General features: G+C 36.8%; 4 protein-coding genes across 5 annotated transcripts; 3 read left to right on the forward strand and 1 right to left on the reverse strand.

The window, feature by feature from the left end:
• Positions 21,201-27,511, forward strand: LOC18778229 (RHOMBOID-like protein 12, mitochondrial). Its single transcript, XM_020559911.1, has 8 exons — positions 21,201-21,350; positions 25,237-25,383; positions 25,585-25,704; positions 25,898-26,008; positions 26,101-26,142; positions 26,483-26,578; positions 26,664-26,705; positions 27,218-27,511. Exons 1-8 carry the CDS (start codon positions 21,201-21,203, stop codon positions 27,305-27,307), a joined length of 798 nt encoding a protein of 265 aa, XP_020415500.1. The 3' UTR covers positions 27,308-27,511.
• Positions 35,792-38,772, forward strand: LOC18779362 (transcription factor TCP4). Of its 2 annotated transcripts, XM_007211364.2 has the most exons (3): positions 35,831-35,908; positions 36,349-37,903; positions 38,209-38,772. In XM_007211364.2, exon 2 carries the CDS (start codon positions 36,743-36,745, stop codon positions 37,889-37,891), a length of 1,149 nt encoding a protein of 382 aa, XP_007211426.1. In that variant the 5' UTR covers positions 35,831-35,908; positions 36,349-36,742; the 3' UTR covers positions 37,892-37,903; positions 38,209-38,772. The 2 variants fall into 2 exon arrangements, with proteins under 2 accessions (XP_020416703.1, XP_007211426.1); XM_020561114.1 differs by having other exon boundaries at positions 35,792-37,903.
• LOC18779920 (E3 ubiquitin-protein ligase ATL41) lies at positions 46,478-47,697 on the forward strand. Its single transcript, XM_007212550.2, has one exon. The coding sequence runs from the start codon at positions 46,771-46,773 to the stop codon at positions 47,539-47,541; it is 771 nt and encodes a 256-aa protein (XP_007212612.1). The 5' UTR covers positions 46,478-46,770; the 3' UTR covers positions 47,542-47,697.
• Positions 57,055-58,582, reverse strand: LOC18779482 (PLASMODESMATA CALLOSE-BINDING PROTEIN 5). The gene is made up of 3 exons (XM_007213108.2): positions 57,929-58,582; positions 57,710-57,737; positions 57,055-57,394 (listed from the first exon to the last, which is right to left on the reverse strand). Exons 1-3 carry the CDS (start codon positions 58,260-58,262, stop codon positions 57,238-57,240), a joined length of 519 nt encoding a protein of 172 aa, XP_007213170.1. The 5' UTR covers positions 58,263-58,582; the 3' UTR covers positions 57,055-57,237.

Genomic DNA, 72,089 nt, shown 5'->3' on the forward strand with positions numbered 1-72,089 from the left:
TCGTAGACTGCGTGTGCTATCAAAATCATATATTCACCAAAAACTCAAAAATTTGTTCATACATTTGTGAAAATGTAACTTAACGTTTATGTGGTATCCCCTAGTGTAAAAATCTGAAATTGAAGATCAAATTCAGTCATTGTATTGATATAGGGTCAACAAATGTTGCTGTAAAAAATAATCAAAATCGGAGTTAAAATAACCGTTAAATCATGACTTTTCATTTATAACCGTCGAAATATTTTGTCCCGTTCCCTGATATCTGAGTGTTTGGTCGTTTTGATTTTTGGCGTATACGATCTCCAAGTATAAAAAAATAAGTTTGCCGGTTGGATCATTGAAACTATTTTAGGGTTTAGGTTTAGGGCTTAGGGTTTAGGGTTTAGGTTTTGCGCGACGAATCACATGACTTTCGTCGCGCAAAGTGAAAGTCAAAAAGATTGCGCGACTGATAAGTCTTACATTCGTCGCGCAATCTGGGACACACATTTCACCCCCCATCCCCTTTGAACACTTAGTGAAAATTTCAACCGAATGAAATTCTTGAACTCGCGCGACGAATAAAACAGATACGTCGCGCAAAGTGGACGTGAACAACATTGCGCGACGGATAAATATAATATTCGTCGCGCAATCTGGGCCACACTTTTCACCCTTCCATCCCCTTTGAACACTTAGTGAAAATTTCAAGCGAAGCAAAATCTTCAACTCGCACGACGAATTTATGTGTTCGTCGCGCAAAAGGCACATGCCTTTCATTTTTGTTAGCGAACATTGCGCGACGTTTACTGTCTTCGTCGCGCAGAAGCACAAACCCTTCAGTTTCAGCCTCCCGCTAAACCCTAAGTCCCAAAATTTTGGAGGAACGGCATCGTTTTGCGCAACGAATATATGATATACCGTCGCGCAAAGTTCTCCTTGCGCGACGTTTCCTCTATTCGTCGCGCAAACTCATCAGTTTCAGCCTCCCACTAAACCCTAAATCCCAAAATTTTAGCGGAACGACAGCGTTTTGCGCGACGAAAGATGATAATTCGTCGCGCAAATGGCACAGATCCTAATCCCTTTTCAAAATTTGTCGTTGTGGGAGACCTTACGCAACGGAATTTTCGTCGCGCAAAATTCATTAATACCATTTTGCGCGACGCAGTCGGTTCTTCGTCGCGCAAAGTCGAATAAATTTGCAGAAACGACCCGATGCCTCCTTCTTCCCCAGCTTCTGGTTTTTCTCCGTTCTCCCTCTCTCTCCGCCGTAACCTCAGCCCTCTCTCTCCGCCGTCACCTCAGCCACCTCCGCTCGTTCCTTAGCCGCCCCTGCTGTCGCCGTCGAGCCTGCCGTCGCACATAGGCGGTTTTTCCCGATTCTTCGCCGGCCGATTTCTCTCTCCTCCGGCCACCATTTCCGACGTCGGAGGTATGATTTCTCGACTATTTTTTGTGCTCTAGCTGATGGTTGGTTAGGATTTCTTGAATTTTCGCTATAGGAAATAGGAATTAAAACCCTAGGTTTTGGCCGGTTTGGGAATTTCAAATCCGGCCACTTCCGGCCATTTTTCGGGGTAGGTCCGAGAACAAAAGTGGCTCCAATTAATGTTTTCAACCTAGGGTAGGAACCTTGGCCGTTAGTTTTTAGAATTTTTGGGCGAATGTTATCGCTTTGGACACCGTGTGGTGGCGCGTGTGGTGGCACGTGGGATGCTGTGGCAGTGGGGCATTGTGTCCCAGAGCAATCCCCTGTTTGTCACGAGCGCGTAGGTTTGCTCGGATTTGAATTTGGTTACCGTTTGAGTATTGATCGGATTTCGCCTATTCTGCGATTTTCAGGTTTGATATTTTCGGACCGTTGGATCGTACTCAAACTCACGTAGTTCTACCTTTGTGTTTCTAGGATCGTTTAGGATTCGACCGATTGTTGATCGGAGTCCCGGATACTCCGAAATTCCAAACCCTAGGTCATGCTATGCTTTTAATTAATTAGTTTAAATTCTTAATGAAATTATATGTGCAGATGTCAGACTTGATTAGACGTGGTAGGTCGATGACGACTACACCGAGTTCGGATCCCCCGGCTCAGTCGGCATCTGCTGCCACAGCTCCAGCTTTGATGGAGCACGTGCTGGTTGGTCCCGGGGCGTCCCAGGCGCCAGCGTCATCTGCGTCATCCGTCGCGCAGCCAGCTAGTGCTAGGCGGCGGCACCGGCCTACCGACACCACCGAGACAACATCGACCGACGGTACTGGTGCCTCGGGATCACAGCCAGGTATAACTACCATTTTTTATTGTTAATTTTATATTGAAATTTGACAATGTTGTTTATTTAACATTAATATCTTATTTCTTTGCAGCGAAGAAGAACACCCGAGGGCCGTGTCGTCAACTGAAGACGGCGAAGGTCACCCGGGTGACCAACAGTCGTATCAGCATCGGATACGACGAGCGCCATCGGGCTGCACCCACGGCGGAGTTGCATAGCTCCTTGGCCCACGACATTGGCCACGTCGTGCGGACCCATTGCCCGATGCAATGGAAGTCTTGGAGGGTCATTCCTAACGAGATAAAGGTGGAGGTTCGCGGCCAGTTGTCGGTATGTACCTTACATTTTCATTATTTTTCTTTAAAATTGTGTATATTTCTATTACTTAACGTATCTAATTAATTGATTGCAGATGAACTATAACTTGGAGGATCTCGGCGAAGAGTCGTTGGCGTACGTCAACAGACTCTTCGCTGAGAGGTACAAGCAGTGGAAGAGCGACTTGCACCATCATTTTCAGGCCTTTGATGATCCGCAAGTCGCTCTTCAGGAGGGTTGCCCGAAGGAGCTTGAGGGGCGGGAGGATAGTTGGGAGTGGCTCTGCGCTCATTTTCAAGCGCCCGAATATATGGTATTTTTTTAATAATATTTGTTTAATTATTACTTATTTCTTATTAATGTTTATTTCATTTTTTTTATTTCATTATTATTTAATTTGTTATATTTTAACTAATACGTTTCATTTTTTGTATAACAGAATAAAGCCCAAGTGAATAAGGGTAATAGGAAGAAGAAGACCCTTCTCCACCATTCCGGCTCCAGGCCCTTTTCGTATAGTTTGGATGCACGGCGACGGGTAATAATCACATAATTTATATTTCATTTTTAATGTCATTTTTAATAATTTATTTTTTTCATACTAATATTTTTCTTCTCTTGTTCAATTTAGGAGGGGTCCAAGTTCCCAGAGATCGACGTCTTTGGTGACGTTTATGTTCGACCCGGAAATGAGTTGGCTGAGTCCCTTCATGTAAGTATTATTTAATTTTAATTCTTATGTTACGCATTCAATTTATATGCATGTTTTAATTTATATTTTATGTTATGTTCAACAGACGACAATGGTGGAGAGGAGCCAGTTGGTTCTTCAGGTGTCCGCCTCCCAGCTTCCTCCCGAGACTCCGATCGAGTCTGTGGCTCCTCCACAGGATGCTGGATTTCAGATCTTGACGGAGACGTTGGATCAGACTCTCGGGAGGAGGCCGGGGACATATTGTCGAGGGATGGGGAATGCCAGGCGGAGGGAACCTAGACCTCGTTCATCGGCGTAGTCAAACAGTCAGGTGACTGCTTTGACAGCACAGGTGGCCGAGCTTCAGGGTCAGATGTCGGTGATTCTACAGTCCCTCGCACAGGACCACCCCGAGCATGCCCACCAGACCACTGCCCCGGTGGACGCCCAGACCTCCGAGCCGCATACTGGCGACGACCCGGTTGATTTTGCTTCATTATTTGATTAGTGTATTTATTTTCATCATATACATTTTTTTTATTTGTAATACATTTATTTTATTTTATAACAAAATTTTATTCTAATTTATTTTTATTGCAATTTCATTGTTCAATCAATAAAAAGAAACCAATTTTATTTAAAATAAAAAATAAAAAAAATAAAAAAATAAAAAAAATAAAAAAATTGTAATATTATTTTTGCGCGACGGAAAATATTTCGTCGCGCAAACCAACATGTAACAAAAAAAAAAATCAACTTTTTTATCACTTTTAATTCGTGCGCGACGAATACATATGTCTCGCAAACACATTTTGCGCGACGAAATGTTTCGTCGCGCAAATAATTTGCGCGACGACAGTTGTTTTCGTCGCGCAAATATATGAGCGACGAAAACTTTCTCATCGCTCGAATTGTTCTGCGACGAATATATACGTCTCCCGAACAAGTTTTGCGCGACGAATTATGTTTCGTCGCACTATTCCTGTCGTCGCGCAAATATACGTGCGCCGAATACTTGATCGTCGCGCAAATATTTATGCGACGAACAGTTGTTTCGTCTCCACACCGTTGGTGCAACGATGGTTTACCCGTCGCACAGTTTTGCGCGACGAAGGATTGTATCTCGTCGTGCAAAGGCTTTCTTCACGATCTTCGCGCGACGGAATATGCGCGACGAATTTTTTGTCGCGCTGAAATTAGTGCGACTAAATGAGACTTTGCGCGACGTTTTGTTATTCGTCGCGCAAAGAGTAAAATGTAGTAGTGATGATCAGTCTCAATGTATGCAATCTTATTACATAATTCTCATGTCCACTTATATATATTTGTCTAAGTTGGATAACACTTATCTTGCATTTGGTGTATGCTTGAACTAGGACTATATTTTTATTTTATTTTTTAAAAAATACCTATATATATGTATGTATGTATAAATACATCAGAAAGCTTCCATTGAGGGATCCCTCAAATTAGCTTATTTGAGGGATACCATTGTAGGGCCCACTCTGTATTGTATTTCATTAATCCAAACCGTCTCTTTTGTAGATACTCATTCAAATATCATCTCTACAAAAAATCACTTGAATCCGATATCATTTGACCACTCAATTGAATTATTGAAATTTTAGTACTTTCTTGAAGCACTATGTTCATTGATTTTGTAGGACACAATTGGATATCGAAACAGTTTCCGATTTGTCTAATTTTTTTCAAGGATGATATATGAATATAGACTTAAAAAATATATGGTTTCGATCGTTGAAAAAAATTTCGTAGGGGACCCTAAAGAGTGTCCCTCAAATAAAATTATTTGAGGAATCCCTTAATAGAAGGGGACTCTAAATACATATATGGGTATATATATAATACATATATATAATATATATATATATTACACTTACCTTGCATTTGGTGTATGCTTGAACTAGGACTATATTTTTATTTTATTTTTCAAAAAATACCTATATATATGTATGTATGTATAAATACATATATGGGTATATATATAATACATATATATAATATATATATATTATAATATATATACACATATATGTGTATATACATATATACACTTATATTATTATTATTATTATAATTATATTAATATGTATATATGTATATGGGTATATTATAATAATAATATACATGTATATATGGACATTATAATATATGTGTACGTAAGTATAATATAATATAATATATATGGGTATATAATAATAATAATAATATTATTATTATTATTACAATATAATATATGCATCTTATACATTGGTGAGCATGGGACTAGTTAATCCTCCCTTTCCACATGGGTTTATTAGTCCCCTCCTAAGGAGGTGTTTTTAGTGGGCCCGGTGTTGGCAATCCCATCTAAGACTAGGATTAGATGAAATAAACATGGGACTAATTTAGTCCAAGAAAGGCCAAGTCAAGCTTGTATAACAAAACATCCCTTAAAGGTCTCATCGTAGTCTAGACCTTCCTTTTGATTGTATCCCTTAGCCACAAGACGGGCTTTATGTCTTTCAATAGAACCATCCACTTTCCTTTTAACTCGAAAGACAAACGTGCATCCAATGACATTCATGTGTGGTTTTGCTGGAATTAAAGACCAAGTCTGATTTCGCATGAGTGCATCATATTCTTCTTGCATGGTTGCTTTCCAGTGAGGGTATTTAGAGGCTTGAGTGTAATTGGAGGGTTCCAATGACAAAGGATCTTGAAGAGTGGTTGTTAATCCTTGTGGCATTGGGTGTCGACTCATTGAGACTTTTGAAGTTTTCACGATCCGGTGAATGAGTAGGACTGATGGATGATGCTTGGTGATTAATAGAAGCATTACGTGAAGCATGGGGACTACTATATGAATTTTCGAGTGATGCTTCATGAGCAGCGGGTTGGACAAAATGGATGGGCCCTACAGACTGGTCCTGATCATCCACAAGTGGAGAAGGCGTTGAAGTTCGGGAAAATGGGACTTTAGCTTGGTCTTGAATTTGAGTAGTGGTCCCAAAAGTTGGTGAATGGTCCATTGTTATTGGTTCATGAGGGAAGGAGAAGGCTTTCTTCGTTGAGTTCAAACTAGCATCTAGAAGAATAATGGGTTCCAAGGATAGTGGTTGTGCTTACTGTTCACCTTGTGTGGTTTTGGATTTAAGCTCCTAATAAGGAACTGTTTAACTCATCAAATTGAACATTGCGAGAAATATAAACTTTACATGAGGCAATATCCAAGCACTGGTATCCTTTGTAATTGTTGTCATACCCGATAAAACCACATTTGACATATTTAGGCAATAACTTGTGTTTGTTATATAGGACCATCAGAGGAAAACATGTGCAGCTAAAGGATTTGAGAAAGTGATAATCTGTTAGGTGTTTGAACAACTTCTCATAAGGTGAAATGTGCCCAAGATTTTGGAGTGGCAACCGGTTTATAAGGAAGATTACAGTGGTAAATCCTTCAACCCAAAAGCTTGTTGGCAAGTGAGATTGGGTCAATAAGCAAAGACCCAACTCAACTATAGGTCGATGCTTCCTTTCTACGATGCCATTTTGTTATGGCATGTAAAGGATATACCATGATCACGAAGAAAGTTCAAGAACGCTCGGCTTGTGAACTCTCCACCACCGTCAGTTTGTATCATTTTAATGGTTCCATCAAATCTGTTTTCTACCATCCTTCTAAAAATAAAAATTGTAGATAGGACATTAGACCTGCCAGGAATTTACTTAACGCAATCATGACTAGTGACTTTTACTACTTGTGAATATAAGTTCATAACGATTAGGTGAAATTCCCTTATATTCTAGCATCAAATCCCTGCATACAAACTAAGTATGCATCCTTAATAAACATGCAAGAATAAGTCCTCAATAAAACAGAAAAGTAAATCACATTCATATTATATGAAACCATAACTGGAAGTAATCAATTCATATAAAACATATGTCCATGGCTTCGAATTCACCTCTAACTAAGAAGAAATTCAGTCACACATGTTCATAATAATTGAAAAGCAATCTAGAATAAACATTTAAACTAATCAATGGAAGAACTCTGAAAACCCCAATGGATGCAGCAGGTTCCGGCTCCAAGTTCTTCTTCTCTCTTTCTCCTTTCTTGCTACCGCACCAAAAACTACTCTCTCCTGCGGCAACCCCTCCTTTATATATGTGGTAGATCTAGGGTAAAAGGGCCCAGCAGAAACCCACGAAATTAGGGTTTGGTTTGGCAGATTTTTTAGGAACAAGGATAGGGCCCAGGCGCAACCTTTTTAGGAAAGATGCGGCCCCAATGCTTTCTTCTAGAACCAGGTTTTTAGGTTTCCTAATCTGAAATTAATCCCCCCCCCCCCCCTTCCTGCTGGAATTTAGGTAGAATAGGATTAGGATAAGGTAAAATAAAATAAAATCAGTTAGGATTTTTTTCTTCTCAGAAGTTTATTCTTGAATTAATTTTCCAATCTTTTTAGCACATTCCTAGCCTCTTTGAACTTCAAAAACGTCCATCTATCTTGCCCCATGCATATGCTATCCATTCCAAGTCCAAAACTGCTCTAAAATGCTCCATAATGCCCTTTCTTGCCAATCTTGCTATTTGGACCTACAATAGTACGAAAATAAGCTAAATCACTCTAATAAATGGGAATTAACTAAGTAAATGCAAAGAAATAAGATAGCAAAGTCGCATAAATATGCTCCTATCATGAGAGAAAATGGATCTTATGTCATATGGTGAGTTGCTCCCGAGTTAACAACCCAATTTGCATTGACTGGTCCAGACAGTGAAGGTGGTTTTTCATTGGCTGCAGCAACATAGGCAAACTTCCCACATTGAGGACCGACTCTAGATGTCGTTGATTATTGGCTCAAACAATAGTCAAAATGTGGAAAACACTTTCGGCTAATTGACTTTGCAAATGAGAATGCATTAATTATAGGCAGCTCTAGGCTTTGCCTATATCTTGAGCGCTAGGCTTTGCCTATATCTTGAGCGCTAGGCTTCATTAATTGGCAGAGATGGGATAGCAACATTAATTGGTAGAGAAGTGATAGCAGCATGTGGGAGACAAAAGGCATGCATTCATGGTTGGCCTTCTGACTCGATTTGCAGCCCCTCACCTGTTGGCTTCTTTGAAAAGACACTCATCCTTTGACTTTAAAAAGAGAAGCAGCCCAACAAAATAACAGAGAGAAGAGGGAGAGAAACAACAAGAAGCCATTCGGCCAGAGAGAAGAAAATTCTCTTAAATTGTTCTTTGCTTTGTATTTTTAGTTTTCTCTTCCTATTGTGAGTGTGTGAGGTTGGGTATATTTGGAGTTTGGGTTTCTAAGTGTTAAACACTTTTGTATTCTCTCATTTGATTATAGTGGATTACTCCGTCGTGTCCAAATTGGATGTAGGCATTGCCGAACCAGTATAAATCTTGGTGTTCTTGTTGGTATAGTTTTGTTCCTTTTATCTCTTGCCAATTGTTGTTTATTTTTCACTCACAGTTGGTTGACTCTTGTAACTGAGTTTGTCACATTGTTGGAAAATAACATCAAATTGGTAGTGTGTTTGTGTTGGCGTCGCGAGAAGAGGCGGACGATTGTCACTAGAGGATAGACATGATATGTCACCATTGTGATTGGAGACTCAGCGACGGCTCCAGTTGTTGTTTCTATTTGAGCATCATCCACCACCTCGACGTCCGCGTTCACAACCTCATCTTTGCCCTTGATATCCATTGTACTAATGGGTGTTGGTGGCCCTCTTTCAATGTTGAAATGGGTTTGAGGTTCGGTGGAAGCACGATAAACACCGGTTGACACTGAGACTGATGACATCTTGTTGAAGAGTTGTTCCTCCTGAACAAGAAGATCATAGAATTCATCAAAAGAGAGTGAGGGACGAAGATGTAGTGAAGTATTGAATTCCTTGTACTCATGTCCAAGTCCGTCAAGGACATATTCGATTAGTTCCTCATTCATCATGGTTAAGCTAGCAGCAGTGAGTTTATCAAAAAGAGACTTTGCGTGCATCAAATATTCAATGATGGGTTTTTCAGAATCTTTCTTAAAGGTGCGGATTTGATCACGGATAGCGCGGATATGAATTTAGGAGAGAAGAGAAAGCCGTTTTTCAAGGAGAAATCAAGAAAAGAGGTTGCCTTGATCCAACTTAGGACTAGTTTGTCCTTGGAGTACTCAGGGTTAGTGGATTTGTCTGCCAATTTCTTTGGTGGTTTGGTTTCACGCTTCATTGTGTCCTCTAGATCTTGAAGCTCTAGAACGTCTTCAATTACGATCTCCAGCAAAGGTAGTTGCTTTGGTCCATAGGTGTGTTTATCATGTGAAAGATGTTGAAAGAAGTGGGGATTGAGAAAAGTGTATTTATCATGGTGGTGTCAGAATTTTTTGAAGAAACTAGAGAGTCTGCAGAGGAAGAGATTGGGGAGGACTCGGTAGGAGCCATAGGACTGGGATCGAGTTTTTTATTATTTTTTTTAGCGATAGCCCCTGTGGGCTTTGATACGTGTAAGAAAAGAGGTGTGAAGAGGAATTTGGAATAAATGAGGTTCAGGAAGAATGATTCAATTGGTCTTTGCAATATATTGATCTTTAATATACAAGGATATGTTTGACTACAGGAAATTACATATGGTAACAAAATAATATATTCTATGTAATTACAAGATTATAGGAATTATTGTAGGGCCAACAATGCTCACATGGTATACGCTGAGGAGAAGATATAGCATGATTCTTAGAATTGTTGTTGGTGTGATTATAAGTCTCTTCAATTCTCATAAAAGTCATTCACTACCAAAAAAAAAAAAAAGTGGCAACAGTCACCATTATTTAGGGACATTTGGTGACTAAAATATTTAGTCACCCCAGCAAATGTCACCAAATAATGGTGACAGTTGCCACTTTTTTTTGTAGTGATTGCTCAAGCTAGCCCAAACTATGCAATGATTGGTTTTAAATTCCCGTCTACATTTTGTAAAGAGCTTAATTCTATTGTCACATCTTCTTGGGGAAGTAATGCTGCAAAAGCTAGGGACATCAGTCAAGGGAATATTGTGGGAATGGTGTTATGTAGAGATTTCTAAAAACTCTACAACCAAACTTTGAGAGTAGAAATCACCTAGCAAGCCATATCTAATTTGAAATCAAAGTAAGAGAGGAAGCATTAAATAAACTAGGGCTTCATGCAAGTCTCATTTGGTCTCAATCTTTATAAGTCTATGAAAGTGTGTACAAAAGACTCTCTAAATCCTATTTGAGAGAAGGATAAGATGTTCATACCTTTAAGCGAATCTTGAAACCAAGAATGGTGTTCAAGTAGAGGGAGTGGTCTCTTTGTTGTTGGCTCTCCCTTTGATGTTGATTCTCCACCTTGTAGCTCTCCAAATAGGTACAAAGATATGCATCTCCCCAAAGCTCTTCATCAAGGATTGAATGGGATGAGAGAATGAGTAGACAACAAGTGAAGAGTGGTGCTAGCACCCCCACTTGATGTGATAGATTGAAAGGGTCAGGGAGAAAGAGCTTGATGTTTTCTCTCTTCGAATTTCACTAACTTGAAAACCCTAGGGGCTCGTTTGGTACACCTCCCAGGCATGGACTGGATTAGATTAAAATTAGGCCCATGTTTGGTTGACCTAGTTCTAGTTTTAAATGGGGACTACTAATGCTGGTCCCACCAAAAACACCTCCTTAGGGGTTCTTAACTAAGCCCGTGTGAAAGGGGGGGAAAATTAGTACGCTCACTAATTAGAACATTTGCGTGTTTTCATCATTTGTTATCGTCTTCTGCTTCCCAAGCGAACTGAAGTCAATTTTCACTGATTCTCCACAGGTCACCACTCTTTCTATCTCTGAATCTTCTTATTCCCTCAACTTGATTGAATATTGTACTCAATCTTTCTCTTCTCTCTAGTTTGTGGTATGAATCTACAGATGTTTTGAGATTTTTCTCTGTTTTATTTTTAGGTTTTCTGTCAATTTTTTTTGTTCTAGAATATTTCGTTCTTTGGCTCCTTCATAAGATATTTTCTTTGTTCTTTTGAGTGAGATAATTAAAAGTGGCTGTGTAATTTGTATTATAATGCTAGATCTGCTAGTTCAAGGATTGAGTTATGTGAAGAATTGAAAATTTTCCATTAGGTGAAATTTTTATAATAAATAGGTTAAAGCACAGAGTAAGAATGCTTCTTACATAGAATATATATATATTTTTTAAAGACGAAGAAGAAGACTTGGAATAACAAACAGATGCAAGGTTTTTAGATTTTTTATTTTTATTTTTAGATTTTGAATGTGGAGTAGAAATTGGGTCATTGTTTTGCTTTTGTTGTGAAAAGGGGAGCATTGGGGAAGAGGTATTAGGAATGCATGAAGAAAAGAAATATGTCAAAGCTTTGGTGTGTCTTTTTTGACCCAAATAGCTGATAACTCAGAACCAAAACAGAGCTTTGACATATTTCTTTTTTGCCTAATGCCTCTAGGCTTTACAGCCTTTATTGTTAACAATGGGTGGTTTGTTTTTTAAAGGTTTTCTACTCATTTTTCTGCAATTCTTTCAATTTTTCTATATGTTCTTTGCTATGGGTTATTGTTTAGTGTAGGTTTTTTTTAAAGAAATTTATCTAAGCATATTAATTGGATTGTATGAATGTTATGGGTTCTGTCTTGGGTATTATTTTTATGTTTTATATGTACATTTTATTTCAATATCACAACTAGCTAAACCAAGATTGTTTTGTTTGTATAAAAATTATTAGATATGGATCGAAGAAAGATTTTGTTGATCTTATTGTTGGAGTTGTGGCATTTAGAGACAATGTGTGCTTGCACTATTCTTGTGTTGATGATGCTTAAATTGAGAAGGAGACATATTGAAAGGCGCTCTTTGAATAATCATTCATTGGTTAGACGTGAGACTTGTTTGCGTTATCTTGATAGTATAATAGGAAATAGTGACATAAAATGTGTCAACAAACTTAGAATGGATAGAAGGACTTTTGGTCTATTATGCGATTTACTCCGCCAAGATGGAAGGGTAAAAAATGATGATTTGTTATCTTTGGAGGAGCAAATATATGTGTTCTTACATGTACTTGCACATCATGTTAAGAACCGTACTATTGGTAGGAGATTTTTTTGGTTAGGAGAAACCATTAGTAGGTATTTTAATTCCGTCTTGCAAGGAGTTTTGCGATTACAAGACATCCTACTAAAAGTCCCGGACCCTGTGCGTGATAATTGTGAGGATTCTAGGTGGAGAAGGTTTAAGGTATGATCCTAATGTCTAACTAGTGATTCTCTTGCTTTTGTGCAACTTAATGAAAGTAACAAGTTCTATTGTTTAGAATTGCTTGGGAGCATTAGATGGGACTTATATTAAAGTGCGTGTAGCCGAAATTGACAAGCCAAGATACCGAACAAGAAAAGGTGAAATTGCAACAAATGTGTTGGGTGTGTGTTCAAGAGATATGCAATTCATATTTGTGTTACCGGGTTGGGAGGGCTCCGCATAGGACTCTAGGGTGCTGCGTGATGCCAGAACTAGACCCAATGGGTTAAAGGTTCCCAATGGTAAGGCATTAGTTAGTTTTAAATTTACAAAGCATATTTGATTTTGTATGTATACATGCACATACTGATAGGAATTTTCCTTTTGGTTATTAGGATATTATTACCTTGTAGACGGTGGTTACATAAATGATGAAGGATTCCTTGCACCCTATAGAGGAACAAGGTATCACCTATCCGAATGGAGAGATGGACATACACCTTCCAACCATGAGGAATATTTTAACATGAAGCATGCATCGGCGAGGAACGTTATAGAGCGTTGTTTTGGCTTAATCAAAGCTAGGTGGGGTATACTTAGGAGTCCATCTTTCTATCCAATAATCACAGCTTGTTGCCTTCTACATAATCTCATTAGGAGGGAGATGTCCATAGATCCAATAGAGCATGAAATAAATGAACTTGAAGATGGAGAAAACATGGTAGAAGGTGATATGCTTGACACCATCGGACCGTCTGACCAATGGACTGCAAAGAGGAATGATATAGCCTTGCAAATGTATAATGAGTGGAGAACAAATAGGCACCACTAGTTAAAAAACCATTGTCATTTGTGTTAGAGTCTTGCAGACTACTTGTGTTGGTTTATGAGCTATTGCTATATGTATTTTCTGTTAATTATAAATTGAACATTTTATCATTGTATTTGTTTAAGTCGAATTGATTTTCTATTTGTCTTTCTCTAGAAAAACTGAATAATAAATGTGTTATGTAATATGCAATATGAAAGGTGAATCATGTGTTCATGATGATATTTTATTAGTTATGTATTGATCCCTTTTTATATTGAAAAATATATATTTTTTGTTTTGCCTTATTTATAAACATAGCATGGAATATTGGTTGTATAGGAATGGAAAGTGGTACTGTTCACAATTCTGAATCATCAATGAAGAAAGGAACGAGGCGTAAATGGCTTCCATTTGAAGAAGATGCATTGTTAACTATCCTAGAGGATTTTGTTACTCGAGGTCATCGATGTGATACGGGTAGCTTCAAATCTGGTACATTGGTACAAATGGAGAAAGTTTTGGATGTCTTATGTCCCAATTCAAATATAAAGACAAATCCGCATATTGAGTCAAAGTTGAAGAAGGAAAAAAAACATATAGCATAATTTATGACATGTCGAATACTAGTGGGTTTGCATGGAATGATGTCAAAAAGTGTATCGAAGTCGATAGTGATGATGCTTGGAAGACTTATGTGCATGTATGTGTTCAACCAAATTTCAATTTTCTACTTTCTTTGAGTTCATGGATGCATATGCTTTATTTGTTTATTATTGAAACATGTTGAAAGTACACTAATACATGTCTTGTTTAATTATAGCACAACAAGGAAGCAGAGGGATGGAGAAACAAATCTTTTCCAATTTATGACAAACTTGCTAACATATTTGGAAAGGACCGTGCTAATGGAAAAGGATCCGAGGTCCCAATGGAGATGATGGAGGAGCAAAGCCACAATGAGGTTAATCCAAGTGACATTGCAGCTGAGAATGAATCTCTCATGTCCCAAGGTGGCTATCATTATGAAAATAGTGAAAGAAAGAGGAAAAAAGGAACTGAAAATTCAAGTGATGGAACCGACAAGATAGTACATGCATTGGAAAAATTATTTGCAGAATCTGGAAAAAGAATGCAAATGGTAACTGAGGCAATAGTGAAAGGTAATAAAGATCGTAGTGACATTGCTAAAATGCTCAAGGACATGGGTCTTTCTCCTATGGATCAAATTGATGCATTGACTCTCATTTTGGAGAAACCACAAACTGTGGCAGTGTTTCAGTCATTAGATTATGATGTCAAAGAAGTGTTCGTTCAAAAATTCCTTAATGACCATGCTAGAGGATGACAGTGCTTCTATGGTGTCTTGATTATGGATGACAATTGTGTGACGGACTACATATGGTTATGGTAACTTGTCTTAGTTTGTGAATACTAACATGTGTACTTTCTTTTGTAATTTTGGTGCTGGAAATCCACTATGGATAATCTTATTTTGTGAATGTTGTTGGATATGCACCATTGATTTTCTTGTTTTGTGAACTTGGTGTTGTATATGCACCATTGATCATCTTATTTTTTGTGAACTTTGTGTTGGATATTTACCATGAATTAAGTAGAACTTTATGTTATGAAAATTGGCTTGCTATGATGTTGGGATGGTTTGGAGCTTGTCTCACCATGTTTGCAGGAAGAAAGGAAGCATAAAACCAAGTGTAGAGGTCATGTGGCTAGTGGTTCGGCAATTGACAAACAGATAGTTGGTTTTTGCAAACTGTGATGGAAATTGCATGTTGTGTTTGCAATTACCTACTGACTGTTTGGTAATTTGTGTTAGGGAAGTTGAGCTTTCACATTCGGGAAATATTCTCAAAATATAGGCATGTTCCCAAAGTTTTGGAAAATTGTCTCGCCATGTTTGCAAGAAGAAAGGAAGCATAAAACCAAGTGTAGAGGTCATGTGGCTAGTGGTTCGGCAATTGACAAACACATAGTAGGTTTTCGCAAACTGTGATGGCAATTGCATGTTATGTTTGCAATTACCTAGCGACGGTTTGGTAATTTGTGTTAGGGAAGTTGAGCTTTCACATTTGGGAAATATTATCAAAATATAGGCATGTTCCCAAAGTTTTGAAAAATTTTAATACTAATTTTTTGCTATGGAATTATAGTAAAAATAATTTCTAATTAAAATATTATATCACACAAATTTTTTTTTAAAATTTAGTCCCAGTCCAAGCATACACAAAACACAGGATAGTACTATTTGCGTTATCCAGCTTTTTAGTCCGACATTACACCAAACGCAGGACAAATCTTATCCAACTTATGCCAGGCCAAGCTAATCCAAGACAGTCCCAGTATTTAGTTCAGTCCATGACAGTCTGCCGTACCAAACGAGCCCTAGGATGATAGGATTTCATAGCTACACACTTATAGGATAAAAAATGTCACAAGAGTGACAAAAATGTCCCCAAACCTTAGTGTAGCCACACCCCCGCTTTTGTGTGTCATCTTTTGCTATCTTGGTTCAACACATTAATCCTATAATGTGTCACATATGTGTCTAAGTCCATATGGTCAAATCCATTTTAAATTTCCAAGTCATATGGGACCTTTAATTAAAGTTTCATAACTTTAATTGAATAATTAAATTAATCTAATCAATTTAATTACTCTAGTGACTTGACTAATTCAATCCCTCACTTGTCTAACGAGTGTTGGTCCCGGTCATCCTTAGTTGACCGTGTCAAGTGTCGAGTTAACCGTTTGACCTTTGACCTTTGACTTTGACATTGACTTTCACCAAGTCACAAAATCATTGATTCTCTTCGTAATTTCCCAATCGATTCATTTTTAGTGTGCGATCTTATAGGTTCTAATTAGTGAGGCAGTGGGTATGAATAATTTACTCTGAATCAAGTGTGAATTGTATCCCTTCATACAATTCTCCCTATTGGCGAAAGCTAATTATAATTAGTCCTTACAAGGCTTCCAAGAACAATGAGTGACACCTATTAGCATGTCATAGCTACCCAAGCTAAAAAGAATTCATTTAGATAACCTAGTCAATTTGTGATTACAATGCAATTCAATCCTTCTCTAATTCAACACTTTATGTCATATTCTCGGGATATGGTAAACTTGTGCGAAAATCCCTAATATGACATCTCTAGATTATATGATTCAATTTGATGAAATTACAAACGTTCTTGTTTCAATTTTCATCCAATACTTTGGCCAAAGATTCACGCATCATATCTTTAGAGTATTCTCTTTTCTTACTAAGAGTAGAAATTCCTTGTTGTACATTCACATGTCTCTACATACACGCTGAGAATCCTGGGGAACACATTTAAGTCACATCATTTTGAATACGACCATATAGTGCTCTTAAAGAGAAACAACATATACACAAGACAACTGTGATGTCTCAAGTCTAAGGATTAATTTGCATTATCATAACTTAGAACTCTTTGTTTGACACTTGTGAGTAAGAAATACAAGAATTCTAAAGTTGATTGCGTTCAGTGGACTCCATCTTCTATAGAGCACCTACACATCTGTCTCAATGTCTCTACACGAATTACTTGAGACTAGTCATCCTCTCAATTGAGCAGACATAATATGTACTAGTCTTTGCGGGTCATCATTGTCCAATTGGTGATCCTATGTCTAGGAACATTTTAGGATACGATATTTATATGTATGGAAAGGTCTCGTGCATCTAACTTCTTTATACCACTTTCCATTTATATCTTAATCCATGGACTTGTTACTTTGTATACGTTATGTATCCAAAGCAATGTTCTTGCTCCTTTGATTATTATATATTATTTTCTTAGAATTATCTATTTTATATTGGCTTCTATGACGTATATCTATCAATCAGTTGGCTTAAATGGGATCATATTTGCTCTCCAAGAGAAGATCAAGGCCTTGGATTCAGGGATTTAAATATCAAGCACTAATTGTTAAAAAAAATCCTTCTTCCTAAGTTCATAGAGTTCTAAACATGAGGTACTTTCCTCGAACTGGGTCTCTAGTTGCTGATAAAGGAAGAGTTACTTCCTCTGTATGGGGCAGCTTCTCTTTGTTCTATCTATAGTGTCTCTTTCTTGTCCTTATTGTTGAGGCCCAAAAAGTCCATGGTTGGGCCCAAATAAGTTTTCGGTCCAATACAATACTGTATTAAGAAAATTCAGAAATCAGAGTACATGAAGGCTCGTCATATACAAGTCATAGTCCACGTGCCATGCTAAATATATAATTTGTCATGCCAAGGACTGAAATAATATTATAAATACAAACCCATGCTAAACTAAGCACCGTGTCTCTCTTCAAGGACAATAAAATTGAAGCATGCCAAGCAACATGCCACGCCAAGCAAGGAATTATTATTCCGTACCCAATTATGCCACAAGCTTAAGTGGGCCCCAAGCCACTCAAATACCTGGGGCTTGCTTGAGTGGGTTGTGGTATGGATGGTAATAAGTTGTCATGAGGCCCATTGATGGGCCGAGAAATGAAGGTTCCGGGTTGTTTGGGGGCCTCGGAACTCTAGCCCATTTCTTAGGCCCAAACATGTGGGTGAGCACAAGAGAGAAAATATCCCAACCAAAATATCCCAACCAAAAAGCCCAACCAAAATGGCCCACTAAAATTAACCCATATAACCCAATACTTGATGGGATTAGCCCATTTATTTGGTAGGTTGACTTGCTATCTTAGAAGGCCCATACAATTAGAAGTAAGAAGCAGCAAAGGCTCCATCATTTGGCTGAAAGATAAAGCCACGAAAGGAGCTTGGAAGACCATAGGGCTGCTGGGAGGAAAGGAACAAGTTTTCAAGCAAAACGTCCAAAGGACCGAAAGATATGGGTGCGCAAGGAGCCACTCTTCGAACCAGCATGCATACTCATTTCTTTCCTTCATCAGATCTGACCACGAAAGAGGGGAGGAAAGAGAGGAAATGGGATGGCTGAAAATAGGAATTCTTCACTAAGGCAACTGCAGGAAAGGGACCTCGAGCTCCCAAAATCCTTGATTTTGTGCAAAAGGGCAGAGTAGATTTCACCCAAAATAGGATGATTAAAGGGATAAGAGGAGAAATGAAGGGAAAAACTTGACAAAATAGGATGGAAGCCATTAGGGTTTATTGGAAAAAATGGCTTCCAGCGGTTATAAATAGGGCATCTTCTACCCAACAAACATCATCCACAATCAGAGAGCAAGAGAGCAAGCTTCCTCTCTTACTCCCAAAACCCAGCAATTTCATGCTCAGCCCATCCTTTTCCCTTAGTTTTCCCTCTTGGCAAGCTGTTCTAACACTTGACATAGTCTCTGTCAAGCTGCTGGAAAAAGCACTCAAGCCACCCTTTTCTCTCTTTCCCTCATTCTCAACCAAACCTCTCTGCAAAACCCTTTCTCTCATACCTTAATACCTCATCTTTCCCCTAGGAACACTTAATTTTCTCTTTAGAGCTAAACTCATAGCAATTTTGCTCCCATGCCACAAGCGTCTCATGCCAAGCTAAGATTCTACCTACAAGCACTAAGAATTTATCTGTAAGCAGCCATAATTTTTATTTATGAAGGTAACCAAGGTGTTTCCTAAGGCTTCACTATCTTTTCGAAAAATTTTGGGGTCTGATCTTTGAATTTAGACACAGGGGCAATTTCATCCATTTTGCTCTTTACGGCAGCCCAGCCCATTTGTAGTTACCAGAAGAAAAAGACCCCTACACTTATATAATAAAAGTTGTGAAAAAAGGCTATTTTACCCAATTCCCCTATAAAAAAACTAAAATTATATGTCCTCTATATTCTCTCTTCTTTCTCTCCTCGTTCTTTCTTTCTTTTTTCCTTCATCCAGTTTCTCCCTAAATACTTGAATTCAGATATTCTTTCTTTCAAAATACCAATTGAGATGAAAGGATCGTCCATACCAATTGAATCATAATCTTTTGCATTCTTAAATTTATAGGCTTACGACAAAACACCCCTTAGATTTTTGGGCTCATTCTTAATATAAGCTGACGGGTTTCAATTTCTTCAATTTACACACCCTCATTTTCAAATCTGACCAATTTAAGCCTTTTGTTAAGTTGATCGTTTGATCAAACGTTAACTGATGACGTACCACTGTGGGAGCCACCCCAAGCCCAATCCGTAAAAATAAAAAAATTTATATGAATTATATAAAATAACATAAAAATAAGGCTTATTTATGTAAATGCCCCCTGTGCTTTCAAACTTGTCTTAGATTACCACTTGTGTTTGCAAACATCTCAAAGTACCCCCCAACCTTTTAAAAACCGTCTCACGTTACCCGTTCTGTTAGTTTTTTAGCCGTTCCGTTACGAGCGTTGGGCCCCACTTCATTTTAACTTTTAACCTCTTCGAATAATGGTTTCCTTCTCTCTCTTTTTTCCCCAAAAATTCAGAACAATCATATGAAACTTACTAACATAATAAAACAGGAGCTTCAGGATTTTAATCAAAGTTCAAGTATGAAATTCACAGAGCCTAAGCTCAATTCATGGCTAATTTATCATTAGAAGCCATTGAAGGCAGCTGGAGCTTCATGAAGAAGTAAACAAAGAGCTAAAAAACAGCTCACACCACCGACTTCACAATCAAAGCTCATACAATTCCAGAAAAACCCAAACACTCACCAGAAAAGGTAAAAGTCTCTGGCTGCCCAAGGAATTCAAGCACAGAGCTTTGTTAAGCCTCCAGAAATGGAAAGAGAGATGAAATGAAAGTGAGGGTTTGGAAAACCAAAACCCAGAGAGAAGAACAAGTGCATCCAGCAAAGGAATGCGCTTGAATGCAATGCTCTCAGAGATGCTTTAGAGAATTTGGAGGCCAACCTCAGATTTTCACAAACTCTAAGCCCTCTTCTCCAATTTCCCTTTTTCACCCAATTTCCCCCTTTCTTAGAACTGAGAAACCCTTATGCGAAGAGGTTAAAGGTTAAAACGAAGTAGGGCCCAACGCTCATAACGGAACGGCTAAAAAACTGACGGAACGGGTAACGTGAGACCGTTTTTAAAAGGTTGAGAGGTACTTTGAGACATTTGCAAACACATGTGGTAATCTGAGACAAGTTTGAAAGCACAGGGGGCATGTACATAAATAAGCCTAAAAATAAATAAATAAAACTTTTAAAAATAAACCTACCCAGATGCCCAAAAATGAAAACCCAGAAGAAAGCAACTCATTGGGAATCAAAGAAGAGAGTGATCGGCAGGAAGCCTCAACGACTTTGTTGGGAGGAGGAGAATTGTCATGGCAGTCAAAAGATGACAGAGGATTGGAGATGACCCAATTGAGGGCAAAAAAGAAAACTCCAACTTAATGACCCAACCCCTCTCCATATGGGCTAGGGGCATGGGAATGGATGGGCCGCCACGACCCTCTAATATGGGTATGTTTTAAAAAAAAATTTGAGTTTTTAATTTTTTTATATGTTATTTTTGTGGGGTCTTTTTTCATTTCAATAGCTACTGCGGGCTTGGGCTGCTGTAAAGGGCCAAATATGTGAAAACTTCCCCTAGGTTTGAGTTCAAGAATCAGACTCCAAGAATGCTTCGAAAGGGTAGCTGAGCCTTATGAAGCACCTTGGTTACCTTCACCAGCAAAACTAACAGTCCCTTACAGGTAGATTCTTAGCTTGACATGAGAAGCTTGTGGCATGGAAGCAAAGCAATCATGCGTTTAGCATTAAAGAGAGAGAGAGAGAGTTATGAGTTCCTATGAGAGACAGGGGTTTGAAGAAAAGGGGGAAGAGATTCTAAGAGGGTTTGTTGAAGGGAGAGAGAGATGGGGGAAATAATGAGTGTGTTGAGTAGTTTCAGGCAGCCTGACAGAAGCTTTGTCAGACTGTGGAATGGCTTGCTAGAAGAGAAAATAGAAGAGATGGAGGAATTGGGGTTCGAAATTGGAGAGGTTTCTGGAATGAGAGATGAAACTTGCTCTCTGGATGTGTGTGTTTAATGGGTAGAAGATGGCCATTTTTATAGCCGCTGGAAGCTCCTCATTTCCAAGAAATCCTAATGGTTTCTCTCCAATTTTGCTAAGTCTCCCCCTTCAATTCTCTTCTCTCCCTTTAACTCATCCCATTTTGTGAAATCTTCATATATCCAAATACACAAAGATAAGATTTTTGGGACCTCTAAGGCTTTCCCGCAGCTGCTTCAGTAATGAGCTCCCATTTTTGGCTACCTCATCGCCTTCTTTCCTTCCCTCTTCCATGGCAAGAGCTAGTAGGAGAAAGAAATGGGTAAGGGCGCTGGTCTGAAAGGTGCCTCTACTCTGCGCACGCTAATACCCCCGGTTCTTTGCACGTTCTACCTTGATGTTTGTTTTTGCCCATGTGCTGGAGCCTCCTAGCAGCTTATAGACATAGACATTTTGGCATTTTATCGTGGTTCATGTTTTTAGCTAAGTGCTGGAGACTATAGATATTTTTCTTGGCTTGCTTGGGCCTTGCTAAAGTGATGGGTTAGCCCATTAAGGGAATGGGCTAATTTCCTTAAGTAATGGGCTAATTTTCTAGGGTATTTGGCTCCCTTTTTCTCTCCTTTATGTTTACCAATATATTTGGACTCAAGAAATGTGCTTGAGTTTTGGGGCTCCCAAACAGCCCAAAACTTCCATTTCTCGGCTCATCAATGGGCTTCATGACAGCTCGTTACCATCCATGCCATAACCCACTTAGCAAGCCCCGGGTATTTGGGTGGCTTGGGTCCACTTAAGCTTGTAGGGTGGCTAGGTGTGAAATAATGGTTCCCTGCTTGGCATGGCATGTTGTGCTTGAATTTTATTGTTTTTGACATGATGCTTGATGGGATAATTAGCATGGGCTCTTAGAGCCAGTGTATTTTGTAAGCTTATCTCAATTCCTAGCATGACAGATTATTTATTTGGCATGGCACGTGGACTGTAGCTCGTGTATGACGAACTTTCGTGTGCTCTGAATCGGGTCTTTTCTTAACAAGGTGTCGTACTAGGCCGGGAATTTATTTGAGCCCAACCTTGAATTTTTTGGGCCTCAACAATTTTATATTATTGATTAAATATTTTTAAAATTTTTAGAGATTCGGCATGCAATGGACACGTCATTAGTTAATGTCTAACTAGACGGTCAACTTAAGAGAAGACTTAAATTGGCCATATTTAAAAATCATGGGGTGTAAATTGATAAAATTTAAACTCGAAAACCATATTGAGAATCACCCCAAACATCCAAGGGCGTTTTCATCGTTATCCCTAAATTTATAATACACTGCCATGGTCAATACTTCTCTTTTGGTTCCACAAAATAAGAAATATGTATAATTATAGAACAACAAGAACAAACAAACGCCCTGATAAGAAAGACAAAGGCCTTATACTAAACTCCAAAAACAAAAATCAAATAATACAAAAAATTGAAGATCTTTTTGTTTTCTTTTTTTATTTTATTATTAAATTCATATCGGACAATCAAACTACTGGAAAAGAACATAGGAGGAGAGAGAGGGGAGGAGAGTTTAAAACATCCTAATTTTTAAACATTTTGAAATAATTTTAGTATTGTTTATATTTTATATTTAAATTTTGAAATTTTTATTGTGAAAATTATCAAAATACCCATATCACATCAGCAAGTTAACAATTTTTCTTATAAAATTAATGAAATGGGGTAACATGTCTCACAAAATAAAAGTTCATAGGGGACATATGGGTCATTTTAAAGTTTAGAGGGCAAACTAAGACAAATTACAAAGAACAGGGGGCATTTAAAAAATAAGCCTAATAAAACTTTCAACACAACTTGGGAGTGAGTGAACTATGGTATTAGCCCAATTGCTTATGGTGTTGGTAGCCAAGTGGAATAGAGATAATAGCTTGCAGGTCATCTTCAATAAAACACAACATCAGTAAATTGGTGTCCCACTGGCCTAAAGGATTAATAAAATCCTTTACCTTTGTATTAGGATCCAGAGAATTTAGGCTTAATAGTTTTAAATGAATGTGGTCTAGGAATCCAAGGATCCCTATAAATCAATGTAGAATCTCAATTCCCAATTCTTTTCCACACTCCTTTTATAAGCAACTCTTTTTCTTAAAGAGACACTATAGGGACACCAAAGAGACACTATATGAAGCAAGAGCTATTATAGAATAAAAGTTGTGAAAAACAACAATTTTAACACAAACCCATATTTTTTATTTAATCTGAATTTCGGAATTTTTAATAGTGAAAATTACCAAATACCAATGCCACCTCACGTCAGCAAGTTAATAGTTTTTCTGATCAAATTAATGGAATGAGAGAAAATGGCTCACAAACAAAAGTTTAGGAGGGGAGATGTGATCATTTTAAAGTTTTGGGGGCAAACTGAGAAAAGTTGCAAGGCACAGGAGGCATTTCAAAAAAATAAGCCAAGTTTTTATAAAATCTGACACTTGTGAAAGTAAAAAGTAAATTTTGGGGATTTTTGATAAAAACTCATTTTTCTTCATCCTTTTCACATTTCCATTGATCTCAGGTGGTGAGGGACTGAGGGTTCCTTCTCTAAGAACTCACCAAAGAGCGCTTTCATAAAAACATCAAAAATGCAGAGGCTCGCTTCTTTGAAACTGGCCTCAAACTTCCCCAAAAAGCTTTCAAACTCCTCCACCACCACTACTACTTCTTCAATCTTCCACTTTCAACCACACAAATCGGTTTCTCTCACCAAACCACCCCAAACCCAAACCCAAAACTACTTCTTTAGCTCCTTCCCCGCACACCGGCTTCACCGTCTTCCTCATTCATGGAGTTTGCAGCACACTCTGACACAAAAGATTCATGGGTTGCTCTCCAACACATTACTCAGACGGCAGTTTTTGGTGGGTTTCTCAAATACCCTTTTGAGAGCCTCAAGCAAGAGTCTTTCAGATTTCAGGCTTGGCTTTCTCAGAGTCCAATTTTCGAGACAGAGTGCTAAGTTCAAGTTCAACCCAAAGTTTACTTCTCCTCGGAGTGTCGGGTAATGGTTTTGTTTTCTGTACATTGTCGAAGTTATCTGTTAGGTTAAGAAAATGAAGGAAAAGCTAGTGAATTCAATAACGAACTCCTAGAAGAATGAATTCTCCACAATGTTTAATCTTTTTTTTTTTTTTTTTCCCTTTTCCTTTCATTATCGTGGAATTCCTGGATCGAACGTTTGAAATTTCCTTTTGGCGTATCTGCACGGTTGATTTCGATTTGACCAATTGTGATTGGTTGGGACAGAAAAGGACGACACGTATCCAATTGTGATTGGCTGACCGTACAAATATTTCTATTTACGTGCCCATTGCTTGCTTTTCTTCATCGCAAAAGCTCTTGCATTTTATTTTGCTAACTTATTCTGGCCGCATAATACCAAAATGCAGGCTACTATTACAATAACATTTGAAGGACTTTTGTTAATTGTTATTTAGGAAATAGAGAACAAATTTGCTTGTGCAAAGTACTAGTTGTCATAACATGAGTGGGCGGAATAGGTCGGGGCATAATGCCTTCGTATGTGAAAAATTACCTTTAGACTATTGCTTGTAGTAAAAATTTTCTTTATATTATTTGGGTTATAGAACATATAATAAAGGTTTCTGTTTGTGAGATTAGAGAGATGTAACTTTTTTTTTTTTTTCGATAGAAGAGATTTTACGTTACTTGAGGACAAGTGCTCATTTTCTCCACTTGAAGGAAAACATATGAACAAGATAAAGTTTAACTCCGTCTCTTGATTAAAAATGCAGAAAACCCAGGATCCACTTTGTATGCTCCTTTCCCATGCACCCCAAGTTTCCTGTCTCATTGTATGCAAGTTAATTATTTTCTGTCATTAAAACCTAGTTTCCTCCTCTTCGCAGGAGATCATGGCTCCGAAGGGTATCAGAGGGTGAGGACAATGACGTGGTTTTGGGATTGATTATAGCTAATGCTGCAGTGTTTTTGTTATGGAAGATTGCCGATACTGACTTCATGGTGAAGAATTTTATTGTGAGTTCCTCAGTTTTGAATTGGCCAAGTGTTGTCAACTTGTCTTCATGGCTCTCTCTCTCTCTCTCTCTCGTTGAGAAATAAGAGAATTTAAGTAACCCTAAACTAAAGAAAAAAGAGTCAAGGAAGCAAAATGTCGACTAGCTGTTTTTTTCGTTTTTCACTGATCAATTTCCTAACTTGTTGATTTTCTCTAACCAGAATGCATTAATCAATGTTAGAAGTGGACGTCTTCACACGTTGATAACTTCTGCCTTCAGTCATATCGGCACTGAGCATTTCATTCATAACATGATTGGACTATATGTTTTTGGGGCGCATGTAAGCTGATTTTCTCAGAAGCTTTTTTTTCTAATACTTTTCTTTTGGTACTGTGAGGTATTAAATTTTATTTTGACATATCTTTTAGTTGGACAATATATATTGAATTTGATCTCTTCCATGATTTTATATGAAGTCATATATTCAATCAGTTTTTATTATATCCTTCTCTATTTTTTGGTGCACTGACCAGATTGAAAGAATTTTTGGGCCTCAATTTTTGCTGGGATTGTATCTAGCTGGGGCTCTTGGTGGCTCGGTCTTTTTCTTGGTGCACAAAACCTACCTGGCTGTGTCATCGATGGTAAAATGATACTCAGCTTATGTTCAAGGATAATCTACTGCGAATATACACACGTCTCTTGAGTATTTTTCATCATAATCAACTGTTTGTAGGGCCGGCGAGAGGAGAACAAAGACCCAAACAACCTGGCACTGGTATGATTTCAGAAACTCTTTACATGTTGTGGTCCTTCCTTACTTAGGGCCGGTCCTGGGGTGGTGCAAGTGGCGTCACCACACACAGCCTTGATTTTTGAGACTGTTTTATAATGCCAGATTAGCTTCTTTTTATTTATTTATAAAAACGTGCCATGCATAATGCTAAGTTAATAAATAGGTATAAGAAATTCACACATGGACACGAAAGCTTCATATTTTCATGGATTGTTTGAGTAAAGTTGACAAGCAAGCTTACTTAGTTTAGTTGTTATATTCTGGAAGGAAAAGTTGTTAAACTTTAATTCATTTCACTATAGCTTCTGTTTGTGGTATGTAGGGCGCAGGCGGGGCCGTTCATGCTATCATTTTGCTTGATATATTCCTCTTCCCAAAATCCATCTCTACTCCGGGATTCTCAAAACCGTTGTTCCTGGTAAGTTTGCTTCTATATGTTGGGTTCAATGGTTGAGGCTATTAAGCAAATCCTTGAAAACTTACCTCTCCTTGTTCCCTTTTAGGGGATCTTTCTAATTGGGAAAGATATCTTGAGGTTAATACTGGTATGTTGGTTATCTCCCTTGGTTATCTTCCTGTTTTCCCACACTTCTTTGTGTTTCTGTGTTCATTCATGGTTCATGTGTGGTTTTTATATTGGCCTTGAAACTGGGGAACACACACAGGCTCGGCCCGTAGGGTATGTGTGCTGTGCGACCACACAAAGCCTCCCAAAAAATGGGGCTCTTATTAAACCTTTTAGCCCAGCAATTACAGAAGCTAGGCCTTTCTGGTGTGGGATTAATGTCTTTTGAGTTTGGTTATCATCATACAATGGTTTTCAACCAATCAATGATTTTACAGTTAGACCTTGTTTGTGCTTGCTTTTATTTTCTGCACGTATTGCCCTTCAAGTGAGGTAACCTAGAGTTGGAACCCTGTGCCAGGCAGAGGACAAAACTGTCTCATTCTTCTACCTGAATTATTTTGAACTCTAGAATTGTCTTCCTGACCCCATCAAACCAATGTCATTGTGATTTTCTAGTAATTTAGTGGTAACATTATTTTGTAATTGCAGGGAGACGAACAAATCTCAGGGGCTACACAATTGGGAGGTGCTGCAGTTGCAGCCATTGCCTGGACACGACTTCGAAAGGGGCGATTCTAAATTTTGTAACGACGGATTACATATAGAACACTTGGAAACTAAGTTGTATTTTTTATTTTTATTTTTAAAGATAGTCCAGCATGTTAACTATTAGTCAGTGCCTAGCAGCTAGTTTTTCTCCTGATTTAAACTACCAGATCATCCCTTATCTCAGACCCCAGTTATTAATCCAGCTACATTTTGGATGCCCACCTCATATTTTCACCGCTGTTTGTTGTTCTGATCAAACAAAATTACAGAAGTGAAAAATATTTATAAAGTTCAGAACTTTTAAACAAAATTTGAGGCCCAAATCCAGTTCTATGGGCCCATATACGTGTGGACCGGAACCCATTCTGCTGAGAAACTGCCGCTACAAACAAATCCATCCAAAACAATTCACAAGAACAGGGCAAATAAAAAGTTAGAAACAAGAAAATGGGGAGTTTGAGATCAAGTGGAGCAACTTGTGCGTGATAAAAGGTCAAGGTATATATTTTGTGTTGAAGTCCAGTCTCTGTCTTGTAGTCATTGTTTGTTTGAGGCACCATGACAGACAGCAGATACAGCTCTAGACGACAGAGATAGGTGAAGAAAGAAAATAAATTGATAAGGATATCTAACAACTGAGGTATTTATGTCTAAATAATATAAGTACCATATATCACTTTATAAATATGCTTTTTTTTTTTTTTTTCTTCAGTTTGTACGTACTTGCCTAGCTACTAATAAAGCAAGTGCGAAATCACTGTTAGACTAGGGTGGGCAACAGCCTAGTGCAATTTTTTGGAAAAGTGAAAACTTGGTGTTAATTTTTATTCACCCCACTCATTAGAAATTTGCCGTCCTACTCCAAGAAAAAATTGACCTACTTTATCCGAATAGCTCTGAAGAAAATGTATTGAGCTAAGTACACATAACAAAGGAAAAAGTAAATTTATAGCCGACTTGTTTGAAATTTTTTAGATCCGCCCTTGTTTCCAATTGGCTAGAGTACTAATGGGTAGATTTGAGCTTGAAATTCTTCTACGATACTAACTTGAAGAAAATTGAATATAAATTAGGGAGATTCACTATAATACTCAATATAGGAGCTCAAATTATATAAAAAAAACCTATATGAAATGGACTTTAAAAACACACTTAAAATCCATTTACAACATAACAAAAAGGCTTTTAACTTCTTTTAAATTACAAAACTACTATTGATCTCTTAAAACAATCCAACCTAAAAACCTCATAAAAAAGCCCAAAATACTCAATGGGGCATCAAAGTAATTTAATAATTAAAATTAAATTCAATAGAGCTAACGGTCATTTTTTGGGTATATTTATAAAAATTAAATAGTGTAGAATTTATTTATAATTTTAATGTTAAAAATAGGTATATGAATAAAATATCTCTATAAATTAATGTTAGAAAACCAGATAAAACCCAATTCATGGTTGAGAGTCTTGACACTGATGCCCTTCTTACTCCACTTGCTAAGTCCTAGTCATAGTTAAAGAAAGTATAATTTTATGGACCCACCAATAGCATGATTGGTATGACCACAAGCTCTCAAATCCCTTAGATATTGTTAATGGGAAATCTTTTTTCATTTTGTTTTTTTTTCCCCTTTTGATATAGGACAAGCTCTCAATCTTTTCGATGAAGTTTTACCATGGCATACGTTATGAATATGTTTTCTCAATATTAAGCCTGAAAGTTATCACTATTGGTCGTAATTTGTCGAATTTTAGACGTTAATTTTTGTAGTTTTCATTTTAGTGATTTGACTTATATAGTTTAATATTCATCGCAATTTAAAGAGACGTTCAATTCAATTTTGTCCAAATTTCTGCACAAAATGGAAAATACCCTCAACGTGAGAGACACGTGATTATCGTGTCACAGAATTTTATGGATATCAAATTAGATGGGTTAAATTACTAGAGTATTGACACCACAGATGAAACCAAAAGTCGATGTATGTAGTCATATACGAATTTAGAATTAGGTAGATTGCAACTAATTTTAAAACTCTATATAGGCTTTGCAATTGCTGGTTTGAGAGCAAATGAAATGCTTTTTGTTGCAGACCTTAGTCATATTCTAAAACTAATGTGATATATACATACATCTTAAAGACAGCTAAGGTTTGTCTTTTTTCTCTGCGTGTCTCTAGAAATTGAAAGGCAGTGTCATTGTGTAAGTGGGTCACCGTTTAATTGCTTTCTTGCCATGCGCAATCAATTCATATCCATGTACAACAACACCCACATTGATGCCGATTGTGACAACATCAACATGTGATCAATGAACAAGATTCTTCAATGTCAAAAGACATTTGTAGTCGTCCATCCATTTAGTTTCATAAGGTTTTCAATTCATTTGTAAATGTTCATTTCGTGTTTATGTTTTGCATCTTGATATTGTCTGTAAAAACATTTGTGTTCTTCTCTGTCTCTATGTCTTGTATTTGGCCTTCTTATTATGAGGGTTTGCTCAAAATCGATATAAGATGTGGCATCTTCTAACTGGGCTCTTCCAGCACTGCTATATAATGTAACCTAGTATGATTGGACGTTTTTAACTACATATATATAGGTACGATGTTGTAAACCCTAATAAACTGCATGGAGTAAAATTATCTTTTGGCATTTTTTTTCTCCTTCTAAACTTGAAATTATGATCCTTCCTTTGCTGAGCCATCTCATTTGAGGCAATTTCGGGCAAACAATTTCGATTTTCATTGTAATTTTTCTTTTTTCTTTTTCTGGTAGATTTTCATTGTAACTTGAAAGCATGTCAAATTGACCAATCGAGCCAAGAGCTTGTAGCTCAGTATCCGAGGTCTTATGTGTTTGAATCCCTCCTCCCTTAATAAGTTAATATCACCCTGTCAAAATTGACCAATCGATTGCAGCAAAGTTACACTCCTCGTAAACATGGGCCCAATCAGGACACCACCAAAGCCTTCTGTTATGCTCCATTAATATTGGTACTACTATATATAGAAACCAGAAGAGCTGAAATTACATCACATTTTTGTCTAGCTAGCTTCTCATCTCTGTGTTCTGTGGAGTTGGGTAATAAAAAAACTCATCAAAATAACCATTTGGAAGTTGCTGCTGATGGTCCATAACTGGGAAATCAAGTTGATCAACTTTTGCGGCTATACTCTTTTACCTTTTAACTCTTTCCTTCTAGTGTACTTTTTTTTTTGTCTCTGAACTGAAACGTTTTCTGCATTTCTGAAGAGCGCCATTAATATATAGCCTTGTAGCCTTTAGAGCTATGGTTCAATCTGTAGAGCATACTTCACTGTCTTTAGGGTTTCTAGCTATAACCAACTGCAACGCATCAGAAAAATTCAAAAGGAAGAGAAAAGGAAGCAGTTTTAGAGCATATATACAGTAAACCTATCATAAAGGAAAGTTAACTGCCTATAGCTCTGTAAATTTTTCTTATAATTTTTTTTTCTTGTTTTTGGTTATAGCTTCCGCAGGTTGCAGTAAATTTAGAGTGCAAGTAAACGTGGGCCAAAAATGAAAGCTGTGTGGTTGCCATAGAAGAGAAGCAAAAACAACTCGGCAGATTCTGCCATCTCATAAGTACTTAATTGCATTCCGACAATCTATTTGCTCTCTTTCTTCTAGCTCTCCTTCAGAGACACACAGAGAGACACAGAGAGATACAGAATATAACAGTGGGACATTTAAACCATCTCGGATCACGAGCCTGATTTGTGGCTTTCACATTTTCAACAGATGATTTATAGAAGAGGAAGGGTGATGTGAATTAATCATCTGCTTCTTTTCTCTGCCATTGTCCTTTTCTAGGACTGCTCCACCTCGTTGCTATATATGAATCATGATGGCTAGTTGCAGGGTTATTTATTTACTTGGTGTTTTTAGATTTATTGCTGGAGAAAACAAATATATATATATATATTCAAATTTTGGGAATATTTGAGACAAAATGCATCATTATTAGTTCAACAACTCTTTGTGTTGATGCAAGTTTTGTTGGAATATGAGCCCTCATTAACAACTTTGGTTGAGTGAGAGAAGGCTTATTAATGGGGGAAAGTGCTTACAAAAGCAAGGAGGAGAGACTTTTGGTTGAATTGGAAGAATCCATGATGATAATATGCTTAGGGTTTGTGACATAGAGGAGCCCTGAGCCCCTACAAATTGGGTGTCTCGTTTTAGGAAAAAGAAACCTTTCAAGCCGAGAGGCCCTACAAATTGGGTGTGAGTTCTTAGCCCACACACCACAACTTCTCAAGCTGAACTTAATCCTAATTCACTAAAGCAAGCAACCCCCCACCATTGATACCTAAATGAGTCTCCCTAAGGTCTTCATATCATTTTGGAGTTTTTGGGGCCTAGTTCCCGAAAAAATCATAAAAGGGGAACCGGAACTCTTTACTGTCCATTGAGCCAACTTGAACTCTCAACTAAAAATCGCTTACCATAATTAATGAAAGGGTAATGCTAGTCTTACCACATTGTGTATCATCTCTCTAATAGAGGTGGAGCCCACTAATACAATGAGGCCCACTTCTATTAAAGAGGTGCTACACTATACGGTATGAACAATGTGGTAAATCTAGCATTTTCCTTAATGAAATTATGAACTCATATCAATACTTAAAATAGAATACCCCTCTGCAGCCCACTTTGCTGACATGGGCTTAACCAAGTTGGCTAGAGCGGATGTGCTCCCCACTTTGCACCGGAGTTCGAATCTCCCTCCCTATAGTTTAGATTAGATTAACTTAAAATATCGTTTATATAAAATAAATAAAAATTAAAAATAAGAGTTTTAATTAAATTCAAACTCGTCTTACCTTTATTGTAACAGAATTTTTGAAATATAGTGGGCTCTCGTTTTTAGAGACTAGTGGTGGAATTTTATTTTGATCCATGACACAAGGCTCAAGTTCACGAGAGCGTGGCTCAAACGGAAATTAAATTGAAAAATTATGTCTCCTTGAAGTTGAGGGGCGTTTTTAAGAGAATTCCATTATTAAGCTCAATAAGAAAATGTCAACTATGCCCCTTATTCTCCTTAACGGATTTAAATAATAGATTGAATAGTTATATGGCTACTATTGCAATTCTCAAATCTCACTTTCTCATTGGTTCATACTTTTACACTTCCTTTTTTCTCTTAATCGCGTTTCACGTACTCTCTATTTTCTTTCGGATGGGACATATTACAATATTGTGAAGAGAAATATCATTACACTGAGAGCTATTTAACTATTTGGTGTCATGTAACGAACTTAAAATGTCCAAAATGCCACAAACTAATATCACCTCGATAAGTGTATCTATGATTGTAATAGTCGACATAATGCTTAATTGTTTTTGCCATGGAAATCAAATCAAGATTAAGTTGGTAAGATGTTGTGGCCACTATAAAGTTATACACGAGACAAAAGTCTTAGATTGCAATATATGAAATTTTGGAAGTTAATTAATTTTAAGTTGAAAACTCCAACTTCAACTAGGTATTAGGCACACAATTCATCCACCTCTAAAGCTACGTGTTCTCGTTACCTAATCTAATACGTTCATATTTTCCGCTGACCTAAACCTAGTAGGAGGGCAAACTGCAGCTAAGTTTGGTTAATTATTAGTAGCTATCATCAATTAAACATGAGGGTAGTACTTCTTTTTAAAGAAAAACAAAAATTAAAAAAATTAAAAAACAGATAGGAGACGAGATATACGAACTTGAGATCTCTTTCAATACTGAAAAAAGAGGTACCACTAGACTAATGACTAGTTTATGATAAGATTCAAAAGCAAAGATTTAAGAGAAGATTGCTAGCATTTCTCTAAACGAAATACAGCTACATTGTATAATTGTACTATTTGTAGTACCAATAGGCGTACTTTTTATGCTTTTCAAGATATATAAGTAATACCAGCTGTACTAGCACTCATTGAGAATGAGTGATATCATTAATTAAACCAAAGCTCTCCTGGGGCAGCTTAATCCAACCCTATCGCTTACCAGAGAGGTAAAATCCAATCCTTTTTAACTCTACTTTCGTAGCTCTTTTTCTCTATTTTATTTTAGTGAAAAATTTTCAATTGAATGCTCATACGTACCCAAAGAAAAAAAAAATCTCAATTGAATGCACCGCCCACTTTTTGTAAAACAAGACTATAGAGTTTAAATTGGGAAGGCTGCAACCTAAATTCCGAGCTTGTAGTTTTCATATGATATATAGCAAGTAGGATAGGACTTAAAGCTACCTTAGTCGAAATAATGTAATTGTAGTCAACAATATTTAGTTGGCAAGCTGATTTCTGAGCATCTCCAACTTTATAGGTAGACATTAAGGACTTGTAACTCAAGTGATTAAGAGTATTTATATTGTATCCGAAGTCTTAAGTTCAATTTCATTCACTTAATATTACTTTTATAAAATAAATATAAAAACCCTTGCAGGCAGGCATGTAACATATGGCAATTATATATCGTCCAATCGTTCTTCTTTCTTGCTGTATATTGTCCTTCTTCTTCTTTTGAGACACTTTTCTTTCGAATTGATGGTGGTGATAGGCTTTGAGGTCATGATTTCTAATACCTTATCCAACCTTTTGTTGTGTAAATTATGTCATGCTTGTACTTTATGCATATGATTCTCGGTTTATATTCTTGAACGAACATACTTTACTTCTAAAAAGACTATGTAGCTTGCATTGCATGGTCACAACTTTTTCCAACTTGTAGGAAAACGAAAATAAAAGAAAAGAAATACAATTTGGCAATTTCATTCTATACCCACTCTCCCCTTTTTTTACCCACTTGGCCATCAATGGAAGATAATGGCTGCATATAGAATCTAAACCTTTATATACTCCATATTTTATAGCTATAAAAAATGAAAAAATAAAATAAAAAAAATCATGTTCATTGGTCCACGTGTTGGAAGCAAATGACATGGGCGGCCAATATCCATTTTGGTACAAGGACAAGGCCCTTCATATATGGTGTGCTTGAGAAAAGATAGAGAAAACCCTTATGAAAATGAATTCTAGACATCTTCTTCATAGAGCCTTTTACATCAATAATATTCCTAAGTTCGTATAAAATAAAAAATAAAAAGAAAATTGGAGAATGTATGCACATTGCTGCTGCTTCTTTAGAGGCAAAGTTGCACTGCAGACTTAATAAAGGCTACAAGCCTAGAAGTCACACCCTCATACGCCAACCACATACAACTCTTTCTCGATCTTATACGTCATCACATTAAAGAAAGGCATCTCTTCTTGCCTCTTGCCCACATAGATCTACATATATCTCCAACCCTAAAATAGATTTATAATTAAACCATCTCACCAATTAAATTATACTACATACGATGATTTGATTAGATAATTAAAACTAGTATTCTTAAGAGAAAAGTTTGTGTAACTCCCACCAAATGTATGAATACTACTAATCTAACCACCTGATCAAGGGCGGAGCCACCTAATTAGGCTAGGATGGGCTCTAACCCCGTCCTAGTTTTTGTAGGCATACAAAAATTAGGTGCTACTTTTTAGAAAATTTAGCCTACCAAGTGGAAATTAGCCCAACCGCTAATTTTTGCTTGAAAAAAACTTGGTAAAACCAAAGTTTTTCTCTAAATTTATTATGAAACTTGGTAAAACCGAAGTTTTTCTCTAGCTCTATATGTCTCATCTGGTATCTCTCTTATTTGTCTCCCTTCTTTTCCCCTTTCTTCAGTCTCTAATTTATTTATTTTTTGAACACAAGGATTGAGGAAGGAAAACTTGCTGCCGTTTGTTCCCTTTTGCTTAAAACCAAACACGGCAGTGACTAAGCTTGCCAAGTAAGCTCCTGTCCTTTGTAGCTAGCCATGTGACAAACCCTGGATCGAACAGATTGTGGGAGTACAAAATGCATAAAAAAGAGCTGATCAGAAAAGTGTAGTTGAAGGGAGCACGTTTGTCGTTTATTTTAGTGAAACCATACATATCTTTGTGGTGGAACTATGAGAATAAATATAAATAAATAAAGAGAGTAAAGGAACCAGAAAAGCTGTTAGATATCATTATCAACGCCTTCAAAAGGAGTGTGCGAAAGATGTAGTCACCGATAGTCGCCTCTCTATGAACCATGCACTCTAATCATAGCTAATTAACCCTAAACTCTTTTAATAACATATGCTTAAAAAGTTACTCTTATAAAAGTATGAGAGAGGCCAACGAGGTCTAATTCAGTGGAAAAGGCCTTGAGTTGAAGACCAAAGATCTTAGATTCGAACTCCATGACACATTGACAGTGTGTGAGTGAGAAAATATCTTTCCCAAATATCTATAAATTTTTTTTTTTTTTAAAAGTATGAGAGAGAGAGAGAGAGAGAGAGAGAGAGAGAGAGAGAGAGAGAGAGAGAGAGAGAGAGAGAGAGAGAGAGAGAGAGAGAGTTAAGACTAAGGAGTTGGGCTAGAGTTAGACATTGACTAGTTGAGTTTTGGTTGGGACCTGGTTTGTTATATATGTGGGTTGTGGGGTTGAGATGACCCAAGATTTTAATCTCCTCTAGCTCCCTGACCAAACTCTGCCACCCTTAACAGATGTATTTACAGCTCTCATAGTCATAGGCCAAGGTAGGAGTTTTCTTTCACATCTCTACATCTCCAAACCTCATTCACTGATTTCTCCTAAGCCCTTCAAACCATTCCAGTTTTCATTTGCAAAATCCCAAAATTCTTCTGGGAGTCTCTTCCCTTTTTCTTGGTATATGGATATATCATATATATATATATAGATACACCCAATACAATTACAACCCACTTCTGTTGTTAATTGAACTTTCCATTTTAATTCCCTTTTTTTTATCTTTAATACAGTAGTTTTGTGCCCACATAGAAAAACCCATCAACCTAGTCTGCATGCTCTTACTCTTTTCATGGAGATGATATGGACCAATAAGTTTACCTTATCTGTAAATTTGTAGAAACAAAACTGGAGTCAAATTTCTGGGTCTGTACTGGTGACTCAGGGTTTTTTGTATTTTGAGTGAGGGTTGTGGATTTTTTTCTTGTAGGGTTTATTGGGGTTAGGAATCTGGAGATTGCAATGGCAGAGTTTTTGGGATTAGCAGCAGCAGCAACAGGTGTATCAGAATGGTGACAGTTTGCAGAGGAAGAGCTACAAGCAACCCCAACAACAGCAGTAGATAGAGTGAAAGCAAGCAAAAGCAAAAGCAAAAGAAATCAACCATTTTTGAAGCCCAAAATCAGAGAAAAAAAATTAGGAATCTGGATTTCCAAGAGAATCAGCAATATCTCCAACTTGTCCAAAACCAGCATCAAACACATGGGGAGCTCATAAGTTCTCACCCAACACAAACACTAGTAGCTCCCAACAACAACCACCACCAAATTCTAGACCACCAAAGCATTCAACAAGAATATGCAAAGCAAAGAGGAGGAGAGAGAATGGGAATGAAGAGCGCTGGAGGAGGAGGCGGAGGAGGAGGAGAGATTATACAAGTTCAAGGAGGCCACATTGTTCGATCCACCGGCCGCAAAGACCGCCACAGCAAGGTCTACACCGCCAAAGGCCCCCGAGACCGCCGCGTCCGGTTGTCTGCCCACACCGCCATCCAATTCTACGATGTTCAAGACCGCCTCGGCTATGACCGCCCTAGCAAAGCGGTTGACTGGCTCATCAAGAAAGCAAAATCCTCCATTGACAAGCTTGCTGAGCTTCCTCCTTGGCACCCTATCACTGGTGTTGCAGCAAACAATGCTGAGCCCGATCAATCCAATCCAAATGAAATGGTGATTGCAGGAGGAGCAGAGCAAACAGAGTCCTCTGGCTACAATTTCCACCAGCTGCAGAGGCAAATGGGTGAGAATAACAACAACCACCAAGCAAATAATGTTTCAAGCTTCAACATTCCTCCATCTCTAGACTCAGACACCATAGCTGACACCATGAAATCATTCTTCCCCACAAGCTCAGCAGCCACTTCATCCATCAATTTCCAAAGCTACCCACCTGATCATGATCTGATTTCAAGAACCACCAACCTAAACCCTTGCCAAGACCTTGGCCTCTCTCTCCACTCTTTCCAAGACCAAGGCCTAAACATCCATCACACTCACAGCCAGCAATCCCAAGGAGACACCAACCACAACAACGATCAGATTCAGACCCTTTTCGCCGCCGGGGCGGGAGGATCAACGGTGGGATTTGACACTAGTTATCAGAGAATGGTGGCATGGAGCAATCAGAACAGAGGAGGTGATGGTGGATTTGTATTCAACTCACACTCACAAGCATTGCCACAGCAAGCATATGCTCATGCTCAGGGGGGTACCCTTCAGTCCAGTTTTTCGCCATCAGTTTCAGCTCGGGCCTGGAACGATTCTTCTATCTTTGGCACACAGCAGAGAACACAGCAGCAGCAGCAGCAGCAGCCAATGATTCACCATTCTTCAATCTTTGGCACCCGCTTCGCCTCTGATGGCGGCTTGCCTGTGTTCTGCATCCCGACGCGTATTGACGCTGAGGAGGCGGATAATGGCGGTGTTCCAGATCGACCATCATCCACTTCCTCTCCCAATTCCACCCACCATTGATTTGGATAACTAGTATGTACTCCATACCCCATTGTTCAATTTTTATTTTTTTAATTTTTATTCAAGAACCGCATTCACGAGATTCGAACACATGACCTCCTCTATCAGAATGGTGAAATCATTGCTTGGTCAAACATTGTTTCCATGGAAAGTGTAAAGATTCTTCAAGATGTATTGAGAAATTAGCAAATTGAAACTCTTGGCTTATATACAGAGTTTCTGTTTGCATATTGTACAGTGTTTTTGTTTTTGTTTTTTTTTAATTTGCCAAAGACAACAGTTTAAATTTTTTGATTTCTTTGGTGTGAATTTTGCAGATTCTACCTTCGGGGTATCAAATTGGGAGACAAGAAGGAAGATTCAGTCCAATCGAATGGTCTACTGAGGAAAGAAAAGTATCTGGTTTGGATTTTCAAACATTCTTTTCTTCTTTGTTGATCTATATATTTAATTAGATTCCCTAGTTGTTTTTAAATTTGATGGGACTTTTTTTTGTTTATTCAAGTGGGTCTCTCTGTTGGCTCAACTTTGTTTTCTTTATTACTACTTAATGTGACACATATAACCAGGATTTTTCTGTTTAGGGTTATCATTTTAATCCTTATGATCCCCACATTTCCTTTTTCTTTAATTTGGTTGAACTAGTTTTATAACAGCAAGTTGGTTCATTCTTGGTAATTGCTACATTAAGAGAAGCACAAGTTAGTCAATGGCTTTGCTTCAGCCTCCCCTGTTGTGGAAACTGGAAAGAAGCTTCCACAACCAAAGTACATGGAGTTTTTGTACAACTGTTCAAATACTTCCTGGACGATGGTTTTGTAAAGAACATGGTAGTTCTTTTAAGGCTCCCGACTTTTACACTCTCATTTTGTCGGTTTGCACTCATCTCTTTATTTGTGTGTACTTTGTGTGTCATTTTACTTACTCCATTATCAGCATACAAAATAAAATAAATGAATGCAAATGGATGAAACGAGAGTGACCAACCTTCTTTTAACATTGCTTTTATTAGATTATGAAGTGTGCAAAGTATTCTGCATTTTGATATTAAATGTGAAAGTACCACATGGATATGAATGGTAAAAGTCCTTGAGTTATCTATAACAGATTGCTATGGTTTTGTCAATTTATTCATACAACTGTTCAAGTACCATCATGGCTTGGTATACTATTCTACCTTTTATGTGAAAGTTGGCTGAGTCAGAGTGACCAAAGAACAGATTTTAGGTTAGGATGACAACAAATATATATATTTTCAGGATGTTGGGACAATATCCAAGCTGTCACAACCACTATTTCTCCCTTTTTTTCTGTGACGTACTTTTTCATTTTTCATTTTGTTTTTGGTTTTACATGGAGAGAAAGACTATGCCCATAAGAAAATGTATGTTGTTTAGTAATGTTAGGGAGACTAAATTATAGACCACTTCGGTACCATCTTTCTAATAAGGGTGGAGCCAACCAATACAATGAGTTTTACATTTATTAGAGAGGCTATACACAAATTGGTCTACAAATTTTAATCTTTCTAACATTAGTCTAATTGTAAAATGTGTTGCGTGTTCGTACCAATTTTTTTTCTTTTTTTTTCTTTTTGGACTTTGAACATGATTTCCAAACTGGAGAGACAGTGAGAGAGAGAGAGTTTGATAGGATTCCAAGGGTGTTTTAGTCTTTGTAATCTTGACAACCTACTATATTAGGAGGTTAGTCAACATTAGTTGGGCTGTTGAATTGTATTGTGTTTTGAGTAATAAAAATAGTATATTCTTTTTGTACATTTGAATTAAGGTCGAATGGAGTTTTAACAGAGTATTGACGTCAAAGTCTTGCATCCCTCCTATTTGTCAAAGTCTTGCATCCCTTCTAGATGGATGCAAACATATTTTGGATCGCTTTGATATCAACCACATAAATGATTTATGACGAGAAAGTTTTTGGTGTTACGGTGAACAACAATATAATTGAGTATTCATTTGATCTTAACTATTGAATCAGACTAACCAATTTGATCCAATGGCTAACTAATTTGATCAAATGATTAAGAGATAAGGTCTCACTTAGAGCACTTCCATCCATTTTCCAAGGCAAGGTGTAAGGGCAAGGCAATAGCTGTTACTATTCACATGAATAGTGGTAGCCCTAGCAAAAGACTTGTGGTGTTTCCACCCATTGTCATGGCAATCACTATTCACATGATATATGAGGAGATGATTTTGTATAGAGTTTTGGTGTAGGAAGTGAAGAATATGACTAAGTATTTATTTTTTTAAAATTCTGAAATTTTTGGTTTTTATTTTTCAATTTTTTTTTAATTTTTTTTTCGTTGCTAACGCACCATTGACGTCAGCAACCCCAGGTAATAGCCCAGACTGTTTTTGCCTTTGGGCTAGCCTAGTTTGCTGGGACCCAACTGCTGCTCGGGCAGCTTAGGCCCGCTAGAACTTCAAAAACTCACTTGGGCCCTGTCCTGCCTTGGCAATGGGCTGTTGCTGGAACTGCCCTTATGGTGTGTTTACTAATCAAGAATTGAATTCCATCTATGGAGGATTCATGCGTTTACTTCACATAAAGGAATTGAAAAGTAAGTGAGACACACACAAAATTAGGAATTGAATTCCTGATTTTGGAGGTATTCAATTCTTGGTTGGGAGATGGTATTCTAATTGCTGGAGAGTTAATCCATTAGGAATTCATCTTTTTTACCCATTATATCCTCACACAATTTTCAAAATTCCAAATTTGTCATCTACTTTAACCTAACAGCGAGGACATTTTGGTAATTAGCACCACTCCTACCCCAATTCCATATAGTTTAGTAAACGACTTCAATTGGAATCCGAAATCTAACTCCCCTCAATTCATATGGTTTAGTAAACAACTTCAATACGAATCCGGAATCTAATTTTCCTCAATCCAACTCCTCCTCAATTCAATTCCTCATAATCTAATTATAAATTAATAAACATGCTAACTAGAGAATTTTTGATGTATGAATATCCACAAAATTTGGTAGCCCAGAAGATATTTTTCGGAGTTTCGTATATTTGGCCTACATTTCATTTATAGAAGAATAACTTACAAACCAATTTGGCATTCAAGTAAAACAAGCAAATTTTGCCTAACGCATTTATCGTGTGAATTGGGCTTCAAATAATATCTATTGTATGAATGTCAGCCCAGCCTTTACCAACCCAATTTTGCCTAACGCATCTAAGGTCAGAATTTCAGCCCAAAATCAGCATGGTTGCAGCCCAAAGTCACTCAATAGTGGTTTTAATTACGTTAGTTCAAAATCATCTCGTTGCTCCAAGGTTCATAGAAGGCCCGCAGACATTAGAAGGTGGTTGTTCTTGTTGGAACAAAAATTTAGCGAAATTTATATTTGAACATTATTCAGTTAATTCTGTCAGAATACGCCAATGAGGTCTAGCTTAGAGAAAAATGGCCTTAACTTATAGCTCAGTGATCTTATATTCGAATCTCTATGATACCTTGGTAGTGTGTGTGTGTGTGTGTGAGAAACTCATATCCCCTTTATAGTTTAGACTAACGCTTGTATTAAAATAAAAAAAAAAAAAAAAAAATCTCTTGCAATGCATAAAAACAAGAGCAAAATAACACTGTGACCGTGGAGTCTAACTTGGTAACGGTTGGACCTGGTGGTCGTCGAACTGGACACAGCCAACTCTGGTGGCATGATTAGTTAAGTGGATGTTGGGTTAGTTACGAGGGTCATTGACTAAGGTTCTACAATCATTGTGTTATGTCCGGGGGTCAAGTGTTGAGGTTCAACTAGGGGTAGCAATGAGTCTTGTGGTGTCGAGTATTAACGGGTTAAAAATCTTCAACACGAATACGACATGTTTATTAAACATTTCAGGAACGTCCCATCCAAACACAACATGTTTATTACATGAGTAACACGACAAGACCCATGTACCCGTTCACTAAATGTGTTGGATTGAATTTTTATTTAGGTTAACCTATTAACAGTTTAATTTGTTTGACACGTTTAACTTATTCAACCTGTTTAGCATATTAGAAAACATTTAATCTATTAATTTTGGTAATTATAATATAACTCATAAATGCTAAAAAAGTTATGATAATATTGAAAATATTATTAAAAAAACAAATTTAATTTTTAAAAAGTTAATATTAACTCGTTTTTTGGCCAAATGTTAATATTAACTCTTTAAACTAACAAAATCGAATAGGTTTTTGTTTTAGAGAATTAAATAGGTTATATATGTCGGCTTTTGAATGGGTTCATTTATTTAAAAAAGTTGAGTATGTTAATAAACTGGTTAGTGGGTTGACACAAACCTATTTATTAATTGTGTCTTAGTGGATTAACTCGAATTTGACATGAATTTTTAATTAGTGTATGGGTTGACTTACATAAATTTCACGCATGTTTCTAGTCGTTTATCGAGTTGTGTGGGAAATTGCAGCCCCTCGATTGGTCGTTCACTGGCTAGGTTACAAGGGTCACCTGGTTGGGTTCGGTGTCATTGAGTTTGGTCTGATGGCCATCGTGCCACTACTAGAATATCTGATTTTGACAACAATTATTATTTGTGCTCTTTAACTCAAAAGGAAAAATTATTCGTGATCTATATTGATGGTTACAATGCAACCATTTCAAAATAGTCGGTCTTCTATATAAGAGTTTCTATTGTTTATGGGACATGATTTTATATTTTTGTGTCTTAAACTCAAGATTTTTGGGCACAAATATGGCATATATCTAACAACATCAATTGATGCTTTTAATTTGACTTTTGTATATGCACATAAACCATTCATTTGTGCCTAATGTATTTACTTTTTTTTTTAAAAAAAATATATATTAGGGTTGCCAAAAACCAACGCACCACTCTCTCCACCACCTAAACACCACCGCCACCTCTTACATCCCTCCACCACCCAAATCAATGACACTTCACCTCTCTCTCTCTCTCTCTCTCTCACTCTCTCTCACAAGTAATGCAAACACAATGAGCTCACTAAAATTAAAATTTTCAACCAAACTCACACAAATACATACATAATTAGATTTAAAAACTGGGTATAAATGAAAATTATGCAAATACACAATTTGCTCACTCAAATTAAAACAGTCAACATCTTTCAATATAGTCGGCATATGACATTAGACACCACCTTGCAATAAGGGGTTATAGAATAAGGGGTTGCTCTCTCGCCATGCGAGGAAAGCTGTGCTTTAAATATTAGGGTTTAGGTTTTTCACGTTTGTTAAGGCCCAAAAAATCCACGATTCGGCCCAATGCGATACTTTATCGAGAAAAAACCCGATTTGGGCACGCGAAAGTTCATCATATGCTCTTACACACATGCCACGCCAAGCAAATACGCAACACGCCACGCTACAAGCTTAAGTGGGCTCAAGCCACTCAAATGCCCGGGACTTGCTTGAGTGGGTTGTGGTATGTATGGTAATAAATCGACATGAGGCCCATTGATGGGCCGAGAAATGGAAGTCTCAGGTTGCTTGAGAGCCTCGGGACTCAAGCTCATTTCTTAGGCCCAAACATATGGGTGAGCACAAAAGAGGAAATAGCCCATTAGCTTAACCAAATTAGCCCAACACCTCAACAAAAATAGTCCAACACTTGTTGAGGTTAGCCCATTTATTTTGACAAACCAACCCATTATCTTAGAAGGGTCATACAATTAGAAATGAGAAGCAGCAAGAGCATCAGCCCCTTGCTGAAAAAACAGAAGCCACGAAGGGAGCAAGATGTCCACATATGCAAAGCTACTGGAAGGCTCCAGCACATGGGAATGAACAATTTCCAAGCACAAAACACCCGAAGAACCAAGGAATATTAACATGCAAGTTGCCAAGAAGAGAAGCACCCTTCGAACCAGCATACATACCCCAATTCCTTCCCCCATCAGACCTGACCATGGAAAAAGGAAAGAAAGAAAGGAAGAAGATGGCTAGGAATGGAAGTCTCCCACTGAAACAGTTGTAGGAAAGGGGGCCTTGAGCTCTCAAAAATCTCTGCTAGGCAGAGGAAATTTCATCAAGATAGGAAAAGTCAAGGGAGGAGATGAGAAAGGAAGGGAAAAGCTTGGCTAAAATGGGTAGAAGCCATTAGGGTTTCTTGGGAAGTGATGGTTTCCAGCGGCTATAAAATGAGGCCTCTTCTACCCAACGAAATCAACCCACACCTAGAGAGCAAGCTTCCTCTTTTACCTGCAAAAACCCAGCAATCTCATGCATTATTCACCCTCCTTCTCCATTTTCTTTTTCTGGCAGACTACTTGCACATTTGACAAGCTGCCGCAAAAGCATGGTTATTTCTTTCGCTCTTCTTAGCCAAATTAGCTTGCAAACCTCTTCTTCCTCTCCTTAAACACTCCCATTTCTCCCTAGGAAGCCATATTTTCCTCTTTGGTGCTAAACTCATGCTAATTTTGCTTCCATGCCACAAGCCTCTCATGCTAAGCTAGAAAATTTATCTGTAAGCATCAAGAAATCATCTATAAGTTGTTGTTGTTCTGGTTGGTGAAGGTAACCAAGATGCTTCTTAAGGCTCTACTGCCCTTTCGAAGCATTTTTGAGGCTTGATCTTCGAATTCAGACAAAGATGACAATTTCATCAATTTGCCCTTTACGGCAGCCCAGCCCATTTGTAGCTGCAGGAACGAAAAAGCCCTTAATGGCTTCTACCTATTTTGGCCAAGCTTTTCCCCTCCTCCCTTGACTTTTCCTATCTTAGTGAAAGTTCCTCTGCCTATTTGCACAAAATCAAAGATTTTTGGGAGCTCAAGGCCCTTTTTCCCGCAGCTGTTTTAGTGGGAGACTTCTATTCACAGCCATCTCCTTCCCTTCTTTCTTTTCGTTTTCCATGGCCAGGTCTGATAGGGGAAGGAATTGGGGTATGTATGCTGATTCGAAGGGTGCTTCTCTTCTTGGCAGCTTGCACGTTAATATCCCTTTGTTCTTCGGGTGTTTTGTGCTTGGAAATTGTTCCTTCCCATGTGCTGGAGCCTTCCAGCAGCTCTGCATATGTGGACATCTTGCTCCCTTCATGGCTTCAGTTTTTTCAGCAAGGGGCTGATGTTTTTGCTGCTTCTCATTTCTAATTGTATGAGCCTTCTAAAATAATGAGTTGGTTTGTCAAAATAAATGGGCAAACCTCAACAAGTGTTGGACTATTTTTGTTGAGATGTTGGGCTAATTTGATTAAGCTAATGGGCTATTTCCTCTTTTGTGCTTACTCATATGTTTAGGCCTAAGAAATAGGCTTGAGTCCCGAGGCTCCCAAGCAACCCGAGACTTTCATTTCTCGGCCCATCAATAGGCTTCATATCAATTTATTACCATCCATACCACAACCCACTCAAGCAAGCCCAGGGCATTTGAGTGGATTGGGCCCACTTAAGCTTGTAGCGTGGTGTGTTGCTTATTTGCTTGGCATGACATGTGTGCAAGCGCATATGAAGAACTTTCGCGTGGCCAAATTGGGTTTCTTCTCGGTAAGGTATAGCATTGGGCTGAGAATTTATTTAGGCAGAATTGTGGATTTTTTCGGCCTCAACAAAAATAAAATTAGAAAAGTGTACTAGAGGATGTGTTTGTAGCAAATTCAATGGTGCAAGTGCGCAAAGATGTGTTGTGTTTGGGATTTGTGGATGTTGGGTTGGGCCCAAGTGACCCAAGGTGCTGTCATTGTGATCAATTAGAGGACAATCTTCTTCAATTTGATTTGGCTAATAAAAGACTTGGGTTCAAAATCGGATTCTAAGGTGAATTGTCTGCTGCGCATCAGATTTTGAAGAGGAAGAGCAAGGAGAGGGGTGGAACAGGATGGGGCTTATGGGTGTTTGGGTTGGGGATGAAGGGTTGTCGGAAAATTCTTTCTTTCTTTCCTTTTTATTTAAGTTTTTTATTTTTCTAATTTTATTTTAAAAGATAAAAGTTAAGTAAGTTTAACTGTAACAAAATAATTATTATTTTTTTTTAAAAATACACACGCGTCGAAATTTGAATGAAAATATTATACACTAACGTGGTACATCCGTATTATTCTATTATTTCTCCCTAGTGTGGCTCCGCCCCTAAATATATGTAATTTTTATTGCGTAGACTAATAATTATACACAATCGTGAACGGAATATTATCCTCCAATAGCGTGAAGCAGATGCAAAGATTCAAAAAGTCACATATGAACAAGAAATTAAAGTTTATAATAATGTCATTGAGTTAGAGTTTAGACTATTAAACGAGGAAATTAGAAAAAATAATAATAATAAGGACCATTTAACACACTAAAGTCTTCGTTTAAAAAAAATACACACACACCCTAAAGTCTTGTTTGTTGACTCTAGACCATTTAACACATCAGATGCCATCACCATCACTCCAACATTCAAGTCAAAAGCACATTTCTTCATATGAAAACTCGCCGGTTTTACGTTCTTTTTAGGCCACCCAATCAAAAACTTTTGTACACACGTTTGAAAATGCAACCAAATTAGAGATTTGACAAAAATTAATAACGTTCCCATAAGCAGATTATAGAAAGAGTTTAAATTTTATCCTATTTATACTATTTTCTAAGAAAATAATTTCCCACCATTTTTGTAATTAGAAACATAAAACAAATTAAATGACACGTTAAGAAAACTCTTTAAAACAAGAGAAAATGATTTCCATGAAGAAAGAAACGAGTCAACATTCAAACCTATTGAAAAAACCAAACAAGTATTCACACCGAAACCCAAAACCAAAACACAAACTCTCCGACTCTTGACTCTCAACTCCAAACACATAAAACACAATTTTCAGCTCCTCTCTCAACAAATCCATCAGTGAGGCACCAAAGCAAACCACGAAACCATGTCTTCCTCCTTACACCCAAATCCGATGCGCCTCCTAAACGACGAAGACGAGAGTCGTCGAATTTATGATGAATTTCACAAAAACCCGTACGACTTGAACAGCAAGATCATGCTCACAGCCATCATCTCATTATCTGTCGTCGTTTTGTTAGTGATCGTGCTTCACACCTACGCAAGGTGTGTCCTCCGACGCCAGGCGCTTCGCCGCGCCTCCATGCGTCATCATCTAGGCTCGACCATGGCTCATGTCCACTTGGCGGAACAGCCCAAGACCGGCCTGGAGCCCTCCATCATTGCCGCCTTGCCCACTTTCGTTTTCACACGTGTGGACGGCCAGGACGACGGAGGAGCCAACGCAATAGAGTGCGCAGTGTGCTTGAGCATGTTAGATCATGATGAGGTGGCAAGGCTGCTTCCAAATTGCAAGCATAGTTTCCATGTGGAGTGCATAGACACGTGGCTGAATTCCCACACTACCTGCCCTATTTGCCGGACAGAGGCACAGCCGCGTCTCCAGCCTGAGCCACGGGAGGATCCGGTGGCAGGTGGGCCCACGGCTCCGCCTCTGGAGCCGCCATTGAATTCCGCGTTTCCATCATATATGGAAGGGACATCAGATGGTGCTGCCCAGTCCAGCTCTGGTACGAAAGCGAATGGCTCGATTTCGAGGTTGAGTTCTTTCAGAAGAATGCTTAGCAGGGACAGATCTTCAAGAAGGATTCAATCTTGTGGCCAAGAGGATGGTATAGAAGATTTAGAGAGACAGTGAATATTGCATTAATTTTGCTATATATATACTTGAATTAATTGTTACAATTTTGCTTTTGTTTCGTTTTTATTACAATTTGAGTGCTGCTCTTATTGCTACAGATGATTATAAACATTAAAACTTTACTTGATTTTGATTGTTTGGTTCTGGTGGTTATTTTTTGTTTTTAAATTGGAAAGTCTCTGTGTATACTCGATTGTCAAACGTGAAGGATATTGGATTATTAGTTGTATTGTTTGTTGTTGTCTTTTACTTGGTCTGACGAAGACTTATTCGTGGTTTGGTAACCTAAAAATTAGTTAAGATGGTAATTTGAGGCTAGCATAATTAACAAAGATAAACAAAAATAATTACGTATGTTCCACGTGAGTAAGAAAAATTAATTAGCTTTTGGCTGGGGCCAGAGTATAAGTTTTTCTTAAGAGATACAGATTTCCAACCTTTTTGTGATTAAAAATAAAGATTTTGAATTTTTTTTGGGGATTCATTTTGATTTTCTGCAATAAAAGAGAATCCAATAGTAGCTGGTATGTTCGTGAATTATTATTATATATGGCTGGATAATCTAGACTCCAGCCGAAGGAGAAACACTTATGTGTAACGGGGACAGTATGTCACGCATGATAACTTTTTCACGTGGTAATTTATGATTGATTAGGGATAGCAAAACAATGTTATTCCCGTTTCACACAAATTTTTTTTTTAAACTATCTAAATAAAATTTTATAAATAAAACAAGTTTATTCGCATAACGAGCAAATATAACACAAAGAAGTACAAAATACAAATAACTACTAAACACATATTGTCCAACTTAATATATATATATATATACAGTCCCGATCTCTTGGACCACAGGAGTCCAAGAGATTGTGGTCACCCACCGTTGGATATTAATCCAATGGTTCAAAATGATATATATAAATGCAATATGACATAAATGATTATTACCCGATTCAAGTCAACCGTTGAATTTACATCCAACGGTAGGTGACCATAAATCTCTTGGACTACAGGGGTCCAAGAGATCAAGACTGTATATATATATATATATATATATATATTCATTGCATAATCCAAACAAATTGCATTAAAAAAAAAGGAAAAAAAAAAAAGAAAGAGCTTTGCCTAGTGAAGTGGACAAAAAAAAAAAAAATCTCAACAAATTCCATAAGAAAAATCCCCAAAATTTAACACACAAACTTTAAATCATAACAACTTAACAATAACAATTAAAATTAGATATTGAATAAGAAGAAGAGAGAAATTTACCAAGACTGAAGATCCCACTGAAAATAGGTCGATAAAATTTTGCGGGATGAGAGCCATTTCTTCTAAGCTCTCAAATGCAATTATATAGTTATGGATGGCTAGAAAAAATAATAATAATAATTAAAAATATATATATATATATATATATAACTTAACAATAACAATTAAAATTAGATATTGAATAAAAAGAAGAGAGAAATTTACCAAGACTGAAGATCCCACTGAAAATAGATTGATAGAATTTTGGGGGATGAAAGCTACTTCTTCTAAGCTCTCAAATGCAAATATGTAGTTTCGGGTGGCTAGAAAATAATATATATATATATATATATATATATATACACCATATTTTTGACACAAATTTTAGACCTTTAGATCTATAAACCTTTAATGGTTGAGATGTACTTTCATTTCTCAAAACAATAAATTTTCTTCAATTAATATTTATACATTGGGATTAAAATTCTGATACCATATTAATTAAAAATTCATTCTCTCTCTCATCTCATTAATTATCTTTAATTAGTTCTTTCCCTTTCCTACTAGACTCTTTTGTTCCTTCGCGGCCTCTGCATTTTTTGCTCTCTCTTTCTTCTACATTCATCATCCGCCTGCAATCTTCTCTTAATTTGTGGCTTCAAGCAAGAGAGAGGGAAAAAAAAAAGTAGCTATATCTTCTATATGGTCTGTTGGAACAAAGAAATCTTCCATATTGTCTCTACTTATTTGGATTTTCTTCGAGTTTCTCATATGTTATGCTATGTTTTAGCTTTAACTTTATATTCAACGTCTTCATAACCAATATTTATTGAATTTTTTTTATTATGTGGTAAAAATAAAATATTAAGAAGAAGAAACTAGATTGTACGATACTATAGATTAAAATATAACATTATTAAAAAAAATGTAATAATTATTGGTGGGAAATTGTAAGATGTAGATGGGAATGAATGAATGGAGAAGAAGAGAGAGACACAGAGATGCAACTTCTTGTGTAGATTATTAAAACAATGATTTGTCAATATAAATCTTAACTCTAAGGATTAATTGCTAGTTTGTGATTTAGATGGAATGGTTTGCTGAAGTGGATGGCTAGTTTGTGATTTCAGGGTTACTGAAAAAGCAAGAAGAAGAAGAAAGGAGGTGGTGTTAATGAGAAGGCACGAAGAAGAGAAGAAGAAGAAGTGCCTTGTGTCAATAAGCCATCAAACTTAATCAAATGAAGAGAGAGGAAATACAAAAGTCAATTAAAATTTATTTTCTATAACTGCTTATTTAAAGAATAAAATAATTAATTTGTTTAATCACATCCATTGATAGTGGGCTAATCAAAGAGTTTAAAACTAGTGTCAAAATTTGTGTCAAAAATATGGTGTTACGGATCCGCCCCATATATATATATATATATATATAATGTCTGCTGTATTGTGTACATATGGTTTAGAGGTGGGCTTATTTCTGCATAGAAGGGTGGGCTTAATTTTACATAGAGGGGTGGGTTATTATTTGATTTATCTAGGTTGGGCTTGTATCACTTAGCTTATTCTCCAAAGTCAGCACTGGGCTGGAGTGTCTCCAGCCCAAATGTAGATCCGCCTTTGGGTGTAAAGAATAACAATAATGCATCACCAGTCCAATGGAAAAATAACATAACTTACAGACCATTGGTCTAATGTTCGAATCTCCATGACACATAAGCAATGTATAACACTCTTCTCCTTTCTAAATTCGAGAAAGAAAAAAAAAGAAAAGAAAGACATATACCACATCATTATGTTTAAATCAACATTGACACATGTATTTCGTATGGATTAATTTCTTTTAACACATAGATTTAAAATAAATAAATTTTTACTTAATCTAAAATTCACCACTGCACAGTACCCAATATTTTATCCGAAACAGGTCTTGTGATTTTAAGGGACCTATACGAAACATAAAATGGGGCCTTCACATTATTAAATACGAAAATAATATTAATAAAATTTATCATAACATAATTCCATAAAAAAATAAAATAAATTAAACTTAAAATATTCATCATCAAATTTTTCAAGAAAACATGTGTGGTTAGTGGCATGGCATGGTAATTTTGTCTATTTGGACTTGGGTACACTAAACCATTTTTTCCTTCTAATTTAATATTAAACCATGAAAAATTCCCTTAAATTGATTTCTATAAGTACCAATTTCACACTGAATAAAAGCTCACCCTTTTTGACCCAAAAAAAAAAAGAAAAAAAAGCCCACCCTTTGAATTTTGGAATATCAGCAATCTACAAAAGAAAACGTAATTCATAGGGTATGGAAAAAGAGATTTAGAAAAGAAGAATAAGAAAGATTTATAACAAGAAAAGTCTAAAATTAAACCTGGAGGAGTGTTAGCGGTGCAGTGCAGCTATCTTAAGAAATCCAACGTTATCTAAATATTGTTTTGTCAAAAATATTAAATAAATATATAATACATAGATATTAATATAATATAAGATTTTTTAAATACCTTATACAATGGGCCCAAGGAGGTAGCACCTCCGATCCCTGTCCAAGACCGACACTGCCATTACTTGACCAACTCCGCAACCCAGCCGTCACCACTACACCCCCAGATATCCAAAATAATCATGAAATAAATACGAGGCCGACCTTTAGATCATAAAATCCTCACCTTATTGGACTTGGCTGTGATAGTTTGTGTTCTTAAATGATGATTAAAGAAAGATAATTGATATATATTTATAAATAATTATCTTGATTATATATATAGCTTATTTTATGATATATATATATATCTATATATACATTAATAAAATGTTTCTTCACAACGTGGTTAGATGTCAATAAAGCATGCTAGTAGCAAGGCTATGATTATTAGCCTTGCCAACTCATCATGAAGAATGTCAAATTAGGATTGGAGGAATTGGAGGAGTCACAACGTGTCTTATAAGAAATTATTTCTTATCTGCAAGACCATATTAATATGTATATATACATTACTTGAATAGTAAGTACATAAACTGCCAGTACACCATTCAATAGGAAATGAGTTGTAGCCGACCTATTCTTTGTATATATAGAAGTCATTAGTTGCACAGCAAAGGAACAAAGAAATCGAGAGAGAAAAAGAGGTAGAGAGAAGTATAATTGTTAAGAAATAGAGTGGGAGACTGAGTTTGTGGATGCGGTGGAAAATTGGGAAACACTTTACATTTCTAACAAAGGTTTTGGTGTAAAGGTAGGGGGTTTCTTGGAAGGGCCTTTACGGGGATTGATTTAATTAAATTTTGTGAGCACTATATTATGCATGATATTATAATTTGATAGATGTTCTCGATATTATATAATGTTCTTCATGTTGGGTGTTCACGTGCTGTTAACTAGTTGAACAACGTTGGCATAATTATATATGCATTGGTGATGTTTTAAATGGTTACATTGTTGTGAGATATATATGATATGTGAAGGGCATAATTATATCATGTCATGGAAATTGGATGAAATTGTTGGATTGAGAAAATAATGATGGAAAATAGGGTAGTGAAAATAATCTTTTGGTAGGTACCAGATCTCAGGGATCTCACCATGCACATGGTTTTTATTGAGTGATACGGGATTGGCGATAGAGAGTTAGACAAGATGACTAACAAAAGGAAAAATTATGGGATGATTAAGATGGGTCATATAAATGGGCATTCAAGACCAAGTGGTATAAGCATGGTATGGGACGTACAGGTCTGCTTATCCAGTTATATGAATTAACTGGAGTAGGTGAAGAGCATTCATGCATTATTATTAATAATGTGATATTTAGCTGTGTGATTGATGTCACTTAATTAAGTAATATCAATTTATCGTGAAAAGGTTTATGTCCAACTGAGTTATGGTTTCGCTCATCCCCCAACAGATTTTTCAGGCACTAAACCTGAAATCTAGGACTTATAATGATTTTGGCATGTCTATAGAGTGTATTGTGTGCATAGCTTGTGGTTGAATAATGAGCTACTCTTTTAGTGAACTCACGTACTTTCATGGTTTTCATAGTTTCAAGAAAATATTTCTCCAGGAATATTGTCTCAAAGGCAACCCATGTTGCAATCTCAACATCAGGCATAGCCAAAACAAATTCCCATCAATGATAAGCTTGTCCTTCCAAATAGGTAGAAGCAATGCTCACTTTTAGGTTTCTAGGAACTCTTTGTTCATTCATCTTTCTCCTCATTTGTCTTAACCATTCTTCTGCTGCCATAAGGTTTGGATCACCCTTGAAGACAAGTGGCTAAGTCTTTCGAAATTCTCCTTGAACTCTCATTATTTGATCATCTTGAGTTTCCTGATGCAGTTCATGATTACGTTGATTTGTTTCACGAATAGTAGAAGCCATATCCTAAATGGCTAACATTATTCTCATATTATCACTCACATCATTCTCATTTTGTCCTTCTACTCCAGCCATCTTAACAATTGAGCATTTACCAAATAATTTTACAAAATTATATATATATATATATATTCTCTAAAAATTACATAAAGCAATATTAAACATTTATAAATTACACACAAAAAAACATTATAGAAAATCAAACATGCATATTAAACATTTATAAGTTGTTACAAATCTATTTCACAAAATTTAACAAAACAGTCACAAACCTATGTTACAAAGAACTCCCCACTCCAAGAACTCCATAAGGTTGCCCACAAAAACTATATAATTCCACCATACCAAAACCAATCTGTTAGGTTCACACTATCCATTTTATTAGTCAAACTTTTGAGAGAACCTATTCATCATCAGAACTAATATCTATAATTTCAAGAGGAGGGATAACAGGCTCAGGATATTCATTCTCATCATCAAAATTCAGGTTGATGTCAATTGGATTAGACTTTTCTATTTGTGGTCCAGTGATAACCATTGAAGCAGCATAAGCAACAAACTCAGCAGACAGAGCATTAAAGTCCAGAAGTTTCAAATATGCTTCATCTTTTGGGTCTGGGACACGGGGTAAGTCTAACCCCTGTGGTTTTGGAACATAAGGTAACTTTATCCTTGGTGGTGGCCAAATATCAACAGCTATAATTGCATCATCTTGCAACGCTTGGTCGTAAAAGTGTGCTTCAATATTTTGGTATTGACTCCTAACATTGTTGGCCCGCAACTGATGTCTAACACCATTCTCTGTATCTCTGGTGTATATAGCATCCTGCTATATCCTGTGTCAACAACTTCATTAACTATGTCCAAATAAGCATGGTTGCTTAGAAGGTTATGGTATACTTCTTCGTATACTGGGACAAAGCTATCGAGTTCCATTTAGAACCCTCCCCAAGTGTCATCACTGTGATCAGGTTGCATCCTAAACATTAATTTAATAGGTCGGTAAATAACAAAACAATTTAATGAATGTGTGAATCAAGTCTTAATCCAAGATTTCTTAAATTCGTGGGTTGGGGCATGACAAGTTGGTATCAGAGCAAGGTTTACGGTGTCATTAACTTGTTTTGTTATTTACTAACTTGTTAAATTAATGTTTAGGATGCAACCCGATCACAGTGATGACACATGGGGAGGGTTCTAAATGGGACTTGATGGCCTCATCCCAGTAGATGAATAAGTATACCACATCCTTCTGCGCAACCAGGCTTATTTGGACATAGTTAATGAAGTTGTTGACACAGGATATAGGAGGATGTTATATACACCAGAGATACAGAGAATGGTGTTAGACATCAGTTGCGGGCCAACAATGTTAGGAGTTAATACCAAAATATTGAAGCACACTTTTACGACCAAGTGTTGCAAGATGATGCAATTATAGCTGTTGATATTTGGCCACCACTAAGGATAAAGTTACCTTATGTTCCAAAACCACAGGGGTTAGACTTACCCCATGTCTCATACCCAGAAGATGAAGCATGTTTGGAACTCATGGACCTTGATGCTCTGTCTGCTGAGTTTGTTTCGTCTGCTGCTTTAGTGGTTATCACTGGACCACAAATAGAAAAGTTTAATCCAACTGTCATCAACCGAAGTTCTGATGATGAGAATGAATATCCTGAGCCTGTTATCCCTCATCTTAAAATTATAGATATTAGTTCTGATGATGAATAGGTTCTCTTAAAAGTTTGACTAATAAAATGGATAGTGTGAACCTAACAAACTGATTTTGGTATGGTGGAATTATATAGTTTTTGTGGGTAGCCTTATGGAGGTCTTGGAGTGGGGAGTTCTTTGTAACATAGGTTTGTGATTTTTTTTATAATACAGTCTAAATTACAAGTGGGAGAGGTGTTTTTCACACACACACACACACATACAAACACTACCAATGTATCATAGGGATTTGAACCTGAGACCACTAGTTTGTAAGTTAAGATTGTTTTTCACTGGGTTAGACTTCGTTAGCATGCATTGGTAAATTTTAAGTTAACTCCAAAATTAATTAGGTTAAAAAATATTAGTTATTGTTATGTACATGTGTCAATAGTAATTAAAATATAATGACGTTGCATATGACACCTCATTTGAGACCTAAATTTGGTGTCCTTAGTATTATTGGAGGGACATTGCTTCTTTACTCACAAATCACAGCCTCACACATGAAAAAGTAACTCATTAAAACTATAAAAAGAAAAGTTTATGCACACATGTCAAATTGTGATTTGCCTCCTAGAAGGAACGACTCCTTATGTGTACGAAGCCAAATATTTTTCTTATTGGAAAGGTGGTTGGCACAAATCCCCAAAAAAATATTTTAATACAAGCAATATTGTTGGAGCATGGATTTGAACACAAAACCTCGGGTGCAGGCGTAACTACTTTTACATCGTTTAGGAGTGCTTCTAGGAGGGCTAAAAGCTTTATGACAACCAAAAGCGCTTCTGATAGCATTTGGTACAAAATGTTAGAAGTGCTTCCAAGTTGTGGAAGCGCTTTATGGAGAAACACATGGCATGTTATGTGCTTCTTCATGAAGCACTCTCAAGTGTTTTTCCAGGAGGCACTTGGATTTCTTATTATGATTTCAACATCTTGATAAGAAAATTGCTTTTTCAAGAAGTGCTTGTAAGTAAAAGTGATTCCTAGTGAAGCATTCTCAAACGAGCCTAACCATTTGATGTACAAATGCTTTTAATCATTTGATTCAAAATACATCAAATGCTTTTAATCATTTGATTCAAAATAATGCTTTTTAAAAGGAGTGTTGTGTTTTCTATCACATGTATGAATGATTTCTATACTCAAGGTACTTTACTATCCCAATTATACTATTTAAATGCGACGTCTTGATACCAAATTCGAGAAAAGGTCTTGCCAAGTAGCCAGGTGACTAGTATATCAACTAGATATCAAGCCTTGAACATAAAACTACATGAAGGCTAACTAACAAGGTCACGCAGTGCCCATAAATTATCTTGGCCATCATCTAACTATAAAAAAGTGCCCATAAAAAGAATGAACGTTTGTCTATCAAGATAATAATATACGTATAAAAGTGTTTCCATGTTTTGAACTAGAAGTCTACTAAAGAAACATAAAGATAACATATGAAAGAAAACTTAAGGATAGCTTGCCGGAAACTAGAAATTTTTTGATGGAAAATGAGAACTCAAGGTCCCAAAAGCAAGAAGGCCCAACCTTAATCAATAGGCCAGATTTCTTTTATCTTTTCGGAGGATCCAATCTGGTTTTTTTTTCTTTTATCTTTTCTCAAATTGAACTCCCAAATAGAGAAAATGAAGAGCTGGCTTCCAATTTTTTTGCTCACTTTCCATCCACTAACCGACCTAAACCCTAAACCTAGAGTCTAAAAACAATGCCTGAATTTCCGTAGGAGGAAAGATGCATGTTGCTCTTTTTTAAGGCCCTCCTTTTTCAATTGCCAAGTAAACTTGCATTTCCTTTATATTTTGATACTTTTCTTTTTCTTTGCATAAAACGAAGAAACTAAATAATTGCTTGAGATGTCAGGACGCAAAATAATGCAGTGCAGCTGTTTTTTGGGAAGTCGTGCAATGTATCTCTCTAATAATTCATGTCATATTGAACAGTAAATAACAAATGTTAATCTGATCACTATCAGGGGCCACCACATGCTCATTGTCTTTTATACTCAAAAACTTTTTCCCACATTTAAAATTTTTAAAAAAAGCATTTTCTTTTATATTACAATTATTTACCGCCCGTGAATATGATTGCGAATCAATTGGCTAAATTAAAGCATACGTATAATAACTCTCGTATTTGGTTTAGTTGGCAAAAAAATGACATAAAATATATTGATCTGCTTGATTTTGTGAACCAAATTACAAAAAGCTCACACAGATAACAAAATCGAAAGCAATCTAATTCTATTTTTGCTGACCTAATAATCTCCTAGGTGTAGAATTGTCATGTAACCAAAAAAAAAAAAAAAAAAAAAGGGGCTAACCCATTACCCATGAAAATGCAATGAGCAGAAGACTGGTCATGAGATGCCAAATCCATAGCTGAGAAATCTGATTGCTGCCGTTGAGATCTTCACTGGGCCCCATTCCATACGCTGTTGATGGACTTGAAAGGCTTGCATTGGTCGATGACAAGCTGTGCATCATAAGAACACCAATAATGTTGTGCAAAATCTTGAGTGACAAAAAGCTAAGAAATATGAACAAGATTTGAAATAAACCACTACTCTTACTCTATGCTTAAACATTTACCCAAATGGGCCAAACCCAGTTATTAAAATTGAAAAATGAGGGAATATATCGAGGGGTTATAACTTATAATGAGATAATCCGATCAATCACAGAGTTATTATTGAAAGAGCAAATTAAAACCCTCGACGCAACCCCTCACCATAACCTCTCATTGAAAAGCTCCCTAAAAAGTACTAGTAAAGAAATTGCAATGGGTTACCTGGATGGGAATTTGCACTTATTATAACCTGAAATTAAAAAAATAAAATAGTAAAAATAAGAAACATGTTATTTAATCCGAATTAGATCTAAATATCTAAACCCAACAAAACCCATCTGTGATCTAACTTCTTAATCTCCAATTAAACCATAAACCCAGAAAGAAAATTTAACAAAAGAGAAAAAAAAAAAAAAGAAAAAAAAAAGGGAGAACACTTACTGGGGTTCAAAGAAGTGAGAGCGGCAGTGTGATCAAAGTTGCAGCTTTCGTCGGTCATGCCGTGTTTTAGAAAGTAGTCGTTGAAGACGTAGGATGCGGTGTTTTGGATGTCGGTGGGGTCGTAGCAGGGCCCACCTTGCTGGATTGGGCTGCAATCAGCCCCACCAGCTCCGCAGGCCCAGTCCAGCGCCGACTGCAGCTGGGCATCCTCGGCGTTGTTCTTCGCCACGCACCACAGCTCCATGGTAACGACGCCGTTCCTGGCCATGGAGGGCGGGATCAAGTTGCAGATCGAGAGTGAGAGGAGGAGGCAGAAAGCTAAGCCTTTGTGCATTTTGGGGGAGAGAGAGAGAGAGAGCAGCTGAGGGTAGAGTTAATTTACGAAGTGAAATTGGCGTTGGGTTTTTCGAGAGAACGAGAAATAGAGAGAAGGGAATATAGCCGTTTGGTTAATTTATTAACTGGGGAAGATGGGAGGGCCTTATGGGGGAATGGAGGAAAAGTGACCGTTACTGTTGGGAACTTATTAGCAGAGAGTGTGAGATGGACAAGAAGAGACGGTGAGGACACAGCCAAAGTTGCAAACCAATTCATCTGTGTTCTGTAACAAAACTTCTATTTTCGTGATTCGTGAAAGCGGTACCAGATGTGTCAAACAGGCCGAGTCGGCCAGCACGGGCATAAGTCCGACCCGTTTTGAATCGTGTAATGAATTGTTTTGAAGTTTAAAAGCATAAAGATATTCAATTAGGATTTTTAAGTAATCAATAAAAGTTTGGTGGTATTCAATTAGGATTTTTAAATAATTAATATAAGTCCAGTGATATGCAATAAGGACTTTTAAAATATAAAAAAAAGTATCGTGATATTCAAAAACTTACTGATTTTAATGTATTTCATTAAATGGTGTATTGTGTGAGATTTTTGAGTGTGTGATATAAATACTAAATCACATAACAAATCCTATTCTTCTATGCCTGTTCTCACATATGCTCTAATACTTTTTTTTTTCCCACTATTTTTTCATGCTTTCTACTGTACAAAAAAAATAAAAAAATAAAAAAATAAAAAAATAAACTTTTCATAAGAGAGATGATAAAGAAACACTAACAAGAGAGAAGATATTGCCTCTTCTGGAGTTAATGGACATTTTTCAATGGCTCTTCTTTCCTTGTAAACAAGCTTCTTTGGAGCAAAATTATCTTTTTGGTACTTGTTTAAGAATCTTATGCTCTTTGGGGATCAAAAGCACATATGTTGAGAAGTCATTAGATAACATTAATTTTTCAAAATCTGAACTCATGAATAGTTTTAAAACCTGAATCGATGAAACAAACAGTAGTCAAAGTGATTTTTCAAGAATAGCTGGTGTAAGGGCATAACTACTTGGGTGGCACTCTGGACAACTTCACATATTCGTGATGATTTTCTATCTACATTCTTGATTCAGCTCTGACTTGCTTTCATGCCACAATCACGATATTTCCTTGTATATAGTGTAATGGTATATGCCTTCAGGTTATGTATTTATGTGAATGATGCTGGGTGATAGAGTTCAAGCTTGTATAGAAATATAAGTAAAATCTTGTTATTACAAGATATTAAAATCATAAGTAAAATCCTAAGTGAATTAAAATCATAAGTAAAATCATGTAATTGCAATCTATTAAAATCATAAGTACAATTATATAATTACAAATCCTTGAAATCCATTACATTAAAATCATGTAATTAAAATCTATTAAAATCTCAATTGAATAATAAAGTCCAATGGGTCGTGCTGACCCAAAACCCAATGAACCATACTTGGCCAAGTCCGTTTCTAGCCCAACACACTTAACATTAAAAATTAGGGGTTTTTTTTGGGGAGGAAATTAGGGGTTTTTTTTAATGAAGAAAAGTTTAGGGGGAGCGGAGGAGGCTACCCCATCCCTCAACTTATATGTTTTAATAATACACTAGGACTACTTATAAATTACAAACAATTGGCACTACATATGACAACAGAATGCTCGATATTTCTTCTAATTCAACTTAGGTCAATAATAGCTTGGGTTGCCACTTTTTTTCTTTCTTTTTTTTTTAATTAGGAAAAATAGCTTCATTGATATTGGAAAAACCAAGTACAATCACCTAGAAAAACTGGAATGGTGCAGTGCTATCTTGTGACCTCGTTAAAATCTTGCCTTAAAAAACCCTCAAAAGACAAATCCAGTCAAGAAAAAAAAGTATCACATCACACAATAACAAAAACAAAAACCTACTCTCCCCTCCTATTTGACTCAAGTATATCCAAATGCCAAATTAGTGCATGATCCTCCCATATGAACCGAGTGTGCTCCTTAAGACCAAATTGAGCCAAACAATGAGCCGCCCAATCGTTCCATCAAAAGCTATACATCTTGAACAAGGTTACCTGTATTAGTCCATAACACCTTAGTGCCATTTGAGCAACTAACTTCTTCCTATGAATCTAACCCAATAATAAGATTGTGAAAACCTTTCCCATAAAGCAGTAGTAAGCCCTCCCGCAACGCTGTTAATTCAGTTTTCAAAATGCCTAAACCCACCTCTCCGCCACAAGCAAAACCCCAAACAAAATCGCCATGGATATCACCGATTCATTAAAGTAACTAATTGCTTGGGTTGCCACTTACCTACGAAATTCTATAGTGAGTGTGCCATATATGGACTTCTCATATGAACTTTCATATTAGCCACATGATCATTTCATTAAACTCAAGTGAAGTTACTATTCAAATGAATCATGTGGCTAGGGTTATTTACTCAAATGGTCCTCAAACTTATATACAAGCATTTTGGTCCCTTAACTAAATTATTCACTCAAACGGTCCATCAACTCTCCATTATTCGGCAAATTGGTCCACTGTTACATTGTGTCAATATTGTTGTTAAATACGAGGGCAAATTGGTCTCTCTCTCTCTCTCTGTTTGTAAGGTGGGTTGCAGTATGGAACAAATGATACATATACATACAGTTGGTTTTAGTAGGACAAACATGGTGAGTGATTCAAATTTACATGCACTTTAAGTACAACACCACACCTTCCCCCCCGCCCCCGCCCCCAATGGTATATACGAAAAGATCCACATAATTCCCTCCTACAGAGTATGTTGACCTCTACCGATGGGTCTGTTGCTTAAGGAGCGAATAGGGGAAAGAGAAAGAGAGAGAAAGAGAGAGGGGAAACAGAAGGGTGGAGGAGTCTCTGGAGGAGTGGGGGAGAAGAAATCGAGGGGAGGGGGGCGCTGAGTTTGTGTCTGAGGATTTTATTTCTCTTTTTCTTCAAATTTTTTATTATTTTTTATTAATTTTAACCCTATTTTTATTTTTTAATTATGAAGAGTCATATTTACCTTAAAATTTGGTTAAATCTAACAGAAAATATGGTGGGACCAATTTGCCGAATAGTAAAGAGTTGATGGGCCATTTCAGCCAATAATTTAGTTAAAGGACCAAAATGCAACTAGGGTATGAGGACTATTTGAGTAAATAACCCTATTACCCCATGTGGCCAATATAAAAATCCACATCTATGTCCCATATATTGCACCCTCATCATAGAACGACTCCTACTTATCTAGCTTGCAACGGGCCTAAATAACAATGATTTATTCCTATCTAAAACCACTAACAAAAAAGATACTCAATATCAAATGATATATTATGTCACAATTGACAAAAATGAAGACATATTTGAGCCCACACAACGAAATCAAGACTACAACACATGGTAGAAGCACAAAATTTCAAAACAAGTTTAACAAATTCATACTAGAATTCAATAGCAAAGGCATCTCAAACTTGTTGAACAAACTTTAAAATAATAATAATAATAATTGTTCATAATTATTTTACAATTCCAAAATAGCAATAATAAGTTTCAGAAGTTGAATATACATTGTAAAATAAATAAATAAATAAATAAATATACACATAAAGCACAAATTGGTGGCTACATAGCGTCTACCACTTTGAAAACATAAACATCGAAAAAATCAAGCCATTACGAACAAAATTCAACATATCTCAAATTCCGATTTCTTATTAAACCAATATATTGTTAGGAAGTAATCATTAAATAATTATATTATTTGATCACAACAATTTAATAGAGTATCAAATAATTATCAAAATAACAGAATTAAAGTATAAATGCATAAGAAAATTCGAATCTCTAGATAACTCAGGTGTCTTAAGTAAATTCATATGTGAATAGATATGAACTATAAGGCATTGTATAATATTTATAACCATGAAATTAAGCCAATATGAAATCTAAAACTCAAAAGGGTGCAACTTTTCATAAATTTGGCCTCTAGATACCACTTAAAGGGAAAATTAGTTCTATGCATTTCTCAAATACACAAATAGGATAATTAGCTATCTAACATGCATTTCTACTAAATACAAAGAAGCAGAAGCAAAATAGAAATTTAGAAACTCATACAAATCCTTTTGAACCCTAAATATTTCTAGGCTTATGAAATGTTGCACCATAGACTCTCTAAAACAACTTTAAAGAGAGGGATTAGAGATGTAGTTATCCTTGGAGCGAATATTGAACCCTAAGAAGATGTTCAAGTAGAGTGCTTGATTTCTCCTTACTTGATACTCCACTATGGCTCACCAATAGGTATAATAGTCTCACCAAAGCTCTTCATCAAGGATGGATGGAGATGAGAGAATGAGAACTTGGGAGAGGACAAGAGTGCTAGTTCTTGCTCTCCAAAGTGGCCTTCCAAGAGGGGCACTTTGTTTGTACAAATTTCCTGCCTTGGATGTTCGGAGAGGATCCTTGCGTCTCTTGAATGAACCCTTCCTCAAACCCTGCAAAACAATGGTGGTCAATCGGAGAACACAGGTGTGGTGTTGGTCAAAGGCCCTTTGATTGAAAGGACCAGCCCGAATTGCCCCTTGAAATCAGTGACAAACCCTTTCCCTATCGACACCAGGCATGTGTAGGCCCAAATTACTAAAATACCCTTCTTACCATAATTCCAAAACAACTTTTGGACTTGACTTCTACCGGAAAATCAATAGAGCCTCCCTTGAAACTGGCTCAAAACCCAAAAATCTACATGCACAGCAAACACAATTACTTCCCAAGCGTTCAACAAGCACAAGGTATAAACCACACACCAATTAGCAAAAGTTTCAATGGGCTTCAATCCCCCTACCAACATAAGAAAGTTAGCAAAATCGTCTTGGCATAACTGAACATAACAAACAAATCATAAACTTGCAGCTGCACCTAGGTTAGCCTAGGTTGCCTACATACCCTTACTGAGGGATCAAGCAACACGCAGTTCTTTCTACCATAAATCACAATTAAGATAATATCGAAATGTTCAAAGTGAAATCAACAATAAAATTATAGAATTATTCTTTACCTTGATTTCAACAAGCTATAATTAAATGTCATTCCATGTAAATAAGTACCTGATGGTTCAATTAGTTTATCATTGTACACCAAACACATATGTACCCACACCTTTTACTTAAAAGCCATACCTGCTACCGTCTGCATAGTGTATATGTCCTGCAATTACCCACTAAGAGGTATACGGAAATATCATTAAATCCAAAGGTAACTAGGGAAAGGGAAACTAGCCAACCACCTATGTGGACAAGTCGGGCAGGTGACATGAGCAGGGTGGCGAAGAATATCCTGTTAACAATACAAAACATATTAGTACTACACTGTTCTCCATATAGGTGTACCCCAAACATAATCCGTCAATTCCATAAATAATCTGTCAATTCCAAGTACTACCATATGTGTGGCACATCCTAGCAGAACTCAGAGACAAATGGTCAATCTAAGAACACAATCCTAGCAGAACTCAAGGAGATATACTGAACATGAGAATGAAAATCCTAGCAGAACTTAGGGAGATATACTCAACCTGAGAACACAAATGCTAGCATAACTCAGGGAGATATACTCAACCTGATAATGCAAATCTTAACACCACACGGTTCGGGCAACTCTGAGACTCGTGGGGCAATGTCATATGCGTTATACTCATCCAAAGATAACCAAGTCGTCCAAAGACAATCCAAAGACATCCCCGAAGGCAATTGTATGTCCGAAGACATTCCAAAGACAACCGAGATATCTATGAAGACATCAATATCTCTGAAGGCAACAGTATTTCCGAAGGCAACACAATCCAATTTTAAACCATTTAACACATATGTAAAAATAAACATATATATATTATACTTGCAAAGTAAAAGCAATTGAAGAGTAATTCCAAAATATTTAATAAAACGCTAATAGAATAATACCATTTTAAAAACAAACAAACAAACCACAAACACCTTCTAACCAAATGGTCTCGCTCGGACCGGTGAGGCCCACTATCTAGGTCAATTAGGTCTGCGGGGCCCATGACCTCTGATTTTCAATCCAAAAGTTCCTATAGGTCTAACAAAGTCTACTAAATAAGTTGCAAAAGTTTGGTCTTGATCAAGCGGTCGGATCTAAGCCAATCGCACGATCAGACGACGATTGGTTTGCCTAATCATAGAATTATTGACTTAGAGTATTCGGGACTCTGTTTCTTGATCCGTAAGTTCCTACAAGATCCTAGGGGTATAAGGAACAACATAATTGAAATTGAAACCAATCCAACAGTCCGAACCTATCAAACCTGGATATTGCATAATAGGGGTACTATCCGTTTGATAGTCAAACGGTAACCAAATTCAAATCCAAGAATACCGTCGTGCTCATGACAACAAGGGACTAGGTCGAAAGTAAGTCGCCAACATAAGGCCACGAGCCAATGCCGACAGTGGGTGTCTCGAGAAAATTTCAGCGACCAAAAATCCCTAAAACACAAGCCAATACCTGCACCAATGGATCAAGCACAATTAGGGGATCATTTTTTATTCTTGGACCCCTGCTAAAAAGTGACCGGAGTGGCCTGAAAGGGTGTCTAAATCAACCTCCCAATTCTCAAAATCAACCCAAACCATGTATACAATCAGCAAGAGCATGAGGAGAGGATCGAAATTCATACTTGGATTGACGTTAACGACCACATCAGTTACAGGAATCAATGTCGGAAAGCGAAACCCTCATTCTCCATTTTCGAGCTCTCTCCAGCGTCGTGAGGAGTAGGGGAGGTCGAGCTTTAGCCCAGACATGGTCGCTGGTCAGTGGCTCTTATTTTTCAACTGGTATTGTCATCAGAAGTTACCGGACTAGGACATTGTGTTGCCAGAAAGACGAACAAAGGAGGAAGAGAGACATAAGGGGAATAGACAGAACCGGGGGGGGGGGGGGGGGGGGGGGGGGGTTCACACTGCGCAAGAGAGAGCTGGGTATTTAATGTTTTTGAACAATTTTAGTAATTTCCGATACGTCCTTTCCATTTTCAGACATTTTCTCCTTCGTTACAACTCGAAATTAGGCGTGCCGCATGTCTATGAAAAGGAACCAAGAAAATTTCCAAAACTAGCCCCCCCAAAAAAAAAGTTAACCCTAAACCACTAAAGAACCTTAAGGTTAAAGTCGTCCTTTCACTTTAGAATTTTGAAAATTAAATTAAATTTTGGAACGGAATATTACACCGATGCCTAAGTTTATGGTCTCGGAAAATGTAGATAAAACTGAAAGGTATGTAGTTTCCTCTCCAAGGAGATGAGGTGGCGCGGACGCTGGGACAAAGAAAGAGAGGAGAACAACGTGAGCCATGAGAGAAAGAGAAAAGAGAGGTTACGTGAGAGCCTTGGGGTATTTTGTTAGGGTTTTGGAATTAGGTTTAGAATTACAACATGTGTGAGTTATGCTTGCCTTTATATAGAGTCTCCTTCGTTGGTAGGATTTGTGGAGAATAATTCCCTTTTAAAGTGAATTATTTTTTTCCATAAATAAGATTATAAGATAAATCAAGGAGATTAGGTCGAAATCGAATCCTTGATTTAAGGAGATACTTCTATCTTAAATCAGGATAAGTGGCTAGTTAAATGAGATTTAATTAGCACAATTATTTGACCTAAGGAATATTCCATCTTCCACGTGTCACTTTCTGAATGGCTGCTGAAAATATGTGTTTCCATAGACTTGAGAGAGAGGTTTGATTTTTCCTCTCTTCCAATTTTCCAATTTGAAAACCTTGAATGAAATGGTGCTATGACATCATATATATAGACCCATGGTGAGACACGTGTGAATCTAAGTCCACTTATGTGCCCCAACCTCTCTTTGGTGGCCTAGTTTTGGGCCTTTTTGGTCCAACACATTTATACCTTAATGTGTCATATATGTCTAAAGTCTTATGGTTCAATTCTTAATTCTTTAAGTCATGTGAGAGACAACTAAGTTCAATAATTTTAATTATTTAAATTAAATTATTCTAATTTGTTTAATTTGTTTAATGCCATAATTAATTAAGTTATTAATCTTGTTGTTCACCCATTTTGATTTTAATCCTGTGATGGTAGGGTAAAGTTCCCCATTGGCTTGAAAATCATTGGTGGTCAACAAGCCGACTTTCTTTTGTGTGTGAACGTGCCACTGCTAGCTGTTCAAAACCCTAGCAGACTTCTAAAAAATAGATAACTTGCGCCCCAAGTTACTGACTTTTAAACCAACCAATTGTGAACTTGGGTGAGAAATATCTCCCAAGTAAGTTCTTTTCTTGCCTCAGACTGGTGAGAACTTCACAATTTTTCACAATATAAAAATGGTAGTTCTGGCCATAATAAATGAAAAGAAGACAAACTGCTTAGGCAGAACTGCCTATTATAAGACTTAAAAAGTGAAATGACAACATCGAGAAAGACAACAGAATGTTGTACTTCGATTTCTGCCTAGGTAGCTGTTTCTGAACTGGGCTGGATTGGCTATGTCTATGCTGGATTAGATCGTCAACATCTTCAACTAATGAGTTTCAGCTAGAAATCGATACCAACATTTGAGTTTGGCAGAGCTTCAATTTATTTCGAGCCATGGAAGGCTTGCTGAAAGGGCAGAATTGAGGCCTCTCCAGTCTGGTGGGGACATAAATGGCTAGATTGATGGTCACTGAGCTGCAGCTGCGCTATGGTGCCTATTCTGCTTGACCAAGGCTTTCTTGAGGTTTTCATATTTGTGAAAAACCCTGACTCTGCTTGACTTGGCTTCGTGCTGAACTAAATTTGTAACGAGAGTAATTTCGCTTTGTAAAACTATTTCTCTTAACTGAACCGAAACTAGAGATATGAATTCTAGTTGATTTGTTTATTGTGGATCAAAAGAGTTTTGGTTGCTTTGGAATCTGAAAGCTTTTGAGATTGATTGATCTTTTTGAGTTTGTCAATTGTGACTTTGAGAGTTTTTGTCTTCATTGACTTTTTGGCTGTCCCTCATCTGTTCACCCTCTCTTTTATTTTATAGGAAATGCTGGAGTGGGGTTTTTAATATTTGAATAATGCCACAAAAAGGGGAAGCTATAAGGGCCGCAAATCTTTTCAAAAGATCTTTCTTTTTAAATGCCACAAAAAGGGGAAGCTATCTATTCTGGCAGAGAAGAACCATCTGTAGTCAGTTCCCCTGGTGATCTTTTCCTTGCTTTTCCCAAAAAGAAAATCAACTCCTTTTGCTCTCTATTTGTTCCTTGTAAAGACGAAAAGACACAATCTGCCATGATGGTCAGTTTGCTTTTCCTGTTGAACAACTCCGTTGCTCCCTACTTATCTCTTGAGAACGTAGTCTGCTTATCTCTTGGAAAGGTCACCTGCTTTGGTGCAGAGTTTCTTTGTATACAAAAAAATAAGGATTTTGATCTTCTTTCTTTGGCTGCAAAAAATGGAGAGTCTTCCTATAAGACATGCCTTCATTAACTCCCTATTAACTCCTCTGTGATAGTTGAAAATTTTGACTTTTTCAAAGTCAGGAAGTCACGTGGGGCTCTTTTGGGAAAACATTTTTTAGTGAAAAAAGATCTGCTGACTTGCTTTTTGAGATCAAGATGAGAATTTTTCAGAAGCTAGGTTTAATCCAATTTCTTAGGGGTTTTCAACCTGCTTGGTGATGAATTACCATTTAATTTGGCAATTTTATTGGTTATTTTTGTGTTTTTAAACCTCTACCACTTTTGCAAAAAACATGGGCCTCTAATGACATTGGGCTGCTTTTTGGAGTCAATGCCCATTCTTCTGTTTTTATGGGCCTCTTCGTCAAAATGGGCTGGCGTGTGGAATTCTTAGGCTCAAACACTTGTCTTACAAGTCTTGGTCCTGGTTAATCCTAGTTAACCATGTCAAGTGTCGGGTGAATGGTTAACCTTTGACTTTGACTTTGACTTTGACCAAGGCGTAAAATCTCTTTCTTTCTCTATTTCTCAATCCATTCCTTTTCGGTGCACGATCTTATAGGTTCTAATTAGCGAGCCAGTGGGTAAATATGATTCTTTCTAAACCAAGAATAAATTGAATCTCATCATTCAATTCTCCCTATTTGCGAAGACTAATTATAAGCCATGATTAACACATAGTAGTATGGCATGGCTACCCAAGGTAAATAGAATTCATTGGAGAACCTAGTCAGTTGTAATTGCAATGCAATCCGGTCCTGTTCTCTAACAATTCTTTATATCACATTATCGGGATATAGTTAATTTGTGTCAAATCCCCAATGCGACATTTCTAGGCTATGATTCACTTGGACGAGATATCAAACTTTCATATTGCAATCCTATCCAATACTTTGGCCAAAGATTTAACAAATCTTATCTCTAGAGTATTCTCTCTTTTTACTAAGAGTAGAAATTCCTTATTGTATATTCACATACCTCTAGAAATTCTTTATTATGCATATGCATGCCTCTGTGAACTTGTCGGATGTCCCAATGATTACCTTTAATTTATATCTCTCAATACGACTGTATAGGGATCTCAAAAATAAACGAATTGTCCACAAGACAACTGTGATGTCTCAGGTATGATGTTGTGAGAATTCGTATTCTTAAAAGTTTTTAAAGAAGATTAAATGTTTATATATATTGTTTTACGTTTACAGTACTATTCTAATAATTATTTGTATTTAGTAAATATATATATATATATATATGTTCATTTGAATAACTATAAATCATATATTTTATTTGTTTTTCTCTAAATAGGTTACCCTTAGATTTTTTTTAGGGGTATTTAATTGTATATATTTAGAATAATATTCAATTGTTAGAATTGTGTTATTTACCTTCTATGTGTTAAGAAGCTAAAGTCTAATAATAGTTTTAATTCATGGTCTTATTAAAATTGGGCACTAGGAAACTTAATCACTTCATCTCTTGCACACAGCACCTCTTGACTTTAATTGTTGTAGTTGGCAACTTTACATTTCCTTGCATACTAAATAAACAACGTGAAAGATATTTACACTTACTTGCAGCACACTAAGGCTCACATGTGTCATTGTGACTAAGCAATATTACCATGAGCTGTTGTAATTATAGAAATAGTTATCCATATTTGAAGTAAATCAACATGCAGCCAATGAAAGCACACTACTACAAAAAGTGAAAAAGACGACCTGAAAACAACGACGGTCTAAGTGAAAACCGTCGTGGTTTTTAAAAAGACGACGGTTCTAAAAACACCGTCGTGTAATACCACCTTAGACAACTAAAAATGGAGATTCAAATGGCTGTTCAAAAACAACGACGTACCTAATTAAACAACCGACGTCTATTTGAAACAGATTTCCGCAATGTAAAATCAAAGCAAACAAAGAACGGCAGAAGTTATGAATAGACCGACGTAGAAAGTAAAGACGACGATTTCAATAAAAGCCGCCGTTTTTACTCATAAAATAACACGACGAGGTTTTCGTATAAGACGCCGTATAATTACAAACAAATCCACGGCTTTAAAATACAAAATAATCTTAACAGATGACACAGATTTGCAATCAGAGAGACAATTTTTTGGAAGTTGATCAACGTCGTTGCAAATTTGCAATCAGAGAGACAATTTTCAACGACGGTTATATTATACCTAACGACGTTTAAAAACAAATCAACGTCGCTCAACAAATATATTACGTCGTCTTAGTCTTACTTAAGACGACGAAAAACGACGACAGTAGTACAAAAACAGTCGTTGTTTTTATATTCTTATTTTATTTAAATCTGTCGTGTTAGTTAAAAACGATGGCATAACAAAAAACCGTCGTTTTGTTTCAAACTGAATTAATTTAAAATTTCTTCAGGAAAGCAAAATCTATTTATAATTTCCTCGGGTTAGTAATATTGCGTCGTGTTAGTTTACAAATTCTAAAACATTAATTTCCCTCATTTTAAATTTCTTCGGGAAAGAAAAATCTATTTATCACGCTTTGTAATTGAAAACTAAAACTGAAAGAATTATGGAAAAAAAACTCTATTTATAATTTAAAAATAAAATCCACGTCGGTTGTATTACACTTAACGACGTTTAACAAAATAATCTACGTCGGTAATTATAAATCTACCGCCATCTTACCTTAATATAGACGACGAGAAAAGCATTGACAATGTCTTCATCATATCTCCTAGCAACTACTGATTCGATTGCTCATGCTTTAGAGGCCATCTGAAGCCATTTCTATTCTTTATCGCATTCTTGAAACCCATCTTCTTCTTCTGAAGCTCTACGGATAAAGGAAGAGGCTATCACAAATATGACGGATCTTCTTAGTCAAAAAAATCAAGCAGAGGATCAGGCACATCTGATCTTCAGATTTCCCTGAGAAGCGAACTTTCCTTCGACAGCGAGTGGAGGCCAGGCTTGCATCTCTTTTGATGGAAAGCAAGGAGTATTCAGAAGCACTAAGTGTCCTATCAGGCTTGATCAAGGAAGTGAGAAGGCTAGTTGACAAGCTTCTTCTTGTCAACTAGCCTAAATGTAAGCTCAATTTCTCTTTGAGAAAGACATCCAAATTATTGTCTTTGAGATGTGAGAGACAGTGTCTCTGAGAGAGGAAGAACTTGGAACCCTAAATGTAAACCGCGAAAATGAATGAAAGCGACAAATTTATAGAATAAATTTTTAAAACCAACGGCGGTCCTTACCAACAAACCGCCGTTTAAATTGTAAAATCAACGTCGGTATTACTGACGTATATTACAGAACTCCACGTCGGTACATTAATAATCACGACGTCTTAAATAATCTACCATGACGCGAGTTATTACTTATGTACTTTAATTTTTGAGTTTACTACGACGGTACCTACAACACTACTGTCGTATTTATTTACCACGTCCGAAGTTAAATTTACCGTCGTATTTTGTACTTTATACGTCGTAGTTATATGTAACCGCCGTATTATTTTTTTGAAATGGTTTTATATGTAAGCAACTTTTCGTCTACTTGACTTACACATTCGTTGTTTTTATATTCTTATTTTATTTAAATCTGTCATCCAAAAAAGAAACTTTACATATTGCAGAATATTAATTTCCTTCGTTTTAAATTTCCTCCGGAAAAAAAACTCTATTTATAATGCATTGTAATTGAAAAATAAACTGAAAGGTCACGGGAAAAAAAATTCTATTCATAATTTAAAATTTAAAATCCACGTCGGTTATATTAAACCTAACGACGTTAAATGAAATGATTCCACGTCGAACGAAAAATATTGCGTCGTGTTAGTTAAAAACGACGTAGTTAAATGTAACCGCCGTATTATTTTTTTGAAATGGTTTTATATGTAAGCAACTTTTCGACTTACACATGCACTGTTTCCAAACCCGATTAAAAATTTCAATCTCCCAGAGAAACCTTTTCGTCTTTTTTCCTTGTCAGAGCATTGTCAGAGTTTCTCATCGTCTTCCTCTCGTCTTCTTCGTCGTCTCTGAACTTAAACATCGATCATCTTCCTCTTGCTTTCATTGCACGCAAAAGGTAAGCTTTCATTTTCACTATTTTGGTTACTGTTTTGCATGCTCATACGTTTTTTGTTTGAAAAATCTTTTTACCTTTTTTCTGGCCAAAATCATTTTACTTCTTTCCAAGTTTGATAAAATATACAGACAAAGAGGGAAAGTTTCCAACTTTGAAGACAACTACCTCAACTAAATAAGACGACGGTAGACCACGACGGTTCGTCAGTTGTTCTAGCGTCGTCTGAAAATTGACAAAGTTGTTTTTAAAATAATA

The sequence above is a fragment of the Prunus persica genome, chromosome G3 (assembly GCF_000346465.2).
Source record: "Prunus persica cultivar Lovell chromosome G3, Prunus_persica_NCBIv2, whole genome shotgun sequence".
In the NCBI taxonomy this organism is placed as follows: domain Eukaryota; kingdom Viridiplantae; phylum Streptophyta; class Magnoliopsida; order Rosales; family Rosaceae; genus Prunus; species Prunus persica.

Excerpts from the sequence above, each read along its gene's own strand:
- LOC18779482 (XM_007213108.2), bottom strand. The coding sequence starts at position 58,262 with ATGCACAAAGGCTTAGCTTTCTGCCTCCTCCTCTCACTCTCGATCTGC. Across the intron at positions 57,738-57,928 it reads TCTCACTTCTTTGAACCCCA|GTTATAATAAGTGCAAATTC; the intron begins GTAAGTGTTCTC and ends TTTTAATTTCAG. Across the intron at positions 57,395-57,709 it reads AAGTGCAAATTCCCATCCAG|CTTGTCATCGACCAATGCAA; the intron begins GTAACCCATTGC and ends TATGATGCACAG.
- LOC18779362 (XM_020561114.1), top strand. The coding sequence starts at position 36,743 with ATGGGAATGAAGAGCGCTGGAGGAGGAGGCGGAGGAGGAGGAGAGATT.
- LOC18779920 (XM_007212550.2), top strand. The coding sequence starts at position 46,771 with ATGTCTTCCTCCTTACACCCAAATCCGATGCGCCTCCTAAACGACGAA.
- LOC18778229 (XM_020559911.1), top strand. The coding sequence starts at position 21,201 with ATGAGTGTGTTGAGTAGTTTCAGGCAGCCTGACAGAAGCTTTGTCAGA. Across the intron at positions 25,384-25,584 it reads TCATGGTGAAGAATTTTATT|AATGCATTAATCAATGTTAG; the intron begins GTGAGTTCCTCA and ends TTCTCTAACCAG. Across the intron at positions 26,009-26,100 it reads ACCTGGCTGTGTCATCGATG|GGCCGGCGAGAGGAGAACAA; the intron begins GTAAAATGATAC and ends AACTGTTTGTAG.